General features: G+C 45.7%; 1 protein-coding gene across 2 annotated transcripts; it reads right to left on the minus strand.

Annotated features, from left to right (window-relative positions):
• Nucleotides 1–27,556: 27,556 nt before the first annotated feature.
• LOC146811577 (uncharacterized) lies at nucleotides 27,557–60,627 on the minus strand. 2 transcript variants are annotated; one of them, XM_085618554.1, is made up of 3 exons: nucleotides 60,522–60,627; nucleotides 30,991–31,646; nucleotides 27,557–30,896 (listed from the first exon to the last, which is right to left on the minus strand). In XM_085618554.1, exons 2-3 carry the CDS (start codon nucleotides 31,400–31,402, stop codon nucleotides 29,827–29,829), a joined length of 1,482 nt encoding a protein of 493 aa, XP_085474680.1. In that variant the 5' UTR covers nucleotides 31,403–31,646; nucleotides 60,522–60,627; the 3' UTR covers nucleotides 27,557–29,826. The 2 variants fall into 2 exon arrangements, with proteins under 2 accessions (XP_085474680.1, XP_085474679.1); XM_085618553.1 differs by having other exon boundaries at nucleotides 60,435–60,627.
• Nucleotides 60,628–66,882: the final 6,255 nt, after the last annotated feature.

Below are 66,882 nucleotides of genomic sequence, written 5' to 3' on the forward strand. Positions count from 1 at the left end.
TACTCCAGGCCCAACTGGTGGTGGACACAATTTGAATATCCACCGGACTTCTAGGCACGCCCCGGGGCAATACCGCGGACAAGCGGCCCGGGAGCACAAAATCCGCCTCGGGACGAAGAAATGGAATCCGTGCGTCAGGGTGATACCAGGCATGGGCACACTGAGCAATCAGATAGTATAAATACAGATCCGGTACACCAAAGCCGCCTCTGTCGTGCGGAAGCATGAGGATCTTCCAGCGGATCCGGGGGTGTTTTCCTCCCCAGACCAATCGAATCAACTGGGACCGCAAGGAGGCGAAAAAGTTTCGGGTGAGGGGAATGGGGATATTATTAAAAAGATACAAAAATTTGGGGAGCACTATCATTTTTATGATGGCGATTCTAGCTGCCATGGAAAGCGAAAGCTGCAGCCAACTGTCCACCTGCGATTCAAGCTTTGCAATCGCGCATCCATAATTAAGACGGATAATTTCGTCCGTGCTCTGGTGAATGTGGATGCCCAAATATCTTACCGATTCCGAGCACCACTCCAGCGGAAACTCACATTGCCAAGGGGTGGTGCCGCTAGTCAATGGGAAAATTATAGACTTATGCCAGTTGATACCCAACCCTGAGTGGTGCCCAAAGCGAAGTATTTCACGGAGCAGGGGAGCCAGGTTCAACTGAGGCTCTCTGACATACAGTATGGTGTCGTCGGCATAGAGGGAGACCAACAGGGGACCCGTCCGGAACTGGAGACCTCTGTGCAGGTGTCGCTCCTGAAAGTGCCGGATTAGTGGGTCCATGGCGAGAATAAACAGTAGCGGAGATAGCGGACAGCCTTGACGTGTGCCGCGTGTAAGAGCAAACTGGCGCGACAAGGTGCCATTAATACGTAATCGCGCCGTAGGATGACTATATAAGAGCCGCGTGGTGGCAATAAAGCCAGCCGGCATGCCCATTCGCTGCATTACGGAGATGAAAAAAGGCCATTCTAATGAGTCAAAGGCTTTTTCGGTGTCGAGGAGAATGGCCGCCGCGGGTGTGTCAGGGTTTATTCCATGCAATACTGTAAATAAAGTCCGCAAGTTCAATGAAGTTGAGCGATGGGGCACGAAGCCCGATTGAGCGAGCGCAATAATAAACTCCATCAATTGCGACAGTCTGTTGGCCACTATTTTGGCGAGAATCTTATAATCAATATTCAATAGTGAAAGGGGCCTATATGACCCACATAGCGCCGGGTCTTTGTTTGGTTTTGGAAGCAGAATAATGACTGCCTCGCTAAGAGTGGGCGGGAGTGACTCTCGCTCCAAGGCCTCCGCGTACACCTCGATAAATTTGGGTGCCAGCAGATCCGAAAATGCCTTATAGAAATCGCCTGATAGGCCGTCGAGACCCGGGGCCGAGGAGCCCCGCAATACTTTAATCGCCCCTCGAACCTCTGCCACCGTTATGGGCTCCGCCATGAATTCCTGCATGCCCTTTTCCAGAAACACCAGCGCGATTTCAGATAAGTAGTCTTCCCGCACCGAGGAGTTATCACTCTGTCTGGTCGTGTATAGCGCCGAGAAGTAGGACAGGAACTCATCCCTGATTTCCGAGGGTGTCGTACGGAGCCCCCCGTCTTCGCCCCTAACCTCAGCTATGAAGGACTTACTGTACGGTGGTCGCAAAGCCTGCGCCAACGTGCGCCCCGGCCGGTCGCCCTCACCGTAACGACGTGCAGTGTGGTATTTGCCTAGATATAGAATCTCTCTATCCGTGGCCTCCCTATAGTCGGACAGGAGGCGCAGCCGCCTAGCAAACACGTCTTCTGATGCTGCATGTCTCGCCTCCGCATCTAGCGATTCTAACTGCGCCTCCAGCTGAGTGAGCGTCGCGCGCAGTGCCTTTAAACCCCAGCATGCTTCGCTATGCAAACTCCCCGAATGTATGCCTTAAACCCCTCCCAGAGCACGGCCCAGGAGTCCACCGAGCCGGTGTTGAGCGCAAAATAGTCCTCAATCGCCTCAGTGACCTCGTGACAGAATAGGTCATCCAAAAGCGCCCTACTCGGGAATCGCCATTGGCGCTCAAAACCTTCAGGGCGAGGAACATCCAAACACAGTAAAACCGGAGAGTGGTCTGAGTATGTTCTAGGAAAAGTCTTCAAAGTCCGGAACCAGGGGGATAGACCCGGGGAAAGGAGCCAGTAGTCAATCCTAGTCCAGGTGTTGTGTTGGCCTGAAAAATGTGTGTAGTTGGTGGTGTCTGGGTTGCGTTTGCGCCATATGTCAATCAGGGAAAATTGGTGACAGAGTTCGCTGAGGGCGCGCCGCGCCCTGGGTTTAGAGTCAGCGGCCTCTGAGGTACTATCCAAACCCACATCTAGCAGTAGGTTGAAGTCGCCGCCCATTAGGAGCATGGCCGGCTCCAGGGTCGCGAGCCGGGCGGCAAGCGCGTGGAAGAAGTCCGGGGAGTCAGTGTTGGGAGCGTACACACACACCAGGATGATCCCGTGTCCCATCATCACCCCTCTCACTATGCAGTAGCGCCCTTCCCTGTCCCCAATAAACTGCTGGCAATGAAACGGGACTCTCTTGTGAATCAGCACTGCCGCACCCCTAGCATAGTTACTAAAATTAGTACCTGTGCGTGCCCCAGGACGCCGCAAATCGAGTGTTGTTAGTGGAGTGTAAGTGCGTCTCTTGAATGAAGGCAACATCGACTTGATGTCTATTCAGATAATGTAGTACTTGTCTGCCTTTGCGTGGGTTATTAAGGCCCCTTACGTTCCAAGACATTAATGATAAGTTTGTGGGGTTCTCAGTCAAGCCTACACGAGCCATCTAAACACCAGACAAAGCAGTGGGACCCAGGGGAAAACATCACCAACATATAGCGTCAAGTTTAGTTTACACCAAGAAATGTTTCTGAGATCTAAGCAACCTACCCCAACCCACCTCCCCCCGCCCAGCCATACCACAAAAACGTGAGGCAATCCCACACCTGCAAACAAAAAAAGGAGCTCCAAACAGACTCGAAAGTTGCAGTCAAACAGTAACAAACGGAGCATCATGGCCAAAATGATTCCCAGCGGTTTCCACCAAGGGGGGGTGGCAACGGCCCGACATCAACCCAGCAATGTCAAACAGTTTAACAAAGATCGTCCATAGTCCCCATATTGCAATAGATGAGATAAACACAGTTCAGACATACCCCCAGAGCCCGTGAACAAATCCTGGCTGGCCGCCGATCCACTGGGCGGGGGGACTGACCACCTCCGCCACCCCGTGGAGGGCTTTTATTCGGCCGGTAGGTGCGACAGAAGTCCTGCACCGCAGTAGGATTGTCAAATAACCTAACCCGGCCGTCAACCTCAACCCGCAACCGCGCCAGGTAGAGCATGCCGTATTTCAGGTCGAGATTGCGGAGCGCAGCTTCCGCTCCAGCGTATTTCCGACGGGCCTCTTGAACCATAGCGGTGAAGTCAGGGTAGAATGAGAGCTTTGAACCTTGCCAAGATATTTCTCCCTTCTCCCTGGCTAGACGTAGAGCAGTGTCCCGGTCCCGGAAGTTCATGATGCGAGCTATCAGCGGGCGAGGAGGGAGCCCCGGTTGAGGCCGTGACCCCAGGGAGCGATGCGCCCTCTCCACCACAAAGCCTGATGTGAAGGAGTCTCTCCCAAAGATGTCAGTCAATAGGTTTTCCACAAACACGTCCAGCCGGCCCGTCGCTGTGGACTCCGGGACCCCAGTAATACCTACATTGTTGTGACAACTGCGCGATTCTAGGTCCTCGTTCTTAATGGCCACTTCTTTCAATATGCGTTCCAGCCTATCTATGCGCTTGGTTTCCTGTGCATTGCCATCCTCAATGGCTGAAATCCTGGCCTCCGCCTCATCCAGTCGCCGATCATGGGCCTGAATCTTGGCACCCATTGTTTCCAGCGTCTTGTCCAAGGAGTCAAAGCGACTGTCAATGGATTTAAACCCAGCTCTCATCTATTGCAACCAGTCTGGAGATGGGGCACGAGCCGCCGACCCACCGGGCATGCCCCCGCCCTGCACTGCCATGTCGGGGGCCTCTCCGATGATTGCTCAGCCAGTTTGTCAAACGACAGCGTTTTCTGCTTCGGGTCCCTACGACCCATGCCCCAGCACATACGACTGGACTCCAGCCAGCCCTCTATGGATCAGCGTCGGCTACTCGTCGAAATGGCGCCAGATCAGCCAGGGAGCCCAGTCCACCACCACTCGACGCGGGCCTCCAGATGTCACAGCCACACCCGCTGTATCAAGCTTGCCTCGACCCCACTGGGCCTCGGGCGCAGGTCGCAGCAGTGTGCAGGTCAGGCCGGCCGGAGACACCCCCCGGGCCGGACCAGGGGTCCCCTGCGCGGCGTCCCAGCAGCCCCAATGGGCACGGGAGCAGGAGATCACACCGCTCTCAGCTGTGTAGGCCCATCGGATTCCGCCGTGTAGCCGGAGGCCAAAGCGCAGGGTCAAGGAGGCCAGACCGCCCGGCAACCGGAGCACAAGGCGCCTCAAGAGATGGGCACGGGGCAGGAGCGACCCAAGCGCCCGGTCCAAACCAGGAGCCAGCCCGCCCCCCCTCCACCACAGGCAGGCAGTCCCGCTCCCCCCCCGACCCCGCTCGTCCGAACAGCGAGGGATCCGAGGGATGGAAGCGAGCGAGGCCGCCCCGGCGGCGCCGGCCTACTGCAGAGCGCCCGGCCGGCCCCGTACCAGCAGCAGTGGGGGAGGCAGGGCAGACCCCGTCCAGACCGCACCCAGGTGTCCAACCCCCCCCTCGTAGCCCCCTCACGGTACGTGTCTCCGCGCCGGCCGCTGCCGCTCCGAGAGCCGCTCCGGATTGCCGATCTAGGCCGCCATCTTGCAGCCGCAGGCCACCGGGTCCGATCTTCCTCCAGGCCGCCGCCGCCAAAATCGTGGCTCAACCGACATCGGATCGTGCCTCGGGGGTCAGGAGGTGTAGCGGCAGCGCCCGCCGTCCATTACTCGCGTCAGGATGTCGGGGACATATGCGATTGTGCTGGTCCGACGGCGGAGCTTCAGCACCGTGCGGCCATCTTAGCCCGCGGCTCGGCCACGCCCCCCGGGATAATGGAAGTTTAATCCATCTTTCAACATCATCCTCAAGGTCACCCCATAATTTTCCCTAAACACTGTATCTGAGTCTGTGTGTATTTTAACGCCCAAATAACGTACTGCTTCCGTGGTCCATAAGAGAGGGTAATCCAGTTCAAATTGAAGAGTGCATGGTGTAAGTGGGAAGACAATAGATTTCGGCCAATTAACGTGTAAGCCGGACAATGCTCCGAAGCGCACCACCTCTCGAAGTACTGCCGAAAGATTGGATTCAGGGTGTCTAACGTAAAGGAGTGTATCATCCGCGTATGTTGAAACTATAATTCTGTAGCGCGGAAAGCATATACCCCGGTTTTGATGGTATTCCCGCAGCGCACATGCCAATGGTTCTGCCACTAAGGCATAAAGCAATGGCAACAACGGGCAGCCTTGCCGCGTGCCCCTGGAGATATGTATTGGGTCTGTGACTATGTTGCCTATTTTGATCCTGGCCGTGGGTTTACTATAAAGAATGCCTAACAGCTGTAGGAAAACAGGTCCCACTCCCATCCTAGTCAGCACCTGTGACATGAACGACCATTCAACTGAGTCTAATGCCTTCTCTATGTCCAAGAAGACTGCCGCTGCCGGTGTTTCAGGTCTAGTGTGCTGCAGTACTCCAAAGACAGTGTGGATGTTGTATGTTAAATTCCTTCCTGGGACAAACCCCGCCTGCTCTGGTGCAAGTGGAACTAGTCGATTAGCGAGGATTTTAGCAAACAGCTTAGTGTCCACATTAAGCAGGGACAGGGGATGGTACGAGGCACATTCCTCCTGGAACTTACCAGGTTAAAGAAGAGCTACAATCACTGCTTCTAGCATAGAACGTGGCGTAGTGCCAGAGACGCACATATCATCAAAGAGCGTAGCTAGTTGTGGGAGCAATAAATCATAAATGTCCCATAGAACGTGACAGTAAGGCCATCAGAACCTGGAGCAGCCCCTGCCCGCATGTTGTCTAAGGCTAATGTTATTTCATCTCTCTCTATGGGCCTCATAAGGAATTCCTTGTGCGTGTTAGTCAGCCACGGTAGCTTAATATGTACCAAATAGTCAATGATATCTTCTTCTGAGCCTGCGTCTCTTGCGGCATATAGCTCTGAATAATATTGCCGGAATCTGCCCGCTATCTCTTTTCCATCCGATAAGCACGTGCCCTCATCCGACCTTATGCACGCCATTTGTGTAGCCTCCCTTCTTTTTTTTTAGTAACTGTGCTAATGTTGCTCCAGGTTTCTCACTTTCACCATATGATCTAGCTGTGGCATATTTGCCCAGATGTTTAATTTCGTCATCCGCCGCAGTATTGTATTCCCCCAGTAATTCTGCCAGCTCCCTATCAGCCGTATTGTCCTTGCCTAAAGAGAGGCGCTGCTCAGTAACCTTAATCTTCCCCTCTAAATCAGTTAGACAGTAGCGTATGGATCTGAGGACCCCTGAATGCTTCGATATGGTGATCCTCCTGATGTAGACTTTAAAGAATTCCCAAACAATCTGATGTCAGTCTTTGACTGAGCCCACATTCTTGTCAAAATATATCTCTATAGCTTTGGTCAGTTCTTCTTTAAAAACTGCGTCCAGTAAAGAGTAGGGGGGAACCTCCAGGTGAATGGGGGAATACACCTGCAGGGTGTGTCCAACACCAGTAGAATCAGGGAGAGATCAGAGTGTACGAGGCAACACTTGGCAAGTACAGACCCTATCACAAAGTGCACTAGCCGGAGGGAAATAATATATTCGAGTGTGAATATTATCATATGCAGAATAATGTGTGTAGCCCCCCTGCTGTGGGTGCATCCGTCGCCATACATCATGCAAATCAAACCTAACTAACAGATTGTCAATCTCCCTGGCAGCTGCAGAGGCGCGTCTTATGGGGCCTCCCGATCGGTCTAATCCAGGGTCCCGAATCAAATTAAGGTCTCCCCCTCATAGTTGCGTATCACCACAGTGACTGCTCACTCTTCGGGCCAACTCAATGAAAAATTCCGGGTTATCAAAGTTCGGGCCATATATTGATTAGAAGTAGATCCATGCCCTTCCCACTACACCGAGTGAGCATGTACCTGCCATCGGTGTCAGTCGCCAGTGGAGTGTTAGTTAGGGCCGACTAGGGATTAACCCATGTAAGGAACCCCTCACGCGTGCATGGTGAAGCCTGCAGCATGGACGTTACCAAGCAAGCCTCTATTACTTAGCATAGGGGAATTGAGTGGTAGATGCGTTTCCTGCAACAACGCCACATCAATGGAATGCCTCTTCAAATAGGACAGTACCTTGCGAGTTTTCCTATGATCATTCAGGCCTCTAACATTACATGCAAGTATTCTAAGTGTGACTACATCAGAGTCTTGCCGGTCGTGGCCTAGTGTCATTTAGTGTAACCATTGCTCAGTGTTATACAGTACAATAGAGTCTTGCAGTAAACAGGAAAGCTTAGTGTTTGCTTATAACATTGGCTGTGTCCCAACTCCCTCCCTCCACCCACATCAAGGCCCCCCCAACCAGGACCTGATGAAAAAAGACCCAACATGCCCCACAAATACAAACCATCATACTAGTGCCCCAAGCCGATTGTAACCCACCTCCCACTCTCCCTCCCACCAAGAAATATCAAAACAATCTCCCCAGTGTGTGTGAGACACTCGCAGGCGGAATTTGCCAACAGTATGGTTTCGAACCGACTGTTAGAAATGAACAGTCCCCTCCACACTACAACTAAACCATATTATGCATTAGCGTGTAGCATACATATCCTACAGACCGCACAGTAATATTATCAATCAGGTGACCATGCCCACCCAACTATCGTACTTAAGCACAACCAACACCCTGAGAGAACAGGTATATACAGAGGAGCTGTGATACATCTCAAGCAAATATAGACCTCTTGGAACCCCACAGAATACACCAAAATACAGTTTGAGTCACTGTTAATAACTCAGTCACCAGCACCCGCAATCACACGGGTCTTATCTGAATCGTGGTCAATCTGGTGTTCATTCCTGCTCTTCCAAAGAGCCTCCTACCGCTCCGGACCGCTCGTCCTTATCCGGGCTATGCTGCTGCTCTCTGGACCAGTCTTTAATAGCTTTCTGTAGTAGTTTTGGGTCCATGAAGGTTAGCGATCTTCCCTGCCGGTTGACATGGAGACGCGCCGGATACAGCATCGCATAGTCAATATTCTTGTCCTTCAACTGTTTCTTCATGGGGGAAAACTGATGACGTGCTTCTTGAACCTTAATGGTGATATTGGGAAACAAGGCAAGTGTAGATCCCTTGTAGTGTAGCGTCCGTTTTTCTCTAGTGACTTTCATTGCCACATCCCTGTCGCGATAGTTAAGCAATTTCGCTATTATTGGCCGTGGAGAGGCGCCTGAAGCCGGCCTTGGGCCCAAGGATCGATGCGCCCTCTCGACCACAAACATGGACGAGAAGGCGTCTGTCCACAGCAGCGTGATCAACAATTTCTCCACAAACTGTTCCATATTGCCAGTGGGCGTGGACTCCGGCAGTCCAGTGATCCGCAGGTTACTTCTCCGGGACCTCGCCTCCAAATCTTCAGTCTTGTCCTGCAACCACTGAAGCAACTTTTCCATACTTTTGTGGCCTGTATCCATGTCTGTTTGCGCCTCCTCCACCTCCGTAATGCGACGTTCAGCCCTATCTATGCGTTCCGCGTGTTTGTCTATCCTTTCAGACATCCTATCCACGCGGTAAGAGAGGGAGTCAATCTTCGTGCCCAAGACCGCTAGCGAGTTTTGTAGGCCCTTCTCCATTGAGGCAAGCATAGTCTTGATGTCGCCATCTTGTCGACCCAGCTCCCTCTCCCCGCCTGAGTCTCTGTCGTCCACCGAATGCGCGCGGTCCCTGGGCTTGTGCTGTTCGCAGGACAATTTTTGTTGTGTTTTTTCGGTCCTGCCCATTGCGACCGCTCACTGTCCCACTCACCAGGAACCTTGAGGTCAGACGTGGATCCCACCAGTAACAATATGGAGCGTGATAGGTATGGCTACCACAAGAGGGAAGTATCACTACTGATCGTCTCGCTTCCCCCAGAGGTACTGTTCAGCAGAGGCAGCCACCTTCAAAGAACCAGATCAGCCAGTGGAGGCATCGTCGTGGCGGAGAGCACCTCAGTTCGTGTCACGGGAGTCTCTGTGCCGGGCTACACACGTCAGGGGTGGGTAAGCGGTCTCTCAGCAGGGAATATAGCAGAAACCAGACAGTCATGGCACTCTGAGTCCGCAAGTTGCCGAGACTGCACAAGGAGCAGCTGGTATTGATGGCGCAAATAACCACGCCTTGCCTGTTCACACAGGGATGTTGAGGCGTTCAGGGCTCCTGTGCAGATCTGGATCAAATCAGGCCTTACCACACTGAGAAAGATAGAAACTCCGCCAGTGGTAATACCAAGCGGGGGAGGGGGGAGGGTTATGCCCACTCCTCTGCAGTCCCACAAACCCCCGCCGTGACTCCACAAGGAGGAGGCCGCCCAGCAGGGACCTCCGCTCACGGGGCTCAATCCTGACCGCAGTGTCCGCCCGTCACTATTTCCAATCCCCAGATGCAACCGCCGACGGGTGGCTGCAGTATTCTTCGCACCTCTCCCTTATACCTGCGAGCCTCCTGTGCGTCCGGAATACGCCACAAAGTCACACGATGGAGCGCAATGTGCAAATCTTCTTCCGCCTCCAACAGCTACAATCAGAGCATGTCTGTGACGCTCCGACTTCCGGGCCAACTCGCGTGGGCGCACACACACCCAGTCGTATCCCACTTCCGGTCGGTTATGGATCCACTCGGGACTGGGGATGTGCGGCCTAGTCGGCACGACGCTGCCGTCCGATGGGTGTTGCGCACATACACCTCGCAGGAGGGAGATGAAGTGCCTTGCTGGACGCGGACCCGTTCCGCACTGCAGGGTTGGGATCAGCGAGGTTTATATCCCACGCTAATGCAGGATTATTGCCGGATATTTAGTTGTAAGAGCGGAGCTCTTCCCTCAAGCGGCCATTTTCGGTGCCGGCAAGCTCCGCCCCCCCCCAATAAAAATTGTGAGTCTCCAGCCTGAATCGGGTCTGTTGGCATGCATGGGCCAATCATGTTTTTTTCATAGAGTTTTGGAACTCGTAGTCTTATTTAACCCAGTATAACTCCAGGACTACAAGACCAAGAATTCTAAGAAAACAAACTAGTCATGCATGGATCTGGAAAACCTGACAGCTATGCTCTTTTATGCCTACTGTTGCAAAAGCCACCATAGCTAACTGCAGTCTACATATCGGTAAAACAGGGAAAAGAACGCAAAGGAAATCAGATAAGAGTCATCTGCTGCCACTGCAGAGTAGGATGCTCACCCTTCCATTATCTCTTTGAAGGAAACCTTATTCGTGGAGACATCTGAAAATGTTTGTTGAGGAGAGTAGCAACTGTGAGTCACAGGGCACAGTTTTGGGACTTCAGTCCATAATATCCCCTCCTTAAAATATGACATTATATATATATATAGTAATATAGAGGTTCATGCATGATTAATATGTAATACCATATTTAAGTTCCAGGTCTCTTCCCACCTTTTTGAGTAGATCTTGACTGCTCGCTATTGCCAGTTTTGAGGGATAAGTTTATCAAATGAAAAACTCTTGTTATCCAAATGGAATTAAATAGTTGTAAGTGCTGAAATATTAATTGTAAATACTAGTATCTACAACGGATACTGCCAAGTAACCACCTACTGGCAGAGGACACAAGTTAAATGTTACACAATACAGGTAGCAAATAATAAAAAAAAAACATTGACATGACCCCATACAAGGTAGTCAAGTTACTGGGGTGGGAAGACAAAGAACTACATATGGTACAGTCTATCATTTTCCTTTAGACATGGACCTAGGGTACTTGACATCTAATTTTGGCTTTATCAATTCACCTAAATACTCTGAAAAAAACACTGTATTCTAATGTGGGCATGGCTCATAACACAATGACATGGGAACAGTAGTCCCCTGGCATTGCCAATCACTGCAACCTTAGTTGATGTGGTGTGATTGGGATGTTAATAAAATACAGGATTACTCAGGGATATGGTGTCCTGGTGCTAGCGTATAAAACAACAGGAAACCAATCAGAAAAGAACAGACGATTACAAGGAGGAAAGGTCAGTTATCAGAGATTTATGGATTTCGAGCAGCCATTTCTCTGTCCTAAGTTTTAGCAGAAGGGTGTTCCAAGTTTCGGCTGCAAACAAATCATGCTAAAGGTGTGGCCTTCCATGCATGAGGTTATGAATAAGAATAAGGTGCAAGAAGGTCAGGTAAAAGTTGTTACTGGGTGTAGACAGAAAAAAGAGAAGCCACGTTGTTGGACTTGGCCCTTTTTGCAGGGTCATCCCTGAACTTTTTGCCTTCCTCCTGTATTTTGTCTGACCTGTTTTTGTTGGTTTTATGACTCTGGGCACTTTACCACTGCTGATCATTGCTAAAGTGCATATGCTCTCCCTATGATAAATTGATGTATGGATTAGTGACTACATGATTGGGTTATTTGATTTACTGGTCAGACTCTCGTACAGTGCACCATGGGTGCCCGGGGCTTGTAAATCAAATGCTGCTGGTGGGCTTGCAGCACTGTTGTGCCACCCACAGAAACAGCCTGTAAAGATGTGTCTCAGGTCTGCCATTGCAGAGCCTATGTGCAGTCTGGTACTGCCATGTTGACTGGGCAAGTGCATCCACTTGCCAGTCCCTAAACCTTCCCTTTTCTGCATATTAGTCACCCCTATGGTAGGCCCAAGGGCAGGGTGCATTGTAAGCAAAAGGAAGGTAGGACAAGCTCTGATGTGTGTGGCATGTCCTAATAGTGAATTACAGCCATTTTCGTTTTTCACTATAGCAAAGCTACCTGTTCCCCATAGGCCATAATGGGCAGTTTGATTATTACATCTTATAATCCTAACTGACTCAGGGAACTAGGTAGATATTCAAGTTTAGTATGCCTGAACTCAGAATGATAAAATGCATCTTTTAGTGAAGTTGGTTTTAACATTCTGTGTTTGAAAATACCACTTTTAGAAAGTAGGTATTTTCTTGTCTAACTATCCAAGCCTGCCTCTGCTAGGTTATTTATTCCTTGTCTGGAGTTTGAGTGACAGGGGCTGGGGGATTCCAGGAAACAGGGTGAGTCAGCACAGGGCTGAATAGAGAGATATGCATGTAGATGGGTGCGAGGAGTTGCACCTGGGACCTGAATAGGGCTGTGCCTTCCCTCCACAATGCTGGCTCCACCTCCTGTGGTGTGTCTGATGTCCCTGGCCTGTACTGTGAAAGGAAAGAAGGAGTCTTGTCAACAAAGTACTCCAGGACTGACCAAAACTGGTTTGGACTAGGCAAAGGCCTCTCTGCCTTCAGAGAACAAAGCGAAACTGTGTATAAAAAGGGGGACCCAGACCCCAGAACTTTAGATCACTTTTGAGAAACAATAAGAAACCTTTGCTGATGAGAGGAACCAGAAAAACTGAGGAAGAGACTATCCCTAAGCTGAGTACTGTTTGGGGGAATTGGCCTGCAGTGGTTGCCTGACTGCCAAAGAAAGGAGAGAGGAACTTTGTGTGTACTTTCATCAACTTGTGAAGAATCGCCAAGGGCTTGAGATAGAGCTTGCCTCCTGCTGAAGTCTCAGGGACAACAGACTTCACCAACCAGCTCCCCAAGAGTCTTTTGGAAGTGTCTGCTGCTGTGCCGGGCTGTCTGAGGGACTGTGTGTCGCAAGGAGCTGGAAGCGTGACTCATGAAGAAGCGTGTCGCCGCCGTCGCATCGCCGGAGAAGAGGATCGACGTCCCATCAGACGCCGCCGCATCAACGGAGAAGCGTGTCGCGGCGGCGGCAGCGGTTGCATCATCACTGAAGCGCCTCGCATCACCGGAGAAGAGTGTTGCCGTCGCATAAGATGCCGTCACCGAGCCTGTAGCGGCTCAGAAGAATCGTTGAGTCGCCGCGCAGCTGTCAGGCGTGCACGCATCGTGTCGCATCAAGAAGATGCCATCTTTGTCGCATTGCACAGGATCTTCATCGGATCACGGCATTGCGGGTCGTATTGCCACGAAAGCGCAGTAAGAAACCGACGCATCACCTCGCCTCATAGAGAAGAACCAACGCATCCCCTACGCATCAGTAGGGACCCGACGCATCACCGTTATTGCGTGTAAGGAACCGACGCATCACCTTCCCTGCAACACTTTCGTTGTATAGTGTTACGCATCCTAAGGTACATTGAACTCAAAGTGTCGCATTTACCATTTTAAGAGAATTAATCTATTTTTACCATTTTTAGAGTACAGTACTGTGGATTTTTGTCGTTTGTGGTCTTGTGTTAAGTCTATATAAAAATACTTATTTTAATACTACAACTTGTGTGGTGTCCATCTGTAGTGTTGTCACTGAGTTACTGTATGTGTTCACAAATGCTTTACACACTGCCTCTGAGATAAGCCTGCCTGCTCGTGCCAAGCTACCAATGGGGTGAGCAGGGGTTATTTTAGGAGTGTACCCCCTTACCCTGACTAGAAGCAAGGGTCCCTATTTGGTCAAAGGTACCTACCTCTGCCAACTAGAGACCCCCAGTTCTAACACACGTGTATCCTAGTAGGAAGGCTGTAGAGAGCTTTGTGACAGAAGCGGAGGACTTGAATAGGCAATGCCTGCGAATCGTCAGCCAATAATGGCTATTTAGGGGAGTGTAAATATGGGCACACTTGCTAAGGCCTATAACAAGGCACGCTGCAAATTTTGAATCAATATTAGCTTATTAAGCAAGTATCCAGGCACACTCACAAAAAGGGAATTGAAGTAGTCTTGCCTGGATATGAGGAGTGCTTGAATCACAGTTTGACTTGTCGCGCTAGGAAGCAAAGAGAGAATTTTCCAGATCACATTCATTATCAGAAAGCAAGCAGAGGTTAAGTTAATTGATGTGTGCCTCTAAAGATAGATGTTGGTCAAACATAATGTATAAATTACGGTGGGGGTGTCGACTGTCCTTCAGCTGGAGATTGAACTTGAAGAGTTGCTATAGGAAATGAGGTCCGCCCATTTAATCCCCCTGGATTTTTCGCTTTCTAACAATTTGGACTTTTACTGTGAGTGAGTCTCACCAACTGAGGCTCACTGGCGGTGAATTCTGTGGAAATGGACTGAGAGTTCTAACCATCAGTATCCGCCTTTTAAGGTAAGGTCCACTGCGCAGCTGAGTAAGCTCTGGCCTCGTTACAGGTGAACATTTGAGCACATGCATGTGAACGTGTGTGGGCTGAGCACATGAGATTACCTTTTAGCTCAGCCTGGTAACCGCAGAGAGGCAGCCTGTTGCAGAATGCACTATTCAGTAATTGGTGCTGACCTGATGTAGTCCACATAATATGAGTGGGCATACAGAATGGACATCTGTAGTGATTACTGAAAACTCACTGCATTTTATTTTATGGGCAATATCTGCACCACCACACAGTTTTGCCATCATTGGTCAAGGGATACCAGTCAGGATCAATTTTGGGGGCAACAATTACACAGAATACCCAACAGTAAATGTATGATATCTGTACCCCTCATGGCACTTGATGTATTTTCATATTTCCCCCATCCAGCCATAATCAGATTCCAGCCCTTAACACCCCTATTGGTTCAAGTGAATTACTGTGCTGGCCAGCAGGTGAATCAAAGGACTACCCCACACAATAGAGCCATTAAACAGTGCATGACCCAATCCCTGGGAAAGGAAAGGGTGAGGAGAAAATGTGCATGTGTTAATTAAGTCATCACACTGCACTTGGTTAAGTATCAGCCCACATAAACAAAAAAGGAAGGCCAGACCTCTGGAGCCAAACAGAGGAGGGACTCCCCTTTCAAGGACAAGAATGAGTCTCCCCAGGGCAAGTGGCCTCTGGGAACCAAGCATTTAGAACTTCACCGGAATAGATCAAAATATCCCCAGGGTGGGCCATACCTCTGGGGATCAGCACAACCTCCTTTTGGTTCATTTTAATGGGCAGGGGGAGAGCATCAGGCCCCCTCCCCAGAGCATACCTTGCCCATGTAGACCCCACTCCCAGGGGCTGACACAAATAGTAATTGTCCCGGGGAGGGCACCTCCGCTGGACAGAAAAAGATAAGCACCACAGTGTTTCAGCAGTGAGGTAGTGTGTCTCACCTGCTCCCCTACTCCGCGTCTGGAGGGTGCATGAAGCACACCGCTGACATTTATTGCCTGGACTGGCAGTGATTGGGAGACAAAAGCATATGGGGCCAGCTCCTGAGCACTGCACTAAGAGTGCATTGTGCATATGGGGAGCCAGCAGGCACTGTGGGGGCTACAGGACTCCCCCTGCTTCCCCTAACTGAAATGTTGGGTGTGGGTGCCACATGTGGAATGAGGGGGGCTGTAATGCTAAATATGTGTGGTGCAATGCTAAATTGAGAAAAAGAAAACAATGCCTCTATTCCTTGGCAAAATTGCTCATCTAATATGCATGCCTCAAGAATTACCCCGGAATCCTCGGAGTTGCGAAAATTAGCATTATGTATATTGTAGTGGCCCAAGAGTTGGCAGGAGAACAACCGCCTGTTTTAGTGTGTTCAGAGGGCTGCCAGAGGTGTAGCAACTCCACGGACAATACTAGCAAAAACGGTCCTAAGTCTCCCAGGGGATTCATTTACTTAAAAAACACTTCCAGAAATTAGGCTTTTGCACATAAGCTCTGGATTGCAGAGAAACCTGTTGGATGATGTTGAAATTGCAGTGGCAACACGTTAAAAGCAGAAGAAAGACTCATATACACATTGAATTAAATTGATAATGCTTTATTTACAAATGACAATATTAACAATGCAATGGTATATGGTTTAAAAAATGTTGTGAAAAGGTTTTATTGAACATCACAAGGTAAACAGAAAATCATTGTATGTTTGAATGGTGTTTATTGACATATTTTGAAATACTTTATTGATAATCCCAAGGTTAATAGTGATTCATGATAGGGCTTAATGAATGTAATTGTAAGTGGTACCATCCCTATTGATTTCAATGCGGTTATATTAGTTTATTATGACTTTATTGATGTGGTGACACCCTGACAAAGCCAGGAGTGCCTTTCTGATATTAACACCTCCTTATAGTATGTCTGGTATAGATGGTGGTACTGTGACTATAGGGTTCAGGGCTTGCTAGGAATGTGAACTGTTTTATGGAGTCACCAAAGGTATTTCCACCTACCAAAATGTACATATATGTAAATGAATGCACAGTATTCTGTATTGTGTGTAATATAGTACTTTCCATTTTTATAAGAAACAGCACTGACTTCACAATGATTTGTTGGGTTTTGCTTGCTTTGTATTAGCAGACTGGGGTGCTAGCCTACATCACCTTCTCTCAGTTGGCTTTGCTACCCTGATGAAAGAGCCTCAATAAAGTACTTGGTCCCAGTAAGGGAACTTATTAATTGTGAAGGACTCACATCTTTCACATCTAATAACCCAATTGCTTACAGTTGCGGAAGACACTAACCTCCATCTTGTAGTATATAACTTAAGGGAATTAGAGTCCATCCATTTGGCCACTGAGCATAGACAATTTTTGAATCGATCGACTTTGTAGCCTGTCCAGATCACCACCAGGACTGAGGATGACCTGGAAATCATCTGCATAGACAAGGAACTTAAGGTCATGGGACACAATTGGCTCAGCCAGTGGGGACATATAAAGGTTAAATGGCATAGGACTAAGAGGACTAAGGAGGAACCCTGCCTGTATTCTTTTTAAAGACAGAGCAAAAGGGGGCCAGTGTTAAGGCCTGCGCACGATCCTTGAGACATTAGGCGAGCCAAGTATGGGCTGTGCCTTTGACACCGGTATCATGAAGCTGGTTTAAGAAGATGTTGTGGGATACCATGTCAAAGGCAGGTAGACAGATTGAGTAGGATGTGAGCAGCTGCTCCCCCAGATTCGAGTCATTCTGATGTCACTGCACACTGTGACCAATATGGTTTCTGTGTAGTCTCCTGTGCTAGTTTGAAACTGGGGAATCAGGAGACATGGCCCAGTCTCATTGTTTTATTCACTAATATGTAATACTGTGGTAAATCTATAGTCTTCAGAGCAAACAGTAGTGTGACAATCTCACACCTCTTACCATAACAAACTATTTTATCTTGTGCAAATCATACTCTCCCTATGCCTCCATTAGAAAATATGACAATATTTGAGCACTTTGAAACAGGTCTATTGGTAAAATAAACACCAAATACACATTCAAATACAGAACACCAGCATGGTTTGCATTTACACTGTCAAGGTTCTTTCAAGGGCAAGTGAAAACATTTTGTATACGTAACTCTCAAGCTGAGCTTGTTCCTGAAGTCGCTAGTCTCATATGCGGATGACACCCAGCTTATTCTATCATTGTCTGCCGGGGAAAAGAAGGGTTCTGCCAATTTTAAGAACTGTATGTCTGCCATCGCGAAATGGATGCATTCAAACTGCTTGAAGCTGAAATCTAATAAAACGAAATTCTCCTGTTGCGAAAACATTCCCAAGAATGGGGTGGCCACTGTTGGCCCAACTTGCTGGGGCCGCCATGTTAATCATTAAGAATGTTGGTTAGTGGATGGGCGACTCTATCTTTGAGCCACAAGTTAAAGCCCTGACCTCAAGCTGTTTTGGCATATTAAGAAGACTTAAAAACATATAGGATTTATTTGCCCATGATTGTGGAAGATGATCATCCAGGGTTTAATTATCTCACGCCTAGATTACTCTAATATCTCGTATCTGGGTACCACTGGGTACGTGAAACACAGATAGCAGATTATCCAGATTGCAGCAGCAAGAATGCTATGTAAGTTGTCAAAATTCTGTTCAATTTCTCTGCAACTCCGCACTCTGCATTGGCTCCCTGGGTGGAAGTGTATCCAGTTTAAAGCAATGTGTGTGGCCCATCATATTGTGAATAAATTGGGTGTACCTAACTGTTATCCCTGCTCCTGTCTTATCGCCCTACAAGGGCGTTAAGATCAGTAGACCTCAATCTGGCTGCAGTTCCTTGTTTTGAACTGGCCACAAATGGGGGATGCTCCATTTGTGTCATAGCCCCGATGTTATGGAATAAACGGCCCATTTAACTAAGAAAAGTAGCTAATCACTTCAGCTTCAGGAAGCAGTTGAAGACTTGGCTGTTTTCACTTTAGGATGGTCTTTATGTTGGGTCACAGTTTTATACAATAACAAATGGTATAAAGGAATAAATACACAGTGATTTCTGAGTAGAGCACATTTAATTACCCTCATACAATTATTATTCTTGATGAATTGTATCAAAACAGGTTTATACTCTACATAGACAATAGCACCTAATCATTGAAGAAAAACACAAAAAAAGACATATCACAACATTCTATACAAAAACCAAAAAGACGTCAATGTATAACACAATAACCCTAAAGAAATTATTCTCGCTAGTGTCCTCCTTGCAGTTCTGGAAGGACCACTAAGAGGTAGTCCAGATAGCACACTTAAAACTAGTCAAATAGTACCAATCGTTCTAGTGTGACACCCGACAATTCCAAACAATCACTATAATTCCATCAACTCCTCCGTAGAACTGTCTACGTGACCACGTTTCAGCCTTTATACTTCTTAGGCCTCCTCAGGACAGGGTCAATACATTAAGCTCTCAAACCATCAAAAAGGCCAAAATTCGTGATATACAGCAGTACATAACTTTCTCAGTGCTCAGGATACAATACGCCTCCCTCAGCATGTGGTGGAGCTCCCTCCTTAAGGGTACATATACTCATTCACCATTAGTGTTTCATCACCATGCTGGATTTTCAAAAATAAAGCTCGCCTTTAAGTACAATCTGGAGAAATCAATTACCTCTCTTCCTTTTTATAAGTCCGCTGCCGCAACAATGTTGGGTCACAGCATCAGCAGCAGGCGCGCTGGGAAGCCCTAGCTGGGACAGCCATGCACAGTATGAATCCTCTTAACATTAACATTGTGCAGGATCCCTCCTGTGCCACACCTCCTTACACCCAGCCACCGGCGAGGACCTCTTTTACAGCTCATATAAAAGTGAAAAAGTGAGACTTGGGCACTCTGCTAGATCAGGCTGCCTGAGATGCCCGACTAAGAACCTGTAATCCTTCTCCTCTCTTGCTTGCCCTGGAAGTGGCCAAGAGCAAAACATTTGGTGCCCCTCAGCAGGTCATTGTGGGAAGCGACACAGACCACTTAAAAGAGATCACACCCACAGAAAGCAGGATGGATGTTCACCCTAAACAAATGCAGGAGTTCTTGGGGTGGCTTAATCAGCTGCTCTCCCAGACTAGGCCTAGGACCAGGGGACAGCGGAAAGATGTTGCTTTGGACCCTCACCTGGTGAGGGTTGCTTCAACATTTGTGAAATGTGCCATTGGGGGTAGTCCCTCAGCTGATCTTCACTGCAGACCTAGGTCTACTTTACTACAAGTATGTGGTTTCTAGTTTCATCTGCTTCATGGGCATGGAGGCAACTGGCAGATGGGTACTTCAATGTCTGTCCTTTTGATCTGTTATCTGCTAGTACATGGTTCAGTGATGCACACTTAGCCAGCGCTACTAAAAGGCCAATATTGACAGTGTCTTCAGACATTATCAAGCTTGATCAACAGCGTAGTCGAGATAATTTCTCCAGGTGATGCTATGCAAAGTGTACCTGTTTCTCTAGTGCGAGCTGGGCGTCAGTTTCACCAGGGTATGAAGGCTCTTCATATACAAAAATACTTTCCATGTGTTCAATCAAAGAAAAACAACGTTACAACAGAAATACACATTAGTGTTCAATGTACTGGTATATATTTTTTACTGTACACATACAAAAGTTTACACCTGCCCTAATTTCCCCTGTAGAAGACCACACTTGGGTGTTCAATGAAATATTTGACTTGAGGGCTTAAAATGTAGGGGATACCTGAGAAACAATGTCAAACCTTTTGTACAATGTTGTGAATAACGATCTTAAATACTACAATTGTGTTGAACCTTCTAAAGTTCATTCCTCATTAATTATGAGGCTGTCAACTGCTTTCCAATTTCGGAAATTAAATGTGTTGCCATCTGCCAAGTGAATGTAGGACAGCTATAGACCCTACCCCTAAGTAGTGGAGTACGGGCCACACAGACTGTGCCCAACGAAAACACCTGGACCCTTGAAATATTCTCATCTCTATGTCCCTCAGCCTCTCTCCAGCCACCCTCTTTGGCTCCTCACTTAATGGGTCCATTTTAGAGTTTGGCAGATGGGTTAGTACATCACAATTATGACAATTAAGATTTGCCTTTATTACAAGGTGTAGGAAAGTAGGATCTGCTTTTATGGTTAGCCCCACTTTTTGCCTGGTGCTAAGGTGTTTTTGACTAGTCTGACTGGGATCCTGCTAATCAGGACCCCCAATCTTGCTGCCTTCTCCCCTAAATTGTTATGTTTAAAACTTAAGTACATTCCAGATTTGATACTGAGGTACCCTGGTCAGTCCCTAGTATATGGTACTAGGGTACCCAGGGCATAGGTACGCAAGAGGTCCCCCATGGGCTGAAGCATGTAGTATGCCACCCATGGGAGACCATTCAAACTGTAAATACAGGCCTGTCATTGCAGATTGTGTAAGCTGGTGCTAGCACCACTTAAGAAAGATATAGGTTTCCTATATCTAGGGTCACTGCACTTAAAACCTATGTCACCCCTATAGGAGACCTTTGCAATCCTGAAGGCAGGGTGCTTGGTTCTAAGTGTGAGGGTGCCCCTGCATGAGCAGGACACCCCTACAGCCTACAGAGTCCATTCTCCCGGGTTGTAAGTGAAGCAGCTATATACCATATAGAGGGGCACAGCGTAATTACGCAATGACCATCTCAATATTGGCTGCAACGAATCCTATCATGCTTGGTATCAAACATGTTGGAATCATACCCCCACACCATAAACGGTGTGGGAGGTATGATTCCAAGCACTGTAAAGGCACGCCGTTAGGTCCTCGGTGCTCCCGGTACCAGTCTTCCAGACCCCGACAGCACAACATGGCTGCTGCCGACTAGAGACACGATTCTGCCTTCCCCTACTGCTGAGCCAAGCTCAAGCAGGAGAAGGCAGAACTATAGGTATCCTGTCACAGGGAGGTGTGACCACTTCGCAGACAGGATTTAGTGTATTGTGGCTGGGTGTGTGGGCTTGCCAGTGCCACTCAGTCTGCATGAGGGGCACATTTGGTGCCCTCCTTGCATAGTGCAGTTCAAACCAGCTTAGGGAGCTGTTGGCTCCCGCTCTAGCTCAAAACTGGACAAAGGACATGGGAGTATCCTCGTGCCGTCTGGGCACTCTGGACTTCGCTGGCCGTCGTTTGGGCTCGACTTCGTCTCCCTGCTCGTCTTGTGCATCGTCTGTGCCTGTGCACCATACAGGAACCTTCCAAGACATGTGGGCATCCAAGACACCTGAAGGAATCTCTCTTGAAGTGAAGGAGTCACTTAACCCCCCCCCCCCATCACTCCCCCCCCCCCATCTGCAGGCACCGCAACTAAGCTGACCGCTCTGCTGATCCTGAGCTCTAAGGGACTCCGAAAGGCTCAGCATCACAGGTGGTGGTTCTCCTCATCCTTCGAGGCCTGCCCTGCCCTCTCACCAAGATTGAGGCCAGTGTCCCTCGTTGGAGCCACAGTAACCGAACTCCTGTGCACTGCATCAACTTGCCATTGCAAAGGCCTGTTGGCTTCCTTCCACCAAGATCTTCGGGCTCCAAGTAGCCCCAAGCTCAAGCATCTCCAGTGACCAAAATCTTCGTCCACCCCGCATCGTTTGCACCGTAGCCTGCATCTTTTGGTGAGCTGCTCAAGGTCCTCTAGCGACTCCAGTGCCTCCGGCCTGTGGGTCCTGTTGAGGGTCATCTTTGATTTCGTTTGGGCTCCCCTGATTGCTCTGGGCATGCCCTGACTCCCCTGCTTGTGGTGAGTCCCCAGGACCTTGCTGGTCTCGACACTGCACCTTCTGCACTTTCCACGTTGTTTGCAGTTGCCAAAGCTTGTTGGTGCTCCTGACAGACACCGACCCCTCAACTCTCGACATCCGATGTGGGACAGCTCGTGAACAGCTCCTGGTCTTCCACAGCGTCGCTTGGTCCTCACAGCTGCAGAGTCAAGGTCACCGTCAACTCTCCTGCAACTCCCGACATCGGTGGGCATTCGTCTTCCAGGTCTCCGGGTCACTCCTGAGTGACATAGACTCTGTCCCCTCTGCTTGCTGGTACTCTTCACCTTGAATCCACCTTCGGATTCCACTGGACACTTTCACCTTCTCCAGCAGCGGCATTTTCCTGAAGCCCTCCATTGGATCCGACGGCGGTTTACGTCTTTACTTCACAGCTATGCACCCGGCTTCCCTGGTGTAGGTAGCGTGGGTACTAGGGTATCCACAGGTGCGGTGGCTCTCCAGCCTTCCCCGGAGTTTCTTCAGGGTCCACTGGGAAGGGTCCTTTTTCTTTAAAATTGCAACCGTGACAAACACGTTGATTTGTACGGAGAACGCGGTCGTGTTCCCACACTGCACACAATCTCCCTGGGGTTCCTAGTCACTCACCTTGGGTGGTTCCTTGGGTCCCCAGCAACTCTACGTCCTCTGGGCATTGTCTTGACCCGAGTCGTGGTTCGCATACCACTTTCTTAATATATGGATTGGTCACCCCCTGGAGTTCACTGTGCATTTTGTGCTATTTATGTGATTTCTATCGCAAAAAATTGTGTGCATTGTGTATATCTCCGGGTAGGAAATATCTATACGTGATAGTGAGCATTATATAATAAATACATCTTTTTATAAATACATTGTGTGGTTCTTTTTCATTTAATCTATACCTATAAGATTGCATTCTGGTAAAACAAGCTGCTTTACACTCCTTCTGGACTACGCCTGAAGGCTGTCCTCCACAGCTACCACTTAGAGAGCTTTCTAAGGTTGTCTAAGACCTCCTAAATCACCATAAGGGTTGTCTGGACTGGGACAGAGTGCCCACCTCCATAAGTGTACATCATATACCATGCCAGCCTCTCACAGAAGGGCATTATATCGTATGGCACTTGCAATAAGCTGGATATCTGTCACGTTTGTGCCGGAATAATCCATCTGCCAAACTCTAAATCAGACCCTATCTCCTCTCATACCAAAATGTCATACAAACTCTACATCATGCAGTTCATGCACTGGACGCAATCAGATGAATCTTATGCATTAAAACTATTTCGTAAGCAATGTATGCAGTTGTCAGATGTTGATGAGGCATTTCCAGGGCACGTTATGGTTAAGCTTTCGAGACGAGGAGGACTTCAGCAGTGCTGGCAGAGACACTCTACACAAAGGAACGTCTTTCTTCCTGCGCCTCTCGGAGGACATTTCACCTTTATTTTAAGTTATGGCCCAACTCTGCACCTACATAATGAAGAGTGGTAAGTGAGATTAGTTACCTCACTCATGCTTGGAGAGCTCTGAAACTTCAGGCCTTGTCCTCATTGGTCCTGATGAAAGCCACACGACTTGTGGGGGCAACACTGGGCCGAAATATGTCAACCGCTCTCTAGGTGTTGTGGATCACTAACTCGCCCACTTAAACACCGCCATCTTTTTTAACCTTATTTTTCTGTTCCATAAATCACCATACACAGGACAATAGATAGTTGTAACCTCTGTTCATGATTATTGATACCCAGCCAGTCTCCTTCCAGGTGGAGGACAGTTCACTTGGAGAACGGAACACTCAAATGATAGGCCCTATGATGATACTATCCACCTAACAACATTGGTGGAGAATCAGGATATACTGCATAAAGTGGTTCTGTGGTTGAGGGTCACCAATACACTCCCTGTGAGACTCTGATTTACTGACACAAGTGATTCATTCTCCTTTGATCTTAGAAGTAATATATCTGGCAAACTCTAAATCAGACCCTATCTCCTCTCATACCAACATGTCATACAAACTCTGACATCCTGCAGTGCATGCACTGGACACAATCAGATAAATCTTATATATTGAAACCATTTCATCAGCAATGTATGTAGTGGTCACATGCTAATGAGGCACTTCCAGGGCACCTTATGGTTAATCATGACCACGGCAAAGAATATATATTCCTCATACCCTTTATTCTTATTAAAAGTCAAATACACATATTATTGTCACAAGTGAGCAACATTTAAACTGGGTAAGGGAGCATCAAACACACTTTTTCTGGCTAGTAATTCAGCTAGAATCATTGTATGAGGCTTTAGCATCGTTCCATGTGTTTTTTCTAGCAGGGGATGCTCCCTCCGTCTAGAGAAGAACTTCCCATTCTCTGTCCCACTCCTACTCTGCCATACATCTACTACCTGCTCAGAATACGGCTTTCCGTGTGGTTTTACAATCAAGATGAGGTAAAAAAAAAAAAGAAAAAAAAGAAAAATTTGTAAAAACAAAACGGTCCCACATACTAATTTCTCATTCCATGGTTGGACTCGTAATTGCAGGATAGTGGGGCAATTTTACTGGGCGGAAACGATAAAATGTCATGCAGTTTAACCGCAGATCCTTTTCAGTGCAATTCGTAATCAGGCTCATAGTGTTCTAGATGTCTAGCAAAGCCTAAATTCAAATTTTCGAGAAAAAAAAAAAACTTGATCTCATTCTCCTTGCACTCAGCCTTGAGCCATACCACATCAATCCTGCCACCTTTGGCACCTCTGAACATCAATCCTTTCTAATGGCATATACTTGAAACCCCATAGTGGTAGAGCAGAGGTTGTTCACCATTAGGCTCTCCCTTTGTGCTCATAGTATTAAAGTCTGTGCTTCTCAACATGGGGAAATGGCTTTATGTCTTAAATTTCCAGAACTGTGTTTCTATATCTCGGTGTTCCGTCTTAATTTTCCTGGACTGCGTTTCTATGAGTCGGTGTTTCATCCATTTTCTTTCCACTCTGTTCCCTTCGAAGAGTTCCTAGAGTCTTTAGCATAGCATGCATATACCTCATACGGATCCTAAAGAGAACCATGAGCACATTTATAGTGAGGGCATTGCTATTCATCCAAGTACTACAAACAAAAACATTTGCTCTGTGGATTACAGCCACCAGATATAGACGAATGTTTGTCCATGGGCACATTCCTTCCAAAAGAGTGCAGATTAACTCACTAAGACCATAGATATTGCATCCGGGGTGAAATGCCATCTAGGTTGTAATGTGTGAGTAAGGGAATACTATAGTCTGATGTCCTCCTAATGTCCCTTCGGTGGAGAGCCATTGGATTAGTAGATAATTTATCTTGTCTTTCCAAACATGTAAGGAACTTGCCATTAAGGTTTAAGTCCCAAATAGTAGTACATCTTCCTTCTATACATTTTGCAACAGTGATAACTTTATGAACCTTCAAAGGAGGATAAGCCTCAACGTGTAGTGCACAGGCTAAATGGGATTCATCCTACAATTCTATGAGAATGCTAACACTATATCATGCTCTTCAGGCAGATTAAATATAAAAGGTCTGGAGGAATGGCTCTGCTGAAAGGTTTTATGGCACTACACAGCTCACCCTAGTGCTTTTTCCTAATGGCATCCATCGCTGAGCTAGCCCAAAGACTTCTGAAGTTGTGCTACTTGATAACAAGTCTTGAAGTATGGGAAGTTCAGCCTCCTACTCTCACGAGGTAACTTCAGTATCTATCGCCTTAATAGACTGCAAGATACTGCCAACACCAACTTAATTTGATTTTATTCTTTAAACATTCTTTTAGGCAAAAAGGCATATTCAGACTTGGAGAATGTAAAACCATCCATGATAAACACGGGTATAGGCCCTCTGTAGACAACTTCCCAATGTGCTGATCCCCACTCTCTGACTCTCTCAGTTTCCCTCTTCCAGTGACAGCCGGTGCAGTAAGAGCGGTGGGGTGAGGGAGTGAACAGACGACGACGAGGGAAAATGCAATAAAAAGAAAAGAATACCCCTTACCTTGCACTTGCTGCATCGCCAACTTGGCCATGCAGCTTTTTATAATTTAATTTTTGTATTTTATTTTCTCTCGTCATCGTCTGTCGACTCCCCCACCCACGCCCACCGCTCTTATCTGCACCGGCTGTCACTGCCTGCTTCTCCACAGACTTTGTGGATTGTGCTGGGGAAAGACAGAGTCAGAGGCTGTAGAGGAGGGCACACAATGAGCCTTTCCCCTTACCTCCTCCTTTTGCTATCTCTGTCACTGGAGCCTTGGAAGGTGGAGGGGTGGAATATTCCTCAGCTCCCATCTCCACCTGCTCTGCCAAACAAAGAAAAACAGTTTGGCAAAGTCCAAGGAGAATCAGGGATGACTTCTGCCCACTTTCAAAGCTCCTGTAGTGTGCGCTAGCAACTGTCAGGTAAACACACAGCAGGATCTTGTGAAAAGTACTCACGCCTCAAATGTATAAACCCATGCGTCTCCCACAAGATTGCTTTAATTTTTTTTTTTTTTTTAATGAGGACGTTCTGATCTCATTTGGTGGAATTTGCCAATAGTCTTATAGCCTACAAAAAAAATTGTCTTATAGCCTGACCTAGTTGGCTATACTGCCCATAAAAGGTATGCTGCCCTGTTGTAGACCCTCGTCTTTTGTTCAAGCCTATAAGACTGGGGTGGGTCTTTCTTGGCCGGTATAGCCCGCTACAGTAGGCAGAAGGCGATGTTACAATTTTTGCTAAGAATATATTCCCAATAATAACCAACGGAGAAGAGTGACCCAAAACAGAAATGATTTTTTAGAGCTGTTCTATAATCTTATCACTATTCCTTCGTAATAGCTCATTTGTAGTTACATTATCTGAATGCCCAAATGGCTAACTTGTTCACTTTCCACAGCAACCTAACTCTGGCAGTTGCTTTATCTGCATATCTACCCAACCCAAACGCTGATGATGTAGCCTGCAGATATTATTAGTTTCTAAAGTCCACTACAGGATATAAATGGCTTTTAAACCAAAGGTAACACCTCTGGAAGATGACTAAAATATGCAAAACTAGTTGACATATGACCAGGATGTGCTGCCATGGTCTTAAAAAAAAAAAAAGCACAATATCTTGCATAATACTGTTAACATATTCCCCAAATGCTTTATGTACCTAGAATGTGCCATCATGTTCTAAATAATATAATGTTTTAAATAACTATGCTTATTATTGAAGATACTAATTATATGGATAATAGAACTGTAAAGCTTTTACGTATGCTTTGCTACTTCTCATATCAATGGTGTGGTATCCTTTCGTCTCCATATAAAGTTGCAGCAAGGGCGCCTCTGAAGGATCAGCGTTCGTGCAATCTTTCTTCACTGTGTAAAATTGTGGCAGTGATCCCAAATAATGATGACTTTTATTGTAGACTTATATTTCAATCTCACATAATTTATAAGACATCAATGAGTTTATGTTTGATATTATTTATAATATGGTAGCTGATGTCATCAATAATTAAGTTATTGGATTGTAATCTGTGAGGTCAAGCAAGTGAAGGGGTGGAATTAGAAATCGAGTAGCTCATGATAATTTCAGTGCTTCTAGATATTTGGACTGTAACCATAACTTTCCTTTAACAGGGATTGCAGGGGAATTTCCATTAATTTTGGTAAATCTTTTCAAGTATTGTTATTAGCTATTAACTGTAATTCACGTTATTGCAAGTATTTTTTGTTTTGTATTGATCTACTGGAACAAGTATCTAGAATTTGCCTCCACCCCATCCCCAGAGCCCATCAGGCATGGCCTTTGGCCCTGTCCCCTCGTTGTGAGTGTGGTCTTCTGATTATGTATGGATCCAGTCCTCTACACCCAGAGTCCACTAGGGATGGCTTTTGGTCTTACCCAGAGGGCTCAACATATAAACAGTAAGGGTGCCCGTATGAGCCATGAGGTACACCACAGGTTAGTGGGATGGATCTGGAGGGAGCTTCCTAAATGTTTTCACACATCGATTCCAGTTAGAGAGACAGGGTTTGATCCAAGCTGTCTCCACAATCGGAGCACCCTAGTTGGCCGCAACAGGAACATTTTTCATTGCAGTATCCACAAATTCAGAGGAGACGGAACATCTGGCACACAGTGAGTCCGCCATCTTGAAATGGGTCATGTAGTTTTAAAGACTATGGAAAAATAACCTGCTGTCATTAGAATATCCACAGGTTTAAACAACAAAGTAAAACACCCTAAATTCTGAAATGGGGATTGGGTGCACTCCTTTTGGATGAGGTGAGGTCAGGGCAGTGGCTGGGCACAGGGTGTAGGTTGTAAAGTGAATTTGGGGATTATACAGAGTGGACAGTGCACCACAGCTGCTGTGCTCAGCCAAACCCATACATATTGGGTTTGGCAGACACTGTAATGGGGCATAGAGGGTAGCCGAACGTCCAGCTCCTGCACAGTGGCTTCAGGGGAAAAATTTTTAAGGATACAAAAACACTTACATTTGCCAGTTATGGTTAGCTACGCAACATCAACTCTCTTATCACATGAAACATCATCACCTTGATCATCAGTGACATCACTGAGGCTGCAGTCCTGAACACTGGCCTGGCCGAAGGTTAGCCTGTGCTACACACTGCTGGGTAAAGTCAAAGGACTACACCTTCAGAGGTCAGGGCCTTTTTGACGATCAGGTTCCGCACCCAGACCACCTGGGCATTGTCTTCAGCTTTGCCCAGTGGGCAGCCCCCAGAGCAGACAGGCCACATCTTTAGTTAATGCCCAGCAGACTCTGCAGAAGGCGTGCAGAGTGCCGGCCTGCACCGAAATCCCACTTGGCACAGCCAAAAACTATGCCCAGTGGGCTCTTGGTTAAGAGTCTTAAGTGCAGGACCTGGGCAAAGGCCAAGCCCAATACTCAGTGCCCAATGAGCATAGCTTAAGGCGTGTTTAATGGGACTTGCGAATTGGGTGCCAACAACAGGGCTTTTCAGTTAGCCAAGCTCTACTTTTAGATTAATTGAGCCAAACCCAGTTGAGTCTTGAGATAGGGACACTGAGTGCAGAACCAAGCCTTATGCTCAGGCACTGCTAGACAGGACCATCACAGGCTGTGACATCTGCACCTTTTTCTCTCTCAACAGAAGCTGAGGCTGAAAACCAGACCATGTGTCCTGAGCACAACAGGAGCAACCACAACAGTCTGGCCTAGGTACCCCTCCTACCTCATCATATGGTCTAGCCAAGAGCCAGGCGGGTAGCCAAAGGTTGAGCCCAATAGACTGGGAGCTGCAGTATCCTTGAATGGCTTCAGTGACATCACTGATAATGGCAATGGTAATTTGATATATAGTGTTACCAATGACGATATTGATTTAATTTATGAGCTCATCTGTAACATCGAGTGTGAAGTTATGAGCAGTACGTTTGAGAGAAGTTGTGGTTGTTTTACTAATCATAACTGGCTAATTTTTCGGTTTTGGGGACAATAACATAGCAACAATAATATTCCTCAAACTGATGTTTTTTTTCCAACAGGAGTATAAAATATATGTTTACATGTGTATGTACACACAAACACGCAAGAAACCATTTATACACCCCTTTCAAACATTTTAAATGAAGCCTGCGAAGTAATACGGAAATAGAACATCCAGGGCTAACATTCAATACTTGGATTTCTTTGGAGGAGGTCCAAACTGTCTGCGCTGATTACGCCTCATGCAGGATGTCAGCAAAGGTTCAGTAGAGACTGATGAACAGTCCTCTTCAGAGCGATCCTGCACACTCTGCCCACAAGGGAAAACATCAGCAGATTTAGAGGCATCATTTACTACTGCTATGGTCTGTTTCTCGTTGGGCACTTTTACTGTTTGTGCAAGTATATCTCTTATGGCTTCCATACACCTGGTGTTATTTTCAATGCAGTCTTTTAGAGTACCATGCATTGAAGTCAACTCGTTCTGGATGTGTACATTACTTTTAACACAGCTTGTGACTGCTTGTGTCAAATTATCAATACTTTTCTCTATCTGCATCAATACATGTAAAGAAGAGAGATTGTCTTGGTGAGAGGTCATGTGGTGCCTTTTCATAGTTACTGTGTGGCGTTGTACTAAACGATTCATGGACTCCATCAAAAGGCACTGCCTGTCAGTATTATGCGCTAGTATGTCTTGAAACTGCAACGTTGTGTCCATATTACATGCACTGCTTGTTTGACTGTCGAGCATCTGACCAATTCCACCTATTTGACCCTTACAATCTATTCCACCCATTTCCCCCATATGACCAATTTCATCAATTTGACTATTTAGACCTTTTGCACTCATTGCAAAGTTATATCCCATTCCGTACCCTTGTGTTCTCTGACCCATTCCACCCGCTTCTAACACTCTGCCTGGCAAAGCATCTGCAATCCGACCACTGGCCGCAATTTTCTTAGCAATGCCAACATTTCTTGCTGGGAAAACATCTTTCACTGCCCCTAATTTCCCAGTATCATCCCACTCTGGCACGATTAATTTATTCTCAAAGTCAACCATATGCTGCACATTCCTCAGAACTTTTGTACTTGGCAAAAGATTTCCATCACTATCTCGGACTCCCATCATCAGAACTTTGTTGTTCGAAGTGTCCGGCATACTTTTCTCTTCAGGCTCAACTTCCAAAGATGACTGTTGTGCAAGGAACACTTCCGGCTCTGTACCCGATTGGTCACTTGATGGAGCATGGGCTGTGAAAAGGAAAACTCAGTGAGATTGGTCATCAAGTGAAAGATATTGAAGATTGCGTTTTGTTGCTTCATAGAAAGAAGGGAAATAACTGACCTGGCTCTTCCTTTTCTGAAAACACTAAGGCGGTGTCCATTCCATATATTTCGTTCATACCAGGCAGCTTCATCGTCCTCGACACTTTCAATCCAACTTTGCTGAGGTGAAGCTCCAGGAGGTACTCACTTCCTCTGGAAAGCTGCTGTGCCTTGTTATAATCTTCACGCACTTTCTTGCGCAGGTCATGCCATTTCTTTTTAATGTCATTTAAAAGGCGTTTGGTGGGGGATGTGGCATTTATTTTATGCAGGATACTTTGCCAGATACCGTTTTTAACATGGAGGGGTGTACAATGGGACTTGCCACCAAATAATAGTTCATAGTTTGCTACCACCGAGTCAACAAGCAGTTCCAATGAGTGCTGTGAGAATTTAGCCTTTCTTTTTCTACATGTATTAACATTAGCCATGATTCGAACCGATAAATATCTCACAGGAAAATAGCCTTCGTTTTCAGTGAATAGCCTTTTTCACAACCGTAACAAATAAGTTGACTTCAGAAACGAGCACTGCGTTGGTTACTGCCACATTAATCTTCTGCATGGGGCTGATGCACCTCAGAAGAAACAGCATCTGAATTTAGGACGCATTATTACCCAGTAATGTGCACCGGCCCTTTTCCTTCAGATCCTCGATCAACCGTGTGTCAGCATGCTGGAATGTAAACAGTGAGAATTAACATATTTTCTTTTAACCAGAAATGTTACTTATGTCTACAAAAGCTAACAAATACATAGCACCCATATCCTTCCAAAGTCATTGGAGGTGGCAGTAATATTACATCAAATAATAAGACAAAACGAAGTGTTACACTTCCTGTTTATTATGCCATGAGTCATCTGTATGCCATAGTAATTTCTGAAATCCTTTGCTTCCAAGGTTATCTTTTTTAGGACTGCTCCCTAAAGTACCTTAGACCATCAATCAACAAAAATGTTGTGCATACATTTTAAAAATATCACTTATTTCCTTTCACATAGAGCAAACTTGTTTTTCTGATTGTGTATACAAAAGCATTACGTTTCATACATATAACAAGGAACCATATTAATGTAGTTTGTACAGTGTGCATTACTCTTCTCTCACACATATTTGAAAAATTGCATACGTGGGTCCTATTGAGCCTGCTATTGCTTTGCCACTGGTCTGTATGTAGATAAGGGAGATATATATACGTTATTTACATATTAAGTTTAGTAAATTATTGTTGAGGTTCTCAGAAGTGTTGAGCATGCTTCGCACTGGTCAGAGGTGATGTAAATCAAGGTACAAGATGCAAGCACAGGTTGGTCTTGTTGGAGACTGATGCATACTTGCCACACTGTGCATTCTAAGAAAATAGGTAGGTTGGCAGATAATACACAGAAGCACTGAAAAGGTACATCAGAATAACTGATAAGTGCTTATCTGAATTTAGGCATTTATACTTTGTTGCTCTCCTCATAGAAATGTATACATTGGTGCAAAACTAGCAGGGTGACAAAGTTCAGTGGGGGGCATCCATTAACAGTGGCAGCTCACCGTTATGGGTGTTGGGGCTCTGCCCTTACTTTTTAGGTCTCGCCTAGGCAGCGCATGCGCTGTCTCGTTGAGACATGCAGTATACACTATAGAGTGGAAGCTCCGCCCATCATTTCAATTGGCTTTTGTCTTAAATGCTGACTTCCGATTGGTTGTAGGCTTGTTAGTCCCTCCTTTTGATAGACATGTCATCATTCGTGTACTTCCATGGCCAATGGCCCTTTACTGCACAGACTACTTTCTTCCCATGCCTCCACCCCCTTCCTCCCACAGTCTGATGCCTTCTCGCGCCTCCCCTATTGCATTGCCAATGCTTGTTTTATTTGTCTCTCCCAGGCAATGCTTGTTTTATTAGTCTCTCCCCACCCCCATCTGAGATCTCTGTTTATTTATGATTAATACAGCCCACGCTGAGGCTCGAACCCTGTTCTCCAGCTCCAAAGTCGGTAGCGTTGTATGTTGAGCCACCTCCTCCCTTCCATTCTCTGCACTGTTTGTTTCAATTGGTTTCAGATGGTACATTTGACAGGGTTTGTTTTAATTTTTATCTGTCTTGCCCCTCCACGTGCGTTGTGTTTTTTTTATTTGTCTCACCCCACCCCCTCCTTGATCACTGTTTATTTATTTATGATTAGGTGATACAGCCCACGCTGAGGCTCGAAGCCTGCTCTCCAGCTACAAAGTCGGCAACTTTATATGTTAAGCCACCTCCTCGCTTCAAGACAAGCCCCTTAATGGGGTTTATCTTTGTTTCCCTCACTGAGTCACCCTCCCATCATGCACCCACCCTTAACCCCTTCCTCCCTCTTGCATTCCCTGTGCTCTGCACTGATTTTGCAACAGGGAAATTCCTTCCTGCTTGGATTTAACTTTAAAGGCGGCGCTGCTCCTGCAAGCACATAAACGCCCCCGCAGCGCTCAAGAGAAAAAGAGGGAGAGGATGATACAGGGCGAAATGTGGCATACTTCAGCCGCACTTTAGCTTGAAATATTGCGGTCGTTTGTGCTTTTGCGTGTTTACACAGGTGCTGTTCAGCGCGGCGACACTCTGGGGAGAAAGCGGACACGGCATCTTAGGAAGGAGTGCGCGTGAGGCGGCAGCCAAGGACAGTGTGAGACTTGCATCTCCCTGACTCTGTAGCGGGGCCATTGGAGGGCAGGACACGGCAACCTGAAGTGAGCAAGCAAATGTACCCGAAGCTGTGCTTCACGTGGCGTTTTAGTGAAGAAAGAAAACAATGTTTTGTCCCAGGCAGCCCAACCTAGTACAGCATACTGTTCTCTGGTTTGCAATATCCAATTTTGTGTACGATGCCGGGAAGGAATTACACGCTAAAAGGTCCAACCCGTGGGATACCGAAAGGAAAACAAAATGAGTCTTTTATGAAAAGGCAAGGCATTGAAGCCAACTTTGTTTTGAACGCAGCAAGTGCAATTAGCTGTTGCTCTATTGACTCAGCGGAGACTCAGGCTACACCAGCCCATTTATAGTTCACTTTACTGTACAGCACAAGGAGTAATAATTTTCCACATGTCCTTGGCTTTTATCGACACAGAATTAGCCTGTGGTACTCGGTCCTGCCTATTAACGGAGAGCAGCTTTTTAGGTCTCGCCTAGCGATGCAGCGCATGCGCTGCTCGCCTTGGCGAGATCTATTGTTGTGGGTTTTGCGTCCGAAGCGGGACAGGAGATGTGCACGCGTACGGACAGCAGATGTGCACGCTGCCGTGCCTGCCCGGACAGCAGATTGTGCACGCTCACTTCGTCTCGCCGAGTCTCTTCCGCCTTGTTATTTACTGTACTGGGCTTTTGGAGACACTTCTTCTGTCTTAGCTGGTACTCCTACGCACTATCACCTTGTCACCACTAGAGGGAGGGGAGTCCCCGTGCTTCAGATGGGCCTGTGCTCGCCTCTTGACTGCAAGACTGCAAGCACACGTACTCTTCCTCTCCTCTACCTGGGCAGTGACTTTCAGCCGTCTCCTCCACTGGCTTGCAGTCCCGCCCACACGACAGCGCCTGGCCTCCGCTGCACAATCAGCCGCATCACCTCTGTGCTGCCGGGTCTTTACTTCTCTGGCTCCCCTCGCCGGCCTGGCCTCGCACAACCCGATGGCACAGAGGTCCGTCCTTGACCGGGATGTCGTCACCTTTGTGACTCCGCAACTGCCGCACCTCCAGGCTTCTTCACACGGCGATGCGCGGTCTGTTGCAGTAAGCACTCCGCTTCTCCTTATGCCTGACACGTCTTGCAGCAGAAGCCTCTGGGCAGCACACATCGCAGGCGCGTCCACCTCATCGCCAATGTGGAGGGGTCGTATATTGGGGGTGGGGGGGGGCTACAGCCTAATCAAGACACATAATGTGAAGTGAGCTCTGCTATTAGTTCCGTGCAAAAGACCACGAGCGATCCTTGCACATTTGCTTATTGCCCCCGGTCTGCGTGATGAGTCTACTTTAAGCCTGATATCTGCATGTAGAAAGGTTAATTCATGGCAAATAGAGAGCCAGTTACGCAGGTTATTAAGCCCCTTTCACGTTATGTGTGGTGATGTTAAGTGCATTGGTCGCCGTACCAATGAAATTTGTGCTGAAGTGCGCTCTAATCTCTCTGTGTGGTATGCAGTGAATGACAGCGAGACTGCAGGTGTTCCTGCCCCAGTATCCTAAAGCCACTGAAACATCAGATACAGAGGCACCAAGTGATGTCAGAAGGGATGCTTCTGAACTCCTGGTTTGTGGATCTGAGGTTAACCTATTGACTGAAGGAGAACAGAACAAAATCAGATTTTCTGCTGCCCCAGTTAGTGCAGAACTCAGGGTCTCAGGCTAGAGGGTGCTGAAACAAACAAACAATGAGTTACGAAGCGGTGCAAAAGAGGACAAACAGCAGAACAGTCACAGGAAGGGCTGGATGACTTGCAAGGTAGGTGTCTACAGCTCTGAAAACTTATTTAAAAAATGTACCACCTAAGCCAGAGAGATGGGAGGTGGTATAAGTACCCTCCCCGACCTCTGTCCACCGGAAGTGACGCACCTAGCGTGCCAAGGCGAAGGACTCCTTCTTGAGTCCAACCCTTGGCCAGTAGGGTGGCTTTTGTGCCCGAATGGCACTAAAGGGCCACCCGTTGGAATGGCCCACTGCGGGGGCTGTGGACAGCCGCATTCTTCCACTTCCTCCCTCTTTTTCTGTCGGTCTCGCTGCTCCTCCCTTGCTGAATCAAAACCGTGACTGCAAGAAACAGCTGGTACCCTCCCTTTACTCTCTCTTTCTGAGTGAGATAACAAGGGACAGTCCGGTTTGAATATCTGAAGGGAAACGAAGTGTCCGATATTTGTAAAAGGAACGGTATGTACTGAAATCATGTAATTCTATGATGGCTTCTTTTTGGTTCTTACGCTATTGCAAGGTTTCCTCTCAGGAAGGGAATGAATTGACCGCAATTGTTTTGGGGTATTTTGGAGAAGCGTGGTTGTTTGTCTGAGGTAGTAACGAAACACCAGGATTTCCTTGTAAGCAGCTGTCATGGGGAGTTTGACCCCATTGGAGTAGATAAATTGCTGCTTACCACTCAATAGACTTTGCATCTGGTGTTCAGCACAGACGTTTTGCCACAGTATCGACATTACATGGCAAACACACAAAGTATTTAGACTGTCGTAACTCCAATAACAATGTTTTAAGGGTGGAGACGTCAGTCGACCCTGTATTTGTCATGAATGACCTGTATTATTGTTAATGTCAGTGCAAACCACACAAACGGCTTTTGTTGCCAGATATGGCCGTGACGGTAAGGTAAAGTAAGAGTAGCAGACAACCCTAATGTATATATAGATACATGGAGTGATTTGGTGCTTCACCCGGTAGCAAGGTGTTAAAGTGAAATATTATGTGTTAACATGATCTTTTGCCAGTAAGCAAGCATTGTGGGTAGCTGTTAATTTCATTCAGCTGTAGTGATGTTTTTTGTGTGCTAGACATTGTTTTTCATCATATCTTCTTGGGCATGAAAACCCCTTGTTAACTGGTCACTTATGTATCAGTTCGGAGGCGATTTAACATCGGAATCGTTTTTGAAAAATATTATGGCTATAAGTTACTTTTTTTCAAAGTGAGATGCGACCAAGGTTTGTGGTTACGTGGAACTAAGAATTATCAGTTAAATAATATTTTTTTCAAATCTTGTATTTTTAGTGATATGACCACTGAAGGTCCTGATTTTATATTAAAAACAGAGCTATGGACTATACCATTTCACGCTGAAAGGCAATATTTCTCTCCACCTATTCCCATACCTGGCGTGTCACGCAGTTTGGTGCTTACTTTCCCTCCATATTAAAGAATAGTAGATGTTTCAGCACCCAGGCTACTATGCTGCATTGCTAAATACATATAAGGTCCCAAAGGCGAGACAGATGCATTGCAAATGCTTGTTTAAGATGTACACTCTTTGCACAAAATAATTATGCTGATACAGGTACCCTCACTTTGAAAAAAGGTCAGGCAGTGTGAACGAGCAGCAGACAGGAGTTTCTCAACCCACGTCTAACTGTGCCGGTCAGATTTTGCAGGCTGACCGTGTTACAGTCTCCAAAGTCCTAGATTGACACCCAGAAGCACCATCCTTTTGATGATGCTTTGCAGACTCAGTTAAAATCAGTCTCGAGCGCTCCTGACTTAAGCTGTGCAGTGCCAAGGGCTGAATTAGGAGGGAGCGTTATTTGCTGTAGCGTAATTACGCAGATTTATGGGATGAGCGTAACCATGCATTTAGTGCTATTTTTGTCGCTCAAATTGTACCAATAGAGGCAAAAATGCATTTTGTACTAAGAAAACAGCACTAAATGCCCCAGAACATGAACAGCAGCAGGTGCAAGTGCTCTATTCCTGTACTATTCCTGTACTCTTGCGGTAGGCGTTTTTGCTTCAAATCACATCATTTTGACCAATCCTACACTGGATGCCCATCACTAGGGATGCCTGCCTCACTCACCCCCCACGCTCCAATCTCATCACAGGGTGGGGGGGGGGGGGGGGGGGATGAGAATCAGTAAGATTCACCCTACCCTGCTCTGCGGCAATTGAGGAAAGGAAGGTTTAACGAAACAACTGAATGCACAGCTGCAGGAAACTCAAAGCCTTTGCAAAGCATTAGGACGTCTTGTGAACGGACTTCAGTCACAGTTACAGGTTCAGCTCCCAGATCAATGGTTATATTGTGGAGCATTTAGTTACCCATACCAGCACTGCCATCAGAGACAGTTGGAGAGGACCCAGGGAGCTGACGACTGTCCTGTCCGGTCTGCAAATACTTAGGGTTGTTGTTCTATATTCCATGTACGCTTTACTACTTTTTAAAATGAAAAACAAAAAGAAATGAAAATGACAGCTTTGCTCTGAGATTTCCCTTGGCTGCCTCAAAGCAACACTATAATTAATGTTTCCATATTGAAAAAGTTGAGTACTTGCAGACAATATTTATCCTGGACATCTATCTGACAATGAAATTATAGTATCAGAACATAATCTTTTGTCTATGCTCACTTCATACACAAGCATGAAGTGGATCCCCTTGAAAACTTTCAGGGAGCACTAATGAGAGGTACACAGTCAGGTCTTGTCTAACTTCAAGGCCACAGCACACAGTGCTTTAGATCTTGGCTCAAAGTACTGAGGTAGGCACACTTAAAGATCTTACTGAACTTTAGCAGTATCTGGTGGGTGAGATTGAACAGCTGTACCCCCTTCTTCTGGTGACAGGTTGTTGGACCTGGCCATTTTTGCAGGGTTATCCTCAAACCTTTTGCCTTCCTCCTGTATTTTTCTGACACTCTTTTTGTTGGCTTTAGGACTCCGGGCATTTTACCACTGCTGATCAGTGCAAAACTGTACATGCTCTCCTTTAAACATGGTATGATTGGTTTACACCTCTTTGGCATTTTTTATTAACTTGTAAGTCCCTTATACAGCGGTATCCTATATACCCAGGGCCTGTAAATTAAATGCTACTAGTGGGCCTGCACCGCTGCTTTCACCACTCACAGAAGTAGCCTTTCAAACCTGTGTCAGGCCTACCACTGCACAGCCTGCATGCACAGTTTACTGCCACATTGACTTGGCATTTAAAGTTACTTGCCAAGCCTGAAACCCCCCCCCCTTTTACTACACATAGGTCACCCATAAGGTAGTCCCTACATAGCCCAATGAGCTGGGTGCTGTGTAGGTAAAAGGTATTACATGTGCCTTTATTGTGTGGCATGTCCTGGTAGTGACAAACAGCCTATTTGGTTTCTCACTGCTGTAAGGCCTAGTCTCATAGGCTGGCATTGGAAATTCCCCTATAGGTACCTAAGTGGTATTTCCTGAGATGAACGGAGTAGCGACACCATGTTTGGTATGTCTGGAATAGTGTTGCTAAATCCTCCTTATTGGTGTAGGTGGATTTGTAATTACTATTTTAGAAATGGCAATTTTAGAAAGTGGTATTTCTCTGTGCTTATGAATCTATGTGCTTTGCAACACGACTCCAATTCACGTCTGAGCCTGGTTGACGGGTACACTGTGTGCATACTTTCCAGACAGCCATTATACAGGGAGCGTTGGATGTAACAAGGTTGCATGCATTCGACTGCATACTGAATGGCCTTGCTGGGCTGGGAGAAAGGGAGGCAAGAGCACCTACATTTGTATAGGCTGTGTCCTGACCTCACACAAAGGGCTTATTTAGCTCCTACTGTACGTCTGGAGCCAAGGCAGAGTTGAAAGGGGGTGTTGTGCACTTCTAAAGTTTATTTTGCACGCTCTTCAGTGTTCCTGAATACGAGATCTAAGTAGGCTTGTTGTACTGCCTACATATATCTTACTGCAGACACAGATGATAACATACACAATAAAGGTTGACTGACAGTTTATAAACAGGCAAATGTCATAACTCTTTTCAGTGTTGTACAAGACATTTTTTATTTTATTCACGCCCAGACGACACACATACATTCACCACAGGTATAAAAACCCATAGGCTATCTTAGCCAGGAACCAGAGTCCTTTACCTTGGAAAGGGTGTAGCTTGGATAGAGAAATTCCCTGATGGTCCTACTTCTCTTGTACGTTATGAAGGGTTTATTGGAAATCAATGCAATAACCCCCGAAACCCACTCAACAGCGACCAACGTTTGTTCAAAATCTCGAACACTTTATGTTCAGTTTAGAGTGTGTTGTAAGTCTTTAAAGCCATGGTCTTGGCCTTCAAATCTCTTCATGGAATGGGGGTCCCCTACCGGAGGAGGAGTCCCCAATTCTACTACCCGCGTCGTGCTCTGAGGTCTGCAGTGTGAGAAGTTGGCCTGATGTATGATGTCACTAGTTATAGTGTACACCTTATATCAGTCCAAATACCCTTATGGTGATTGGTTGTAAAGTCAACCTTATAGACCAGCTATCCTAGTGGTAGCATGGACAAGAGCAGTCTTAGGCTAAACTCTGAATGGCATGTGAAGCCAGCTGTGATACCATATATAATCCCTTGAATACCAAATGAAAGGACACCACAACAGATATATATATAAAATAAAGTGTATTTATTCTAGCAAACCCTCAGCACTCTTTATGAGTTTAGAGGTAAGTACAACACAGTCTTATTAATGCATACAGTAAGTCACACAGGTAAGTAATACAGTTAGGCCCTAGGGGCCACGCAAACCATATACTAAATAAGTGGTATAAGAACCACTGTCACGGAAATAGAATAGGCCTAGGCCTAGGGAATCGCTGGGGCTACACTACACTAGCGTTAGTTAGGAAGTGGGAGGCCCACGGGATTCGTGTGCAGAGTGGAAACACTCACGCGTAATGCGTAAAAGTCAATAGCAATGTTACAGTTTAGAAATAGATAGATTTAGGACACTTCCGGAGTAGCTAGGAAGTTGAGACTTGAAAACTAGACACTAGGATAGTCACTATCCTGATGAGCACCGGAGTACCCAAGTTACCTAGCCCACAGGCTGCGGGTGCATAGGGGTGAAGATGCGTCGTTTTCGTCGTCGACTCCTATGGATGCCTGAAGAAAGATGCTGACAGGCAGTCAGTGAAGAGTCTCCGGTGGATCCCAAGGCTGGGATCAAGAAGAGAAGAAACCTGCAAGCAGAAGGGACAGAGTCAAGGTCACTAGCCAGTGACCACGTGGAACCAGGAAGGAACCAGGCGATGTCGTGAAGAGTTGCAGGTGAAGGTGAAGCTTGTCGCTGCAGCCAGGAGGACCAGGAAGCGTCGAGGACGACCAGGACCAGGAGGCGAGCTGTCCCACGAAGGCTCTTGCTGTCGGCGGCGTCGAAGTTGGACTAGGACTCACCAAGCCTTGGCAAGCGGAACCCACGAAGAACAAAGGACTTGCTTCTGGTGCAGACCAGGAAGGTCTGGGGTGCTTCTTCTTTGCAGAGAAGCGGGAGCCAGTCTGGAGGAGCCAAACCAGCGCAGAAGATTTCAGGGAGCGTCGTCACCAAGGCCACTAGCCAGCGGGCAAGCAACCGGACAGACGCGGCAAGCAGGAAAATGCTGAAGGGCCCCACGCAGGACTCGTGGAGTGTGGGGGGCTGGTCTTCGGTGCAGATGGTGCTTGGGGTTGGGGCTTCTCAATCCCCGGTGCACAACTTCGAGGGTACCTCAGAAGCTGCGCTGTAAGTTACTAGCCACTTTTCCCAGGTAGCCGGTCCCACGTCGCTCGTCGCCTCCACGGATCTCAGCTCTGCTGCAGATGTGGATGAGGGTCGGAGAAGTCTGGAAATCAAGGCTCTGGTCGGGCTCTGCAGTCGGTTCCTCGTCGAACGTTTCACAAAGCAAAGGGTAGTCACTTGATGGTGCCTGTTTGCACAGGGTAGCCACTCCTTGGCTACAAGGGAGATTCTTCAGTCTTCTTCTTTCGTCGAATGTCGAAGGTCCAGAGTTTCTGTTCAGTTTTGCAGGTTCAGGATAATCTCAAGTCTTGAGGCCCAACTCCCACTCTTATACTAATCTGGGGGGCTGGGATACCTGCTAGGTCACGCCTTATGGGTGGGACCTGGGAGGGGGTGGTTACACCCACTTCCCTTTGTCCAATTTCGCGCCAGAGCTGGGGCTGGAGTGCCCCAGCGCCGGTTTGAACTGGACTATGCAAGGAACACCTTGTGTGCCCCAGGCATGTCTCATTCCTTTCAGCCCACCCTGCCCCAATACACTAAAGGCTGTCTGGGGAGGTGCTAGCACCTCCCCAAGCAGGAAACCTATTGTCCAGGCCTCCCTGGCTGGGATCACTCCCAGCAGCAGGAGGTCAGACTTGTGTCTGTGGCAGCAGCATCCATTTTGTGATGCTGAGGCTTTGGTTAGAGTTAAACAGCAAAGTAGGATTTTAACATGTCTCTCCCTCTAGAAGGGGGGAATAATATCCTCATCACCAGAAATGGTATGGGGGTATTATTCCAAAGTGTTAGACACCTTACACGACATGTTTTGATAAAGCCAAACCATAGTTACCATAACCGTTTAAGATTATAAGGCACTTTAAGAGTATATGGTAGGCTATATCATAGAACAGCCATAAGGACATGGTTCCGAAAGCTGCAGACAGGCTCAGCTCATGCTAGAGCACCATCTCACATGTTACCAAGCACTCTGCCTCCAGGATTGTTAAGGCCTGCCATAGGAGTGACTGATAGGTACACATGTGTCTATATATAAGGGTAGATATAGGCATACTATATCTAAGCAAGGGGTGATTACACGACCTTGCCCCAGCTGAGTGATCAGCCAGTTGTGTCTGATTGGAAGGCCAGACCAGGGGTGGCATAATACATGCTGCAGCCCCTGGGAGGCCTAGGGTACACCTATGCCCTGGGTACCTAGGGTACACTGTACAGGGTCCAATAAGGTGATCCTTACCAATTGGTTATGTACCTAGGGTACATGGAGTCCATTTTAAAGAGAGAGCAGACAGCCTGAGACCCTGAATGGCAGGATCTCAGGCCAACTAAGTCGAAAAACCAGCTAGACACTAGGCAAAAAGTTGGGGGTAACCATAGTCAGATATCCACCTTCCTACATGCAGCACTTCAGTTAGCCCACATTCCTAAATCAACCCTTGCTCGAAACGGATGTCGCTCCTTCAGGTACAAGCAGCACAACTTTGGAATAAGCTGCCGCTGGCACTTAGACAGATGCAGGAGCTTCTTCCTTTCAGGAAGTCACTGAAAACCTGCATATTCCAGCAATAGCATGACATTTGCCAGTTCAGCGCTCACAGTTAGCCCCACCCAGCATGTTCAGCGCCGGGACACTCTGTAGAGTAGCCGTGCGCTTTACAAATCTCTTATGACATAACATGAAGGACAACCGATCCTTAGCTTCTCACTTTGGTTTAACTTTTAGGCTACTACTTCTACTTACTCCTCTGACCTTTGATGATTGCCCTTTCCAGATTGGCTGTCTCATACCGCTTGGTTTTCAACTTGTTCATGGTCTGATTTACATACTGTATCCTTTCTAAAGATGGTACTCTGTAGCTTTCTGCCTGCTGTGTAAAGCTCCACATCTAGGAATTTTATCCAAGTTTATGACATGTTAAGTGTGAACGTAACATTTAATAGATAGTTATTCAGGTAATCAAAATAAGTTCTCATCTGACTTTCCGTTCCTGTCCATACAATAATCACACCATCAATGTAAATTCCCCAGTAGCAAACTTCTTTGGTCCATTCTGCTGCTGCTTGAGCCCAGGCATAAGTTTGCTCTACCCAGCTCATAAACAGATTCTCATACGATGGTGCAAATTTCGAACCCATGGCCATGCCTTGGAGTATCTGAAAGCATTTTTTGTTATATAGAAAAACATTGTTGGTCGAAATTACATCAATCATAACGAGCAACATGTTATTATGTGCAAAGTAGTTGGCACTCTGTGTTCTATAATGGGGTTACCACGCAAGGACTGTCTTTGCTGTGCTCGTTTCGCTTAAGGTCTGCATGATTTAAATTTCTTGTTGTTTTCCTCCCCATGCGTAATATTAGTTGGAATGATTCATCATGAAACCTTGGATTCATGCATCGCAGACATCACGACATTTATGATTTTTTGAGGAACATACTAACTGAAGTCCACATAGAATTCTGTCATAAGGAACTACTTTTGCATGCCTGTAAGCCAGGGCATTTTAGAGTAAATGAGTTTGGGTTTGACATCTATGTGGGTGGAGTATTTGCATCCCAAATTTGCACCTTTGGGCACTTGAGACTGCAGGGCGAACAGTTTTGACTGTGGTATGGACTCTATATGACCATTTTTGTAAGTTATTATCTTTACATTATAATGGACCCTTGTTTTCTTGATTGTGCCTTGTGAATTTTGGCAGACATTAGTGGATGGAGCAAGCTGGTAGGACCCTACATTGGGGGTTTTAGTAGGAGCTTGTGGTCAAACTGTACTTTAGCCAAATGTGAGGCAGGATGCACGCCTCTTATCATGTTTTGTCCTGCTTGTTGTTTCTCTTTCTCTTTAGGAATGGTGTTTTAGGGGCGATTTTGTCTTCATTTTGTACCTTCTTGCACTCTTTCATTAATTATTTGGGCATGTCGTTTTTACCTTGCACTGACAGGATAACAAGTACTATTTCAGGGACTGCATAATATGCACTCATTGTAATATTTGACCATTGCCTGGTTGGCAAAGTAAGTGTTGGTTCATATCGTGGTGGTCTTTAACGATATAAACTATATATTTTTATATAATCTGTGTGGAGTCTCTTTTGTGGTGCATTTCTTGTGTTTAACACATTGGCTCTGGGATGAGCATGAATGCTATTGAAAAGCTGCCAAGGGGGTGAGCAAGGGTTATCTTTGGTGTGTGATTTACCTGTCCTGACTCGAGTGGTGGGTTCTGCCTGGCTTAGAAGCATACCCTAGCCAATCAGAAACCACATTTCTAACATAGGTGTTTCCACAGACGAAGTCCATGCATCAAGATGAGTTCAAGCTCAATGCACACCGTAAGACAAATCATGAGAGTCGCACTGACAAAAAACTAATATACGGTCATATCACAGCACGACCATGTATGCGCCAGAACCAAATAAATCTTGTATAAACAACCTAATTGTTCCAAGAAGTGTATTCAATCATATAAACTCCCCATATTTGTCTGGGATGGCCCACTGCTACAGCCTTCTCAATGAGTTTGAGTTCTCAAGGTCTCGTGGCCACTGGTATTCAGTCATGTTCAAGTGCTCCAATGCAAGTATATAATGCAGGTTTAGTGTATTGATATATAAGCCGATTCCTAATCCTCTTTCCCTGCCACCAAATATTTAGGTCCGTGATCCTGTACCTTTTCAAGCACGAAGGTGATTTTAGTAGCATTTACATAACCTTTTATAGCACTTCGTGCCACACTGCAGACGTTTCTAGCAGGCACATGCATCAACGCTTTTTGCGATCGCAAACGGTGCGATTCGCAAAAATCGGCCGTTTGCGATTGCAAAAATAGCTTTTGCGATGCATTAAACAACTTGCCACTCGCAATTTAAGAAATAGCAAATTTTTTGCAATTTCGTAAATTGCGATCACATTTAAGGAATCGCTAATTGCGATTCCTTAAATGTAATGCAAGATGCCTTTAAAAATAGCAATTTCGCTATTTGGGCCCGCTATTTACCGTGGAATCATACCACATGGTAAATAGCGAAAACTTTGAAAAATGCACTAAAGTGCATTTTTCAAAGTTGTGGGTTACACACACACACATGTCCTTGGGACATGTGTGTGCGCAACATATGTGCACGGGTCAATTTCAGGGGTGCAACAGGGTGTCCTTTTGACACCCTTGCACCCTGGAAATTGCATGCGCAATTTCCCATTAGCCATTCCTTATTTGCGACTCGCAATTTGCGAGTCGCAAATAAGGAATGTGTAGGAATTCGCAATTATTATAGCGATTCCTACATGCATAGGATTTTGCGAGTCCTTAATTGCGGATCCTTAATATTCGCAATTAAGGACTCGCAAAATCCTAGCTTGATGCATTAGTCTTTAAGTGAGTTAAATGACAGCCATTACTATTACCAATTTAATGGCGCTCAGTCTACCAACTTTTAAAGAACGCAAGGCTGAGTCTGCCTTCCTGGGATTTTAACGAGTGATCTTTAGATCATTGTAGATGGCAGCATCCAGTGTTAATTCACAGAGACCTAATGTTACTCTGTGCTATTTCGTTCCGTGTTGCTTTGCAAAAACTAGTGCTGTGTGTAAAATATGACCATTACCTTTTGGGGCTGTAAAACAGCACTGACTTTTGCATAAAAAAAATGAGTCAAATAATTTGCATACATTCTTTACGGCCAAATGTACCCTTACAGTAATGTGGTTATAAACAAGTTCCTTGCTGCAAATTTGCACACAACGCAGGCAGTTTAGATAGTCATGCCCCAGACTTAGTGTTACTATGTAAGGTTTGTTGGTTTAGAGCAAACATTCCCACTTGTCAGTTCTTGCCCACAGAAATAGTGTTGTGGCTCTGCATGAAAGCATTCACTCAGTTGTAGACATATTTTATTGTTATGGTGTAATCGCTGACTTGTGTGGCAGTGGATACATTTATGAGCCTATGAAACTTCCCAGCCTGCCATTCAGACAAGGCATGTTTTCTATTTATTGTAGAGATTTAGGTGTGTAGGCACAGTGTCTGGGTGTGAAAGGATTCTGCGAAGATCCTGCGTGCGAGAGACGCTGCGGAGTATGGAAAAAGGAAGAAATAACGGGCAAGGGATACAATTGGTCTGGGTTGAAGCTAAAACATAAGTCAGAATGGAAAAGATAGTAAGGAGGAGATATGGGATTAGATGGAAGATGGAGAAAAAGCACATGAAGATGGAAAGGTAGTTAGGGAAATTTATAGGAAACAGACGGTAAGGAGAAAGGGGTGGCAAGTTAGAGAAAGTAGAGGTGAGAAACAGAAGCAGAGATGGAGGACAGAAAGACAAAGGACTGAAAAAAGATGGTCAGAAGTGAAGAAGGAGCGATAATGAGAATGAAGAAAAAATGGTGAGCGAGAGGGAAGCAGCAGAAAATCAGGCAGACTGTGAAAGAATTTCCTTTAAAACCAATAATTGTTTAGACAATTTTAATTGTAATATTTTGTACAATACACCAGTTTGGCCTCCATTTTGTTTAATTTTTTGGGGCTGAGAACCCACCCCTAAACCCTGCAGAGTCTTGCTTCACTAGCTCAGTGACATTCATAACTGGGATTTATGCCTCACCAACTTCATATTTCACCAGCCACCACTGCTCTTGAGTACACTTACAAGTATTGTTCTGGGTACAAAGGTGTCCAAATAGATACATAATGAAAATTACGGTTTAACAACAGTATTTACTTTAATAAGGAAAACTGTACCAAGACTTAAAACATTATCAGAGGAGTGAGTTTTGCCTCTACGATGCCATTATCGTCGTATTGATAGAACATGAGGGTAAGTGAGCATGAGAGGGCAGATATGGCACAGTCAGCACAGATAGGAAAGAAGTGTGCATATGTCTGATGTCTATAAAAAGAATGTGCACTTGTACACCTGGTTCAGTCGCTGCTTTTAACCATACTGGACCATTTGCTAACAGAGAAGCAAGTGTGCAAAAGCTAACAAGTTCTCTGTTATTTGATGGATGGATAAAGTTAAGTTGACTTGAGAAGAAATTTAATATTACAGTGGCATTACAGAATGTCACAAATCAAATTATTTTAGCTAATACATGATTAAAGAACAGGGGGGGTGGAAGTGCAAAAGAATAAAGAGAACATTAGACTGAAGATGTTGAATAATAAAATAGACGGTGGTAAGTTCTGATATGAAAGGATCTCATTCAAGCAACTGCTAATAAATGATAACACAATTAATGTGTGATTCAATGTGGGTTATTTTTCTGCTGTACTCCAACAGAAAGTGAAAAAGAAGTAAATTAACTGTAAAATGATTAATTCATTCACGTAGTAAGATTGTAACTAACGAGGTATTATTTCAAGCGAACACATGAGAAAATATTTATGGGTGTGGAGGTAGGTTATTTACTATAATGTGTCTTACCATCGCTAGGTTAAAACAAGCATTGGCATAGCCAATAGGTCTCGCCTTTGGGACCTTATAAGTATTTAGTTATGCAGCACAATATCCTTGGTGCAACAACATCAACTGTTGCATGGATAAACACTTATAAGGTCCCAAAGGCGAGACCTATTGGCTATGCCAATGCTTGTTTGAATTTGGAAGAGGCTATTGTATTTTTTACACGTTTGCTGCAAAATGTCTTTTAAAGTGTTAAAAAAAAGTGGTGCAGTACAGCTTCTGTGCTTTTTTTTGTTTACTTCAGTTCAACTGACTAAATGCTTCCCATTTATTTAATATCTTTAGGAGTATTAGTGCTTTGTAAAGTAAAGAGCAGCCTAGTGCTGCTGTTCAACCAGGGGCCGCTTGCAAAGGTCGGGAGGGCCACATACAGCCCCCGGGCCGTACTTTCAGTACCACTGGACTACAGCATGAATTGCTGGCCAATGAGGAACCTGCGAGATGGCAGTTCAGTGAAGGCTGTGGCTACAAGAGCACAGGCCATCACCACAGTGCCCTTGAGTCACAGCAGGGATCCTTTGCAGGATACCTACGTCCGGAGATAGAGAGAAGACTCAGGTTAGCTCAGGTACAACAGACACATTTGTTCCACATTCTCAGCTCCCACCCCTACAGAGGAGGGTCAGAACTACCAGCTGGGGAGCAGGCACTCAACCCGGGGGAGCAGGCACTCAACCCGGGGGAGCAGGCACTCAACCCGGGGGAGCAGGCACTCAACCCGGGGGAGCAGGCACTCAACCCGGGGGAGCAGGCACTCAACCCGGGGGAGCAGGCACTCAACCCGGGGGAGCAGGTACTCAATCCGGGGGAGCAGGTACTCAACCCGGGTAGCAGGTACGAGGTCACACAGTTGATGGACCAGTGATCCCAGAAAAGCTGGGCTTGCAAAAGCTCAGAGAGTGTCGTACCCCGGAAAGTCCATGCCAGAAGGACATAGTTCAAGCCTACGGAAGGGAAGAGAATATTACAACGTATATCTGAATGTAGGCCAAAAGTGTCTTAATTGTGCCTGTTAGACAATGTCTAATAAATGTAATACTGAACATGCAATAAGTCTGTCTAGCTTGCACTTCAAACACTAGGCATATGGTGGCACAATTGGTCCAAACATGCTAAAATGTGAAGAAGAAAGCTTTGGAGGTAAATGAGCCACAACATGATGTTTCAATAGCTCAATGTAAACATCTGTGATATACCCGGGCACTGTATCTGCAGTACGCCACTCATTAGTGGCCATTGGAGGCTAAAGCCGGCTCTCGCCAAGCGCCAACATGGAGTTCTTTGATTCCTTTCAAGTAAGCACTGGGCAGAAGAGCCATCCAGTGTCTTGTCTACTGAGGTGCTCAATGCTCCGACTCTTACATTAGTCACCATTGTCAGCATAGTTCATCGCACAATAATGTGGTAATTAAAGCTTGCTCAAAAATACTGAACGCAGCAGCGGAGAAACGTACACGGATGCCAACATAGCTTGGTCTGAGTCCTTTAATAACACTGGAAACTTTCATCAGCACTGTGTCTCCAGAAACGTTCCTCCCAAGTAGGTGGGGCAGAGATTGTATACTACGCAAAACAAATGTAATGGTACGTCCAGCAGAAGACCTTGCGGGCGAGAACACACGGCGATGCTGAAGTGTAAGAAGCTGCCTAGCTCAGAGGATAAAAGTGAAGAACAAGTGGTCTAAACCAAGACTGCACTGCTGAACAGAGCTTTGCCGACAGAAGGAGCGTGTCAAAGGCGCACTACTTGAAGTAAATCTAAATGTTTTGTACTTGTATAGCGCGCAGCTACCCACCATGGGGTCTCCCGGCGCTTGTACGAATACCACAAGGGAACCCTTCCTGGTTTTCCTTGTGAAGTGTCCACTCCTGGGCACCCCCGTGGTGAAACCAGGCATCCCTCGCGCTGTGGGCACCGTTGTGGAGACTAAGCAAGCTATTGCCCAGAGTTGCAGCGTGGGACCCATGATTAGAATAGGCACTGAGGCGAGAATATCCGGTCAGAGGAATTTATGAGCCCGAGACCTGTCGAGGCAGGAATCGAACCCTGGTCCCTGGCCAGAGCTCTGCATCGAGGTCTGCCACTCTAACCACTGAGCCACACTTCTCCAAGTGCAAAGCAAACCTGCAAATTGAGCAAAGAATGTGCTGGTTTGTAAACGGTTTCTTTGGTAAGGTCTGTGTAAAACACTGAACTGCTTCTTTAAAAGGTCAAAAAACCTTTAGGGTCAAGAAAATTACTTTTATTGCAGCTCAGTCGAGAAGACAACTGTTCATGAAACTGCTACAAAGCTGCTCCTTGGAAACAATCTGAAGAACTCAGGATGCCCAAGTTTTTAGGTGGCTGAAAGAACAAGCGCTAAAACACAAGCGCGGCCGTGAAAGTTAACTGTTGTGAGAGAGAGGGGGAGCAGGAGGTGAGCCCGCGAGTGGTGCTCGTGCGCGCGCTTGGGAGAGTCTTCAGTTTTCAAGCACTGCACTCGTGTAAGAGTGCTGCAGGCCATTCTATCCGGCGATGATCAAGGACCTCGAGAATGAGTACTCAAAAAGACACCAACTGACAACTCTTGATAGTGTAAACAAAAAAATGCTAGAGTTCTAGCAGGTGGCAGACAGAAGGGTTAAAAACCTACACAAGTATGCAGTAGCTAGGCAATTTGTGGAGGATGAGCGACCTGGTCAAACTTTGGCCATATTAGTAAAACATCAGTAGGCCTCAAAACAGGTGATGGAAGTAGAAGATGATGGTCAAGGCCATATAGAAATTGCTAAATTTAAAATGTTCACAAGATACTGTCGCACTGTACTCATCTTGGTTGACCACTGGAGCACTAACTATTATCCAGTTCTGAGAATGAGCTTCACTAATCTGGTAAGAGACCCACACATGTTAGCTGCTTATGCAACCTATAACGATAACAGATCAGAGACATCATTAAATCTATACTCAGAAGTAAAGTGTCAAGTAGTGATGGCTTGACTGCAGAATTCTGTTGAGTACAGTGAAATCCTGCCCACTCTTCCCCCACATCATCTAGACATGTTAAAGGAAGCACAGGGGAAGGGCATCCTCCCCAAACCCATAGTAAGGGAAGCAATTACTATAGTGCTGCTGCAATTTGTGCTAGCGATCGACCCTTTGGCATGTGTCGGCAGGTAACACCACTAGCACAGGCGTTTACTTCTGGTTGGGGGTGAAGGGGTGGTCGCCATTTCCTGCGGTCACTATACAAGGGAAGCCAGATAGAAACCTTAACCCAGTGATGTTCAAGATGTGTGCCATGGTAGAAAAAGGACTAATGCTCCCACTGTTAATGGAAGGGAGGTGATAACTAATTAAAATTGTGATCCTCCCAAGGTTGCTTTATATGTTATATTCCTATCTCCCTGACAAGGTTATTTTTTTTCAAGACTCTATATATATATTAATTTCAAGACTGGTATGGGAGTGTAGGCAAAATAGATGAAAAGGTGATCCAGTGACACTGTCATAAAATAGAGGTGGCCTTTCAATCCCACACTTGGAACAATACTTCTGTGTGGCCAGGCAAGCTACATGTATCATAGATACGATGGGACTACATCCATACTCCTCGGTATAATAGTGGCCGAAATAATTTCTTGTTTTCCACTGAATACGAGACTGGTTGGCCACTGCCCTGACCGACATCGCTTAGTAGTATGTACGACCTAAGCTTGGACCCAAATGGCTAAAAGAGTACGTTTGGAGACTGTAAATTCCCCTGAACTCCCAGTGGTGATTTATCAGTATCCAAAGGTCGGATTCATGATGCTGGCTTAATTTAGGGCACTGGGTGACAAGCCCATAAGACATCTTCCTACACACTAGAGCAGTGATACTCAAAGTACGGCCAGGGGGGCGCCTGGGGCCCTCTTGACCTTTACATGCGGCCCCCCTGGTGAACAACAGCATGGGTTGCTGTTTACTTACTAATCACAAATATTCTTGAAAAAATTGTTAAACAGGCAAGCATTTATTTGTAAGCTAACTGAAGGTATGAAGTAACTAAGGAGATGTCCTGCACGACTTAACTTTAGAAACACCTTTATTTTCAAAGACTTCTTGCAACAAATGATTAAAAATAGGATTATGTTTCAAAGTTCAAAAACATGTATTTCATTAACATACAAAAGCATTTTGCTATACACTGCATTGAGAGGTAATTTTCAAACATTAATTTAGAAACATTCATGCTTCCCCACCTTAACAACAATGCCAATAGTGAACTAAGATGCATGTCAACTGTCACATGCACCCTGTGGGTTGCTGAGGTTGCTAATATACATGGACAACATTATAATCAAAGGAGAAGATTTTGTACAGCACACATTCTGAACTCATGTATTTCAAGGTCGTCTTATATTCCATAATGAAGAAAAAGGACCCTAAGTGAAGGAAAACATGCGTAGGATCAAATATTTTGATCAAGGGGAAAGCCAGGATTGATCCCAGGTTTTCTGAATTCACATTGTGCAATTTAGCCACTAGATGTACATGCCTGGCTTCCCCTACGACCACCTTACACAATCCCTGACCCACCCAGACCCCCTACCGCCATCTCGCTGGCATCAGTGCAGCTGTTGGTCACACCACAGACCATACTTTGTGGCCGCTGAGGAAATGTTTGCGAGTACCCATGCATTAGAGTCCAGCATACATTGCAAAGCAAATATTGTATGTTCCCGCAAGTGCCAAAGACTTCGCACGCCTTATTGTTATTGATAATGCCACCATAGCCCTGCCACATTATTAAGAAGGATGGTGCCAGGCTACTGTGAGGTGCAGACCCGAGGCTGAAATTAATGGATGAGTAATGGCTATTCTGCTGCTCTCAAACGAGGGACATCTGACTAAGCAGGAGGCACAGACTGTAATTTATAAAAAAAAAAATACTAAAAAGGTTATACTACAACCACTAAAATCACATGCATTCGACCTGAATATTGATATGGGCTGCCCCCACTGTAACCATCTAGAGAAGAACTTATTTCTTTCTATGGACAAGCCCCATAATATTATATTGCTTGCAGCAGATCTTAGCGCTACTTTTGGATAGGGTGAACCATCTCCACTAATTGCATTGTCAAGCAATCACCAAGAGTAGTTTCTGGGATACTGCTCTGATCTTCGCCAAAAGAAAGATGACAATGTATTTGGTAGAGGTCCAATGCCATCTATTCAAGCCTGGCTGATAGACATGATATACTGCAATGACGCAGTAGACATCTTTGGCATTGTTGCCTCATGCATCGTGTCTTAAACTGGGACACAGATTACATACTTACATGATTACAGACCACAACAGAGGGGTTAACACCACAAGAGTACCATGCATTGGACATACAATCTGATACAGCTGGGACTAGGGTAGACAATAGAGTGCACCCGGTATATCTGGTGAATGTATTATGGGTATTTGACATGTACATATTTGTATATGTGCCATGTTGTGTCTACAGAGTACCAGGTTCTTTCTCGTCATTTACATAAATATCTCAAGTTGACAATTACTGTGGTGTAATTGTGCAAAGAGGCATAGGTATCTATTTTCCTGTGTTTTCGTGCTTATGGAGTGTCATTTGCTGTTGGCATGTGAATTGCTGAATGAAAAATATTAAATAAAGCATTGCTGTACAGATATGTATAGTATGTGTACAACTGCCTAACCCAATGGTTGGGAAATCCCATGAGTCGGGGTGAAGGATCCAATATATTTCAGTAAGATTGTCAATTATATGTGAATGTCTCAGTGCAAATATGTTACAAGGACTTAGTGCCCACATAGGCAAGATACTTTTCTTTTGAATAAAATTTAAAAATAGAGAGCTGATGGGAAACGGAAGCCTGACCGGTTACTGTTGATACAGAATACTTTATTCCATATTATTTTAAAGTTAGTAGACATACAAGCTTGGGAATAGCTTAGAGCAGAATGTTCCAAAAGTCAAAACTGACCTGCTTAACCTAATGAATCCTTTGAGCCAAGACAACCGTCTCTTTCTGTTCTTGCTTGGCTCTCCCTGTAAACGTTCTGGTTTGCCCACCTCTAGTATATGCGTGAGCCCAACACAGACACATGGGATGAACCAGTTAGGCTCAGAGTATGGCTGGTGTAAACAGGAAGGGGAATCAGGCTCGAGCATCGGCGTCGGCTCAACATCACTTAATCTCCTGGCCTACCAAATAATGAATGTATCCTTGTGTAACATAACTGGTGCTCATGTAAAGCGCTCCAATACCTTTGGGTCGAGTTTGTACTAAATAAAGCTGCAAAAAAATAAACAGGGTGGTTTGAGCAAGTGATAGAAGTTGTCACTGGTACAGAAAGTAACGCTAATGATGTTGAAAGGTGGCATCCATACGATGGATATAGATGGGATAAGGCATAGATACACAAGGTAATACGTAGATGGTTAAAGGCCGACAACAGAGCATTAGGTTGGCATGAGTAGATGACATAGTTATAGACAGGCATTAGCATAAGGGCTCAAGCTGGCCGCATATGGTTTGTGCGAGAAGATCATGTTACAGTTAGAAAATGAATGCGCACAATAGATCAGCCTGCATCCTAATTAGAATCTGAGTGCCTTAAAGTGGGGGTTCCGGAGTGGCAGTTACCTGTCCCCAAGTACTTGAAGACTCCATTGGTCTTGAAAACCTCTTTTGCAGCAAACAGTGCATCGCTGCCGTGCACGGTGTAGTAATCGCTGCGATCGAAGACTCGTAAGGTGGTGCTGGGCTTATCGGGCATAGAGCAGTAAAAGGCTAGGAAGCCGCTCTCAGCTCCTCTGTCAAGGGATAAAGATTGCTTGGGTTGCACGACCATGCTGCAATCTCCCGCCACACGCTCAACATGTCAGGTCAAAGAGCAAAACTACAGTTACTCAGGCAACAGTGCTGGGATGACGCCAACACGCTTCACCGCAGACACTTCTGTAGTCAATGGAGCTTGAGGGCAATCGTGGAAAGAACGGCACTAGAGCTTGTGAAAGAAACTTTATGTTATCAAGCATAAACATGGTGGCCATCTTAGCACAGTCCATTAGAATGTACGCCGCATATTTCGTTCTATAGGAGCTAACAGCTGGTGGCCGGCAAAGTAGCACTTTGAAGCAGCTACTAAATGTCTCACCAGAGCAGCGCATGCGCTGGCTCAGGCGAGACCTAAAAAGGCTAGGAGGAAGGCAAAACGTTCAGGAATGACCCTGCAAGAAGGGCCAAGTCCAACATTGACCCTTTTGACACTGAATGTTTAGTTAAGTAAAAAAAAAATTGCGTGGAATCCCATTTCTCACAATTTGTTAAATATACTGTTATACCTACACAGTACTCTAAAGAAACTGATTACCTTTTCATTACAACTTCCCATTTGGAGAATTTCATATTAGACTTCTTGATAGATATACTGATTCTAATATTTGTGTAAAAGGAAGTGTTTCTCTGTGAAGAGTCAAACATGACAGATGGTCTATCTGCAAAATATTCACTACAGCTGCTGGTAGTATAATCTTTAGCGGCTAGAACTAGTTAAACAGACTGCTAAGACTGGCTGAAACTCAGAGAAGCACAAAACTAGGTCGCCTAGCTTCTGACTTCCTTAAATTTAAAGACCAGTATCTATTTGAGTCTTTCCTTGATGTTGTTCAACCATCCATGGCAAGGAAGTTATATATACACAGTTCAGATTGGATTCTCTGACGGTTTTGAGAACTGACAGCTATCCTCCGATTGTCTTTGCTGTGTCCCGTTTCCTCAATTCTATGTGGCATAGGCGTTGTACGTTTTTTTAATTCCCCCCGCATATGTTAAACGTCCTCTTTGCATTTTCTACTGTTTTAACACCATCAATTTATAAAATCGTTTTTTTAACTTCTTTTTAAATTTCAACATCTTTTTTAACTGTTAAGAAACTTTATTAATTAATTTGCATTCTGGTCATATTTTATAATGTTCATTGATGTTTTTATTGCCCAAATCCAGTGATTATGTATTATATTTTCTGCTTTTATGGTCTATAATGACCGAAATAAAGCTTGGAAATGGAAATAATCTTTAGCACCTTCAGACGTTGCTTACTTTAAGCCGATAGTGTCTTTTTTGCCAAGTGTTGCATAGACTGTACACTGTTCTTAGTAGACACTTTTTAATACTCTATGGTGTGTTTCGCATTAGAGTTTCACTGTCTGCAGACAATCTGGTACAGGGTTAACTCTCTCCATACAGTGAATATTGTTTGCAGTAACCACTTCTCTACCCATATCAACCTAATTTCTTAATGTTGGTTCAGTGAATGTCAGGGGTTTGATTCAGTTAAAAGCTGTCCGTAGCAGGGCATTCCTTTGGAACAGACGTTCAGTATTTTTATGAACTTAGCTTTCTCTGAACAGTTGTATACAGATTTAACACCATATGCAAGTAGTGTTTCCCATGTATTTGTGGTTGATTGTTTATGTGAACAAGGCTACGTGTATAGTATAGGGTCAAAAAGGCACATAACTCATGCTTTCTACACCAAAGGGAGTTGTTTCTGTGATGGCATTAATGATGCCTCGTGAGCTATTTTGTACTTCCATTCAGAGCTGTAATGCTATAGCTGTTTATAGAGCAATGTGTACAAAATAAGCTTGGATGATGTCATTAGCAATGTCATTACTGTTGTCATTTGAGATGTCATGAGTGATGTCATAAATTATGTCGTAGAACATGTCATGAGTGATGTAATTAGTGAGGTAAAAAGCAGTGCATGCCATGGGAGCAAGTAATAGTTAGCTCTCCTACCTGTATCTGTAATGCTAATAGTATAGGGATGCTCAACTAACTGACTACTTAAATGCGACCTTACACCGTCTTAAGGCCTTCCTCCACTCTGCAGCCAGAGTGATCACATGTGCAAGCCAATTTGACAATCACTCCCGCACTCAATTCTCTAAAATGGTATATTCATGAAGCTCTTTCTACTTACAAGATTGCATGTCACACCTGTAAGGTCTAACACAACAGTCCCGCCCCCAAACAAAACTAGAGCTTTCTGGCAAAAACAGGATTCCAAGAAACAAATATAAAACACTGCAATTCAAAGAGACCTCCATTCTCAAATGCTCCACTAATTCAGTTGCACCCACCGTGTACCTCACCCACCAAAGTATCACACGAACATATGCAGATAATTGCCTAGTGGCTTAAATATGTATTTCATTTCTGTCCATAATACGTAACTTTCAATTAGCACACTTTCTTTGTATGTTAGAGCTATGGCTTGTTTTTTTTTCTGTTGTAGAGAAACCATCTTTCTATTCTGCTACTGTACACTGATATTGTAAATTGGATCTCACTGTACAGCATTCTATCACCCTGCTGGCAATGCCACAGCAAACACTACCTAACCGTGGCGCGAATTCCGCCGCGGTGTGGCGGTTTAAATGAGTGGGTGGGGCCGTGTCGGCCAACGGACGTGCGCAGCACTACCGAGGTAGTGCTCGCGACGGCCGACGCACGCAGCAAAGGTTTAATAAAGATAAATATTATGACAACATCAGAATTTAACCTAACTCCCATCTCCATGCTCCCTGTTCACTGGTACTGTGTAAATAAAACTTCAGACCTCCAGAAAAGGAATAACAGTAATCATAATGCCCCTGAAACCAATGTAATTGTAATATACTCAGTGGTCGAAGTGGAGGAGAAAAAGTTGGGGAACTGTGGGTGGAGAATCAAAGGGCAGGAATAACCCGTGGATTGGGTCAGTGGGCGGAGTCAGGTGTGGCAGGAAGGGCAAAATATCCCAATTTTTTGTATTTGTTTACCATTTCACTAACTGGTTACAGTTTATTACATTATTTCATTTAACTAGTGGATACAGATGTTTATTTAGGGTTTAATATGAGTTATGACATTAAAATACACTCACAAAGTGGGATTCGTTTCCAATCACAGAATGTCCCAAATATCTTTAAAAGTGGAATCGCAAGCCATTTGTCTCCCAGCCATTGAGTTTCTGTCATCAGCACTTCTACCTTTTTCCACAAGAGCAGTTCGAACATGAATGGCAAAGTATCCTAGTTTGCAAATGTTTTCCACATAATTACGGCTCTGCCATATTTGCTACATAATACATACTCTGCTGCATAATCTGACGATTTCAACTAATTAATTGTTTATAGCTCAAACAGATCAAAAGTTACGAACAAATGTGACTTGTGCTGCTGTGAAGTGGAGGGCCCTTTGTAAAGGTTGACTGGTCACCTTTCTCACTGCTGCGGTTGTACGTTCCACTGGTACTAATAAGGAAAAATCTTTGCAGAGTGTTAGCATGTGTAAAAATGTCAAAATAATAAAGTATCCGAAAATGTACAGCACCACTAATACCAGTGTAGGATCTCAGAGCACTATACATCACACATAGACAATCAATCATACGTGTGGAAATCACTGTATAGGAAATGTTACATAACACAAAGGACTACAAGGTGTAGGAGTCACATGACAACCCTACTAGTAGGCACCATAGTTTAATAGTGATTGGTCTGGAGAAACACAAACTCAGAATTTAAAAACATAATACCTTGGTTGGGGGTTCTCTTTAATAGTCAGAATTGATTTGTACCCAAATGAATCCCTTTCTTGCAACATTAGGATAATCAAATACTGGGAAAAAACCATAACGCTCTAATATACCTTGCAGTTTGCATGCAGCTCTTACATGACAGTTAATAGCTCACTGTTCTATGTTAGGATTTTAACTTATTAACTGCAAGTAACAATAGGGTCTCTGACAAAAGCAGTAACCCGCTGACCTATTTACATTATGTGCACTTTGTGATCTGCATGGTACATGTTCTTAGCAGCAGGTACATTAATCCTCTGTGCTTCCTTTCCACTAGACAAACCTCCATCTCTCTCTACTAAGAACATTAATCACTGGAAATATCCTGACATTTTTATTGTTGCCAAAAATTGTTGGAGGCCAGGAAGGAGGCAGCAAGTGCTTTTAAAACCTGTTTATGCTTGCAAACATGACGCCCCCACCTGAAGTCAGCGCCTGGTGCGGTCGTACTGCCACAGAGCCACCCTGCTCAAGGGTGCTGCGACCCAAGTGACAGAGTCACTGTTGGTGTGCTGCTTCATAGGCCTGCCTGCAAGACTGAAGGTGAATTTCAGAATGAATTGTGGCAGACAGGCCTTAAAGGTTAGCCCACACTTGCCACTGCAAGGGTCCACCTGCTGATGCTAAAACACCAGGACGTTTAAGATCTTCCGGGACTTTCTAGGGTCTAGCATGGGAATGTGCTCCCTCAGGAGGAGTGGTCTGGTGGGCGTGTCATGAAGGCTGAACCTGGTTCCCCAGTTACAAAAATTCAGCAGCTCTGACCATAGTGCCACATCCTCTCCCCCACTGAACACCATACTGCCCCACTGAAATAAACTTGCACTGCACTGACCCGCTATAAACACCTGGATGTGACTCAATTCAAATTATGCACTAGACAAGAGCAATAGGCTCCCTACATTTTTTTAACAACATCCTAGAAAAAGCAAACACTCATAGGGAATGCAAGAATAAGTAAAGCATGTGAAATATAAGCAGGAACAATATGGTTACCTTATTCCTTTTACACTCATTAATCAGAAATTAGGGAGTGCTTTTGCCTGAAAAGTTAAGGCCATGACTACAGAGCCCAGAAGGGACCTGTTTCAATGCCCATTAATTATATCCTTACAAAACGTGGGCAATATGGTTTAAAAAGACCACATTTGTGAACGCACAGCCGCTATACACATTTTGTTTTTCAATTCACCCATCAACATCAAGCAGGGATTTCAGTACCCCAAGAAATAGTGCACTTCCCCACCCAGGGAAAACAATGTTCAAAGAGAGACGAGAAAACAAAAGTAGCGCTTCACTGGCAAACACTGTAAAGTAGTGTAATGTGGTTAAGTGGGAATAAATCAATCTGGCCACCTTGCAACCATTCTGTTTTGCTTTAGTTAGTTAGTCATTTACTTTTCATATTTTTAATGTTTCATTTCTCTCCAACTCGAGGCTGCACTTAGAAATTGAAAAATGTCAGAAAAAGACGACAATTAAAGAAAAAGTGTTTTGCTTTTTTGGATCCATTTCATAGGGGACAAAATTAACGTAAGGAGGAAAGAGAGAAGACAACCATTTTTGAAGTCTCGGTTTTCACTAAATGAGGAGCGAGACAAAAGGAGAGAGAAGAGGGGGAACAAGGGGGGGGGGGGTGGACTGCCAGTCGCAGGGGAACGGGACACTGTCTTGGTCTTCTCTGGGCACGAAAGAAAAGACAAGGGGCCATATTATCAAGATCAGCGTTAAAATTATCGCCGCTTTAGCGGTAAGAAACTGCCGCTAAAACGGCGATGATGGGCTTGATAATATGACCTTGTGAATTCCCATAGAAGCCCATGTTCTGGTGTGAACATGGGCTTTTATGGGAATTGACAAGGGCATATTATCAAACCCATTATCGCCGCTTTAGCGGCAGTTTCCTGCCGCTAAAGCGGCGATAATTTTACCGCTGATCTTGATAATATGGTCCAGAGTCCTTTTCCTTCTTCTGCCCGTTCTGCCCTTCCCCAAAAGCCAAACGTTAAGTATCGGCTTTGCAATTTCTGCAGTCCGGGACGTATCTTTAAAAAAAAGAAAGTAGGGGAACGGACTCTATAAAATTAAAGAAGTACGGGCACGCCGATCCGGCCCACTCCGACCACTGAATATACTACAAAGAAAACGTCAACATACCGAAGTGCGAAGCCAGTGTTGTGCACCTGCTTGCCTTTTCTCTCAGTCTGAAGGTTTGATAGGCTCCGATAATTGCCCTTCTTTTACCTCTATTAATGTCTCGCAGAGGTCACTGGCTTAATGTTTCTTCTTTCCTGAACATGCTAAAACGACAGCACTTGTAGGCTAACAAAGGCTTTGACAGGAAAGGCGTGTCTCAACTTTGCGCATGCGCAATTGCAGCTCCCAAGAGCTACTGGGAGAAGACTGCAGTTTGATGGTAGACGTGTGTTTTGAATGAATGCTGTGGTTCCGTAGAATGGTCTTAGAATGGTCTTGCGACAAGTGTTAATTCTGAGCTCTGTGCTCCGAAAGGAAGGCCGTTGTGTTTGATTTCTCAGTTTTCTTCGAATGACGGCTCGCGTGTACTGGGTTTTTTTCTCAGTGCTATCTCTGTTCAGGAGGAGCTGCGCGTGAGTGCTGTTTTTTTTTTCCTGTCACAGCCAATTTTTTTTTTTAAACAAAGTTTTATTAAGTTTACATAATATCGTTAGACATCAATACATCATAATAGCATGCCATTGATACATTACAAATGACCATTATGCGGAGAATGAGTGTATAGGGCATTATTAAACTCCTTATCTGTGACCGTAGGAGAGATACATCTTATATAGCAGCCACTTTACCATGTGTCCGACGTTCCCACACTCCATCAGGTGCTCCGTACTGTTATGACATTTAATATTATGTAGTAATCAGGTCCAGGCTGATTGTGATGTTTCAAGAGGATTTATTCAAGTTGGTTACAGATCAGTAGTACAGTAGTAATTCAGCCCCACCAGGAGCTGCCAGCCAGGCGCTCAGCCCTTCTCCAACTGTGTACTTCATACCCAAACATTCTATGTTACATCATCTCAAGAGTGTTCCACTGGTGGAGCAGTGGATGACATGTAAACATAATAACCAAGATACTACACATTATTTACCATTTCTGCAGAAACTATATCAGTACACATCACTTCAGCTAATAAACCAACTCCCTTCATAATCAATCCCTCACCCCTCCCGCTAGTCCCATAAACCATTGGAATGTCGGCTCGTTTAATCTGGTCCTGTTGTGATTTATTACAATACATCTTTCAATGATTATGTGACTCGTTCCAATCCGTTGGAGTTAAGGCTCTGTCCTATGCACCTTAATGTGTGCTAGTTGCGGCAGCATTAAGATCTATGTCCAAAGCTTTACAGGTTTCCATCATAACATCCCAGTCGATCGCTAGTGGAGTTTTCTGCAGACCTCTTGCCTCCTCCCTTCTTATTACAGCACTCTCTGTTCTGCCCCAGCGGATTAGTTCACTATGCCATATATATTCAGTGGGTGGTGTCTTTGATTTCCATCTCATAGTGATGGCTCGTAGTGCTATGATAAGTGCCATATTTACAAATTGATATTGTGCTTTGTATTTGGCCACATTCTTCTGCAAGCCTAGAATACATTCCTCTATAGTGATGTGTATCTCTTGGTGTGTTATCTCACACGTGAGATGCCTAACAGAGTCCCAGAAGCCTCGTATGCGTGGACACAACCATATCATGTGTATGAGGTCAGCACCTTCTAGTTGACACTTTGGGCAGCGGTGCTGTGTCTGTGGGAACATTTTATCTAATTTGTGAGGGCTAAGATAAGCTCTGTGTAGGATCATGGTTTGTATAAATTAAAATTTCGCATTTTTCGATATTTTTTTGGGATGTTCTACGATTCTTGCCCATTCTTTGTCTCCTAGAGCCCTCCCTATGTTCCCTGCCCAGGTATTACGCAATGAGGTTAGATCTAACTTTGTGTGTGAACGAATCCCCACATACAACCACTTGATAAGATGTCGACCTCTACCCATATAATAGAGGGTTTTGACTAGTTCGTGTGTAGGGGGTTCCTGCCTCTGGGGGGCCCATTGGGCTTTGACGTACTGTATCAATGCTGCGTGTAGTAAAAATAGGTGGGCTGGTGCTCCAGTCTCCCTAACAAAGTTATCGTGATCTAAGAGCATCCCACCGTTGAACAAGTTTGCCACCGTGCTGATTCCTTCGTCTAACCAGGGCGTTATCCTATGTTTTGTTATTTATCCACCCAACTGTGGTATTCCCAATAATGGGATATTGCCGCATACGCTGGGGGCGTGCTTGTATATTGTAATGCCGCTTTCCAGCATTGCAATGCTGTGCGGAACAAAGGAGGGAGGTGTTGTGGGGTTTTGCTTCGGGGCAGTAGCAGGGCATGTAAAGCACCCCTATCAATATCCTGGTCCGTGAATCCTATCTCCTGTAAATTATGACCCGCAGTCCAGAAGGACAACCATTGTAATTGGCAAGCGTAATAGTACGCCCTAAGGTCGGGTACACCCAACCCCCCTCCATTTGTGCTGAGCTGTAATTTTTTTATACTGATTTGCCTTCTGCCAGACCCCCATATTAGATAAATTAACATTGTATTAATTCATTTAAATATGGTGTGTGGTATCATTATTGGCAGGTTCGTGAAATAATAAAGCAGTCGTGGGAGGACCACTATTTTTGTTATGGCCGCTGTACCCGCGACTGATAACGGTAAGGTAGTCCAGAAGGCGATACTAGAGCGTAGAGCTCGCATTGCTCTGTGAAGATTACCTTCCAACATGTCTGCATGTGTCCTGTAAACTTGGATACCCAAGTATTTGAACGTGTGTTGTGCAACCCTAAATGTTGTAGCGTCGAATGTAATTTCTGTGGGGTTCGCACGCTCTTTGAAGAAAAATACATGCGATTTCACTGGGTTTATGGCAAGGCCGGAAAGTTGCTCGAAGTGGTCGAACACCTCGGCAAGAGGGTCCAGAGTAGATCGGAGATCATGAAGATACAGGATAATATCGTCGGCATATGCAGAGAATAAGTGTGTAGTGTTCCCTATCTTTATGCCCATGTCACTGAGTTCTGAACTCACTTTAAGCACCAGAGGTTCAAGGCCCAATATAAATATAAGTGGTGACAGCGGGCAGCCCTTCCTCGTCCCTCTGTGTATCGGGTATTCTGCTGAGATGTGTCTACCGGTACGAGCTTGGGCCGTAGGGGCATCATACAATAGACTGAGCCATTTTATATAATTCTCTGGAATGCCAAATTCCTATGGTGCCCGAAACATGTAGTCCCAATTAAGTGTCAAACGCTTGACGCATATCAATGAGATACACCCCGCTTGTTCATAATGTCCTGGAGCCTCTGTCATGAGGTGGTGTAATTTCCTGGTGTTTAATGACGTACTGCGAGCAGGCAGGAAGCCAGTCTGATCTATGTGGATCAGTTTATGCAGGATTGGCAATAGTCTGTTAGCTAGCACCTAATGATAGTAATGATAACGGGCGATAGCTGGCCATATCGGTGGGGTGTATAATCAAAGAGGGGACAACAGAGCTGGTTATTTAAAGAGGACCTGTTCCTGTGCTCCTAAGGTATACTTGATTCACAGAAAGGAGACAGTTCCTCTCTTCAGGCAAGGGTGATAAGGATCACTAACCGCCTGTAGTATTGTGGACTCGGGGGGAGATCTGTATTTCAGATCTTGATGCCCTCACACACCTGTTAGGGTGTCATGCTTCATCATTGGGCGCTCCTCGTCGGACCGGCGCTGCAATGTCCAACGGGCCTGGTGGCATCTTTAGCGGAGATCTTCTGATCTGAGAACGCTGTTTGTGAATTTTGTGTGTGAGTGGAGGAGGTCAGTGGCTCCTAGTTTTGTATATGAAGGTGAATAAAATAGGCCCTGGTCCTTTTAATTCTTTAATAAAGATATCTGGGCTGGGACTAAGTAAAATCAGTGGGGCTACTGTAATGAGTCAAGGTATCTGGGTAGCCTATCGTTGACTGGGGTCAACATGTTTCGTGTCTATGTTGCTCCGAGGTAGAGCGACACTTCATCAGGACCGAGAGTAGATCTAAATATCTGCCGACCTCTGTTGGTCAGTTATGAGATGGGATCTACCCCAAAAAGAAATCCAACCCTAATTCAGGGTTGTCATAGAGGTGCTCCACCTCAATAGGATAGGATAGGAGGCCTCATAGGTGAAGGGCAGACAACCCGTCCACCGGAACGGGCCCACCTGTTGTGGGATCGGGTACGTCTCTGCAACGCCGGTCTGGTCCTCAGATCAGAAGATCTCCGCTAAAGATGCCACCAGGCCCGTTGGACATTGCAGCGCCGGTCCGACGAGGAGCGCCCAATGATGGTCCACATATCGGTGGGGTCCCTTCCTGGTTTCGGCAGTGATATCACTAATGCCTGCGCCGTAGTGAGGGGTAAGGAGCCCTTAACCAGTGCTGCGTTATATAAAATCTTCAATTGGGACACAAAGGAATCTGCGTATATACTATAAAATTCAGCTGGCATGCCGTCTAACCCATGAGTTTTGTTTCGTGGGAGTCCTTTTATGGCCATCCTGATCTCAGATTTTGTAATGGGTCCAATTAATTCCTTCTGGGCTTCCGCTGAGAGTCGCGGGTATGGCAAATCTGATAAAAATGCATCCATATGTGTGCCTACTCTGCCTGTGGGTGCACTATAGAGTGTGGCGTAGTATTAGCGGAAGGACATATTAATGTCTCCTTGGGTAGTGACTTTATCCCCTTCTAGGGTATTGATCTCATTAATTATGACAGTGGGGGGATCATCCCGTAGCAATTTGGCCAACAACGTCCCAGACTTATCCGCCTCGGTGTGACGCAGCTGTGTGTATTTTTGGTGATCTATAACACAAAGGGTTTCCAATATTTCCGCGTGGCTGATTCTGGCTTCTTGCAAAGAGGCTCGCTTGTCATCATCACTGGCAGCTTCCTACTCTAGCCTATCCATTTTTTGTTCGATATCGATAAGGGACTTATGGACTTCCTGCCGAGCACCTACTGTCGCACTAATAGCCTTCCCGTGAATGACCCCCTGTAAGGCATCCCATTCCACCAATCTGTCTGATGCTGTATTACTATTTTCTGCAAAATAGTGTTGGATAGTGTTGAACATTGTCCCACGAAACACTGAGTCCTCCAACAACTATGGCCATAGTCTCCAGGTGGGTACTGGGGTGTGCATCCTACCTCAGGTAATCACTATTTCCAGTGGGTTGTGGTTCGAAAAGGTCTTTGCTAAATATGTAGCATGTACCACCTGCATTGCAATCCTGTTTGAGCAATATATTCTGTCTATTCTCGTGTGAAGCATGTGGACCGGAGAATAGAAGGAATACTCTCTATGTGCCGGGTGTCGCATCCTCCACACGTCGCACACCTTCCAGCCCTCTGCCCATCCACATAATGCCTTTGCTTGTTTAGGTTTAAATCTTTTTATTAACAAGGAGCAACCAATCAAGAAGTAGCGATTGACTGCGCCACGCAGGGCACAATACAGCAAATGGCAATGCAATGAGAAAGCAAACTCCAATAGTACCCAAACTACCCACCCAAATAAATAAAGAGAGAAGAAGAGACAAAGAGAAGGAAAGACAGAATAAAGAGAAGAGGGGAGGGAGAGGGGAGAGGTGTCCTTCTCCGCCAACTTAGAGCGCTGACTGTGATCAAGGCCAGAGTGGACCCGGGGAGACCAAGACCGGTCACTCGGGAGGGTCTGACGTAGTGAGGTGTAGGAGGCAGAGGTATTTGGGGCAGTACAATTCCCTAAACTCCGGGGCCAGGAGAACTAGGAAGGGTCGCCAGATGTCGCTGAAGGAGGGGTCCTTCCCCGCAAGAGAGATTTTTTCCATACCCAGCACATGCCAGAGACGTTGGTACCAACCAGCATGGGTGGGGACTCGGGCGGTCCTCCAGTGTGTGAGTATGTTCTGGGTGGCTGAGCCTAAAGCGATGGCTATCTGTTTCCCCCTGCGTGACTTTAGTGGGTTAGTGAGTGGGTTGGGGACCCCAAGTAAGACGTAGGCTGGGAGCCGTGGAAGCTCCGTTTCCAAGTGTTTGTCAATCTCGTCAATAACGTGTGTCCAGTAAGATTGTATGTGAGGGTAGTCCCATAGGAGATGAACCAAGGAACCCCTCTGTCCACATCCCCTCCAGCAGTCCGGGCTATGGGTGGGGTCCGCCTGATGTAGTCGCTCCGGTGTGTAATACCAATGGTGTACTAGTTTAGTTAAGGTTTCGGTAAGGCCTGTCTGAGTGGCTGTGGGACGCTCCCTGTAGCATGCGCCCTCCCATTCTTTGATGCTGAGGTCGCGTCCCAGGTTTCCTTCCCACCTAGCTCGTCCTGCATGATGAGAGTGCGTGTATCTGGCCAGGAGCAGCTTATAGAGATCAGAGATCAGTTTCCTATCAGAGGAGCGCGTGATGAGCCATCGCTTGTAGTAAGTAAGGAGCCGCGATGCGTTATCTCGGTTGTCGGGATGGAGAGCCAAGTGGCGGACCTGAAGATAGTGCATACGTTCCGACTCGGGGAGGGCAT

The sequence above is a fragment of the Triturus cristatus genome, chromosome 7 (assembly GCF_964204655.1).
Source record: "Triturus cristatus chromosome 7, aTriCri1.1, whole genome shotgun sequence".
In the NCBI taxonomy this organism is placed as follows: Eukaryota; Metazoa; Chordata; class Amphibia; order Caudata; family Salamandridae; genus Triturus; species Triturus cristatus.

Bases quoted from the DNA above. Each gene is read 5' to 3' on its own strand.
- LOC146811577 (XM_085618554.1), bottom strand. From the start codon at position 31,402: ATGGCTAATGTTAATACATGTAGAAAAAGAAAGGCTAAATTCTCACAG. The intron at 30,897-30,990 runs GTCAGTTATTTC...TCCTTTTCACAG, and splicing joins TTCAGAAAAGGAAGAGCCAG to CCCATGCTCCATCAAGTGAC.